At 33.2% G+C, this 70980-nt stretch overlaps 6 protein-coding genes and 1 pseudogene across 12 annotated transcripts; all 7 read right to left on the bottom strand.

Moving 5' to 3' along the window:
* Positions 1-5975, bottom strand: part of LOC120073518 — a 56425-nt pseudogene extending 50450 nt beyond the window's left edge.
* LOC120074617 (mannan endo-1,4-beta-mannosidase 7-like) lies at positions 5637-7963 on the bottom strand. The gene is made up of 5 exons (XM_039027786.1): positions 7521-7963; positions 7252-7446; positions 7005-7127; positions 6612-6814; positions 5637-6455 (listed from the first exon to the last, which is right to left on the bottom strand). Exons 1-5 carry the CDS (start codon positions 7821-7823, stop codon positions 6026-6028), a joined length of 1254 nt encoding a protein of 417 aa, XP_038883714.1. The 5' UTR covers positions 7824-7963; the 3' UTR covers positions 5637-6025.
* A 3360-nt stretch (positions 7964-11323) lies between these two features.
* LOC120073808 lies at positions 11324-16092 on the bottom strand. Of its 2 annotated transcripts, XR_005480814.1 has the most exons (5): positions 15756-16092; positions 14170-14939; positions 13295-13729; positions 11616-11924; positions 11324-11538 (listed from the first exon to the last, which is right to left on the bottom strand). XR_005480814.1 is itself a non-coding variant. In XM_039026664.1 (4 exons), the coding sequence occupies exons 2-4, from the start codon at positions 14933-14935 to the stop codon at positions 11749-11751; spliced, it is 1377 nt and encodes a 458-aa protein (XP_038882592.1). In that variant the 5' UTR covers positions 14936-14939; positions 15756-16092; the 3' UTR covers positions 11400-11748. The 2 variants fall into 2 exon arrangements, 1 of the variants encoding a protein (XP_038882592.1); XM_039026664.1 differs by having other exon boundaries at positions 11400-11924.
* Positions 16093-22168: 6076 nt separating this feature from the next.
* Positions 22169-22982, bottom strand: LOC120074173. Its single transcript, XM_039027200.1, has one exon. The coding sequence runs from the start codon at positions 22663-22665 to the stop codon at positions 22309-22311; it is 357 nt and encodes a 118-aa protein (XP_038883128.1). The 5' UTR covers positions 22666-22982; the 3' UTR covers positions 22169-22308.
* Positions 22983-23223: 241 nt separating this feature from the next.
* LOC120074172 (auxilin-like protein 1) lies at positions 23224-29516 on the bottom strand. 2 transcript variants are annotated; one of them, XM_039027198.1, is made up of 8 exons: positions 28858-29516; positions 25056-28470; positions 24887-24962; positions 24678-24760; positions 24529-24594; positions 24266-24430; positions 23794-23970; positions 23224-23459 (listed from the first exon to the last, which is right to left on the bottom strand). In XM_039027198.1, the coding sequence occupies exons 1-8, from the start codon at positions 29253-29255 to the stop codon at positions 23424-23426; spliced, it is 4416 nt and encodes a 1471-aa protein (XP_038883126.1). In that variant the 5' UTR covers positions 29256-29516; the 3' UTR covers positions 23224-23423. The 2 variants fall into 2 exon arrangements, with proteins under 2 accessions (XP_038883126.1, XP_038883127.1); XM_039027199.1 differs by having other exon boundaries at positions 23347-23459; positions 24341-24430; positions 28858-29513.
* Positions 29517-58116: 28600 nt separating this feature from the next.
* Positions 58117-61125, bottom strand: LOC120072735 (soluble inorganic pyrophosphatase). 3 transcript variants are annotated; one of them, XM_039025208.1, is made up of 9 exons: positions 60971-61125; positions 60197-60332; positions 59992-60020; positions 59680-59745; positions 59104-59211; positions 58953-59018; positions 58709-58829; positions 58505-58586; positions 58117-58425 (listed from the first exon to the last, which is right to left on the bottom strand). In XM_039025208.1, the coding sequence occupies exons 2-9, from the start codon at positions 60324-60326 to the stop codon at positions 58383-58385; spliced, it is 645 nt and encodes a 214-aa protein (XP_038881136.1). In that variant the 5' UTR covers positions 60327-60332; positions 60971-61125; the 3' UTR covers positions 58117-58382. The 3 variants fall into 3 exon arrangements, with proteins under 3 accessions (XP_038881136.1, XP_038881137.1, XP_038881135.1); XM_039025209.1 differs by having other exon boundaries at positions 60197-60344; positions 60971-61114; XM_039025207.1 differs by lacking the exon at positions 60971-61125 and adding an exon at positions 60702-60929.
* A 3251-nt stretch (positions 61126-64376) lies between these two features.
* On the bottom strand, positions 64377-68418 carry LOC120074706. Of its 3 annotated transcripts, none has more exons than XM_039027925.1 (12): positions 68068-68418; positions 66530-67808; positions 66301-66402; positions 66174-66206; positions 65890-66067; positions 65628-65809; positions 65363-65499; positions 65182-65277; positions 64976-65045; positions 64799-64873; positions 64657-64708; positions 64377-64565 (listed from the first exon to the last, which is right to left on the bottom strand). In XM_039027925.1, the coding sequence occupies exons 2-12, from the start codon at positions 67736-67738 to the stop codon at positions 64504-64506; spliced, it is 2196 nt and encodes a 731-aa protein (XP_038883853.1). In that variant the 5' UTR covers positions 67739-67808; positions 68068-68418; the 3' UTR covers positions 64377-64503. The 3 variants fall into 3 exon arrangements, with proteins under 3 accessions (XP_038883853.1, XP_038883852.1, XP_038883850.1); XM_039027924.1 differs by having other exon boundaries at positions 66301-66411; positions 66530-67861; positions 68068-68417; XM_039027922.1 differs by having other exon boundaries at positions 66301-66411; positions 68068-68417.
* Positions 68419-70980: the final 2562 nt, after the last annotated feature.

The raw sequence follows: 70980 nt of genomic DNA, 5'->3' as shown, positions 1-70980 counted from the left end.
TTTAGGGCATCAACCCCAATAATTTATTGAATAACTGGATTTTTACCATCAACCCCAATAATTTATTGAATAACTGGATTTTTACCTTTCCTCTTACTGGAATTTGGATCCCTTCTGTCCTCGGGATTTCTAACGGTAGGGTCAAGATCCCCATCTATCGTCTGCTTGCTCCGTCTACCACTTCTTCTTGGCATTCTTACCTAGTTATGAAGTACACATGTTAGGGACTCACAATAGGGACCTGTACTAATGCATGAACTCTCTTTCCTTGCCTTAAAACCTTATGCTCTGCTACCAAATTGTCACACTCCTTCCAAGATTAACCTCTTAACCTAGAAAATAATGTTACGATAGCAGTTACCAATCCTTTTGTGGCACTTACTGCCTAGCTAACCTATTTAATCTGTTTAGGAACCCTGTAATAACATAATTAACATTCAGGAGCTAACAGAACTTAAAACATACCGACAATAGGAACTTAAACCAAATGGAAGTCACTCCCAGGGTGACACGAAGCCGAGCATGAATCTCACGGTGTGAACTCTTAGGAATGTGAGAGCTAAGAACAACATATCATATATGTTTCTCACACTGAAGTGTTCTATTTGTTTTCAGTAAATATTCACTTAGGTATATTCCGGCTAATAAAACAACCTAAGTCTAGGTGATTTTCCAAGTATAATATTTATATTTGAATTTAACCTACGATATCTAAGTGATAAACCAGCTTTAAAATCTCACATCGCTCACGCATGCTCATAAAATCGATTTAACAATGCTCAAGAACCGACTAAAACCTCCAGGTAGCAGGTGTTCCATAAACCGTCAACTTAAGTATCTCTACCTTAGACAGAATTTTAGCCCGAGTGAGTTTGTAACAAAAGTTTACAAGATGACAAACTACTTTAACTATTAAAACAAGTTGTTATTTGTTAACCCTAAGTGAGCATGCATCTTATCTTTGTTATGGATTTTAAATGTCTAATCCATTTTTATAATACTTCATAAAATATAGACATGCTTTTCATCCATAAGAAACACCAAGCATTTCAACATTTAATATAACTATTTATATTAAAAGTATGAAACCCTAAATCATGCATACTATATATTATAACAAATGATAACATACTTTCAATGCATGATACATGTTTCCTATGGTGGGATTTTAAATCTACATGACATACTATATGCACATACAAGATTTATTTAACTATAACATACATTCATAATGCATAAATAATTAAATACACACTGATATGGACTAGTTTTGGTGTCCTAAGCAAGCATACAACCTAAATTATTACAATAATAAACGGAAAAAGCCTTGAACCGCCATTGGAACGCACAAGCTGACCCGAACCACCGAACCAGACCTTCAGGGCTCCAAAATGGGCTGAATGGGTCAAATTCTTGTTGAACGGGACCAAAATGAGTCAAACCGGTCCAATCGAACCGCCTAGACCGCCGGTTGGTGCGCATGCGCGTTCTGTGTAAGCTGAAACACAGCGTTGCAACGCTTCGAGGTGTTTCACCTTTTTGATGGGCTGTCTAGAGAATAGCATTGCAACGCTCCAAGGGGTAGCATTGTTGGAGCATTACAATGCTATGAGGCAGTAGCTTCAAAAACGTTTTCCTGCTGTTGAGTCTGCTTCCTTCATTCTTCAATTACAACCTAATTATAACTATTGACTCTAACAAAGTTATAGACACTTAATCACACATTAAGGCCCATAAACAAAGAGCCAATTATAATAATTAACACTGAATTGAAGAGAAATCTAATACCAAAACTGAAATTATCTATATCAGCACACATTTTCATACAACCTATGAAAATCACCCACCAAGCTAAAATTAACGCAAATTGAGTGCTTAAATCATCCTCTGATACTAATTGTTGGTGTTGACATTCAACATGCAGAAGCAATTAGGATCTTAAGCACTTTAATTCCATCAATTTTAGCAAAGAAACATGCAAGTTCAAAACATTTCAAAAAATGGGATTTCAGTATTATACCTTTGTAAAATCCTCCTTCGGCTGCAATTCCAATTGAATTCTTCACTCGAATGCTTAAGGACCACCACTTGATCTTCCCTACTATCCTTTAGAACCTTAGATTGGGTTATGGGATCCAAAATGAGTAGGAATTCAAAAGATTTTTGGAGAGAAACACTAGTTTTTTGTTCAAGTGTTGAAGAACCCTTCTTCAACTAACCATGCATCCCTCTCCCTTCAATTGAATTGAATTTGATCTTTTATCAAATTCAGCATGCCATACAATTGAACCATAGTTTGGCACCAAAACCATTTGATTTTAGTAGGAATTTGTTGTCCAAAGTGGGAAAACCCCCGCTACGAATTTAAAATCAATTTTTCATTAATTTTCAATTAAATCAAAAAATAATAATATTTAATTTAATTTTCCAAAAATCAAATTAAAACAAAGTTTACTTATATATTTGAATTTTCATAAAATTCAAATTTTAAATTTTAAATAAAATTAATTCAAACAATTAATTTTAAATAAAATTTATTTAAATAATTAATTGAACACTAATTCCTCAATTAGGAACCTTATTCATGTAATTAATATTTAAATCAAATTTAAATATTCTCCAATTCTCCAATTTTGTTTAATTCGGTAATTAAATGTGTAATTGTATTGTATATAATTACTGATTCCTTTAATTGAATTTGAACGTTTCAAATTCACTCATCATGAGGTTTATCATGGGCTCCAACAATCCAAGATTAATTGGTTAAATTCTTTAAACCAAATTAATCAACATTTGTTGACTACCAGGTCACTCTACTAAAGTCCAGTAGTTGCACTCTTCTTAAATATATTTCTGTCTACTTCTCTTCCGTGGTACCGCAGCCTCTCTCTAAGTAAAGGTCAAGTCTCTCTTTCAGCTAGAATGTAAGGAAATTGAAAGATAACCATGATTAATAAGTCGACCCTTCATAAGTTGTTTGTAATAACGGTTGGGTCAAAATCTATTTTACCCCCGAGATTACATCTGACTTCTTAAGTTCCACTGGTTCTCTAATGAACAATTGATTTATGATCCAATCACCAAATCAAATCACTCTCGAGTCAATGAGAGGGTGGGGTCCCTTGTTCAAGACTCAGAATTAGTACTTAAGGGAACAACCTCTCTACTATCCCTAAAAGTGGGTAGAAGCGAATTCTATCTTATACCCTATGTCCCCAGCTATTTGTCCCATCTTACCTCTGAAATGGGAGGCTTATTGAGCTAGCATTGTTGAGTCAACCCTCACCCATAAAAATCTAAGGATAATCCCGAATAAACATAAGTTCATAGTTAGCTCAGGATTAAGGTGGAGTTACATAGGTAATCACTTTGAAATAGTCGGTCTTAAACAATAAACAACATTATAAAGTAACCGTGACTTATTTCTTGGTCCGGTCTCATACAAACTCTCTATACATGACGCCCCCATTCGCATATTTTCACATGAACGATTCAGGATCACATCATTTGTACTGGGCCGCATCCAATAATGTCCCTAGAATAAGGTACCTAGCCTTATCTATATACTATAAACCGTTTTAGCTATCTACTCAAACTTGATCCACTCGTATGTCTCCACATAAAGTTCGAGTACTCATATAATAATCATGGATATTAGTTTATTGGATTTAGTTTTTACAAGAGCAATTTACATATTCAATAATAGTTCTATTGAATAAACCTCAATAATATCTTTATTGCAAATAGAATATGTTTAATTTTATAAACTACGAATTTTAGGACATACAACCCAATATAAACTAGCTCTAATAGCTAAATGAATATGGAGAATCCTAACTAATCCTAGCTCTTTTGTAGCAAAAGTTACGAAAAGTATTTACCTTTATTCTGGAAGCCAAATTGAGTCCAAACCGTTCTTTTCTATGGAAGAGCTTCATGTGGGGAAGAGAACTCCTAAACTTGGTCCTGAGATATCGAGTTGGGAATGGAAAATCTCTAAGAATATTCAAGGATCCTTGGATCCTCGGAAGTTCTACTTTCAAACCAATTTTTTTGAATCCAGAATTTTTCATAAGGAAACTTCATCAAGCGTTACTTGCACAGAAGTCTCTTGGAAAATTCACTGGAATCTTAATGTACCATACATGACATAATTCCAACACATAAAAATTTGTAACTCACAGCAGGAATCCACATATCATGCTTTAGTAAATTGTCAAGTCACCTATGGTCATTCTAGTGAAATGTAAGTCTCGTAACAGTGTCATAAACAGAGATAATTATTTTGTGGTCCGGTCTTACACAAACTCTTTGTATAAGATACGTCCGCTCACATGTCTCCACATGAATGATCAAGATCATATTGTTGGTAACATTTTACAACAATTATAACAATTACAAAATGGGTCGTATCTGTAGTGTCACCGGGATAAGATACTCAGCCTTATCCATCTACTACAAACTGTTCAGGTCATTACTTAAACATAATCCACTTGTATATCACTTAAGCTACATCAAATAACCTTTACTCTTAGTTTATTAATTTTGGATTAATACACTAAATGTCAAATAAAATAATACTTATTTTATTAGTGGGGTGTGCAAATATAAAGTACATAAACTAAGTATAGTACACAAAACGATAAACTAGGGCATACACAACGTAAAAAGCCTTCAATACTATAACATCTGCATACGAGTCATATTCTACCTTCGATCTCCCCATTTGAGAAAAGTAAGCAAACCCATCCTCGCTATACCCTACACGAACAAGCCCAGTTATAACTATCGTCCAAGTCATTGCGTTTCTTATTGGAAATTCATGGAACATTTTTACAAATTCTCCCAGTTTCTCCTTCAATTTTCATAAACATATCCAGAAGAACGCTACTCAAGAAATCAGAGTTGACTAGACCTATTTCGACTGAAAACTCATGCAAGTTTGTATCATAAAAATAATTCAAATCGAGCCCACAAACCTTAAGAACAAGACTAAGTAGAAAGGGATTGTTGATGGTTGAAGGTTCGGGTTTTGTAGTTAGACGATGAAGATTATCCTTCGTCTCCGTTTCGGCGGCTGCCAAAACTGTAAAATTTCTTCCGATGTATTGCCTACAGAATAAGACCATGATGTTAGAGAAGGGCCATGAAAATTATTGCACTTTTCGTTGAGCCAAGTAATTTGATGGAGTGACATTGGAAGTGGTTACTTGGAGCTTATTAGAAGAATATTAATAATAAGCCCCAAAAGATAAAACAAATTTTTAAGAAAACTCTAAAAGACTTTTTAGAAGTGAAAGGTCCTAGTTACCCTTTAAAAACAACTCAAACCAATTTCTTAAAATATCATCTCTTTTAAAATAAGTTCTTTTAAGAAAAATATACAATTTTTTTCCACATTAGTTCTTAGGAACAAGTTGCAAAAGACATTGTAATTAAAGTATAGGATAGAAAAATCGAACTTCTGAACTCAAGATTGATAGTATAAATACTATACCAATTAAGCTACACTTACATTGGCAATTAAAACATCAATTTCTCTGTTACTTTAATTATAGAATTGAGCAAAGAAAGTTTTTTTTTTCTTTTTGTTGTATTCAATTTCATAATATTTAAGCATAGTTGACACAATGTGATGCATAATTAAATATTATTTCATTAAAGCATCCATAGTCAAAACACTTTTTAGATTTCAAATAAAGTTACAATACTCAAAACACAAAATCACAAACCTGCAAACAACAATGTGTATATGAAATTTGGAGTCAAGTAGCTATTCATACCCAACTACATCAAACTTGTTTCCTTTCATTCTACTTTCAGTTTCTTTCTTTTATATAATCTATATTTATATCTGTAAGAACTTGCAAACCCCAGATGAAAAACCACATAAAAATTTCAGCTTTCCTCCTGGACGAAAGACGATTCATCTCAAAGACAGAAACCCTTTTCCCAAAATCCTCTCCATCCGCCATTAAAACACAAACCCAGGTTCTCAATTTTGCAGAGAAGTTGTTCTCTCTTCTCAATTTCCGATTCTTTTGCCCCTTGCAGCTCTTGCCCTCTTCCACCTCTCGATGTTTCTCATTCTAGCGAAAATCCTTCTGATTTGATACAGTCTGCGAGATTGTTGAGTAATCACGTTCGCCGTTGAAGGGTTTTGGCTCAGGATTATTTCGTATCCATCGCGAAAAGAATCCATTCCTTCCGTCAGTAGCTGCCAGAATAGGCCTCCGGCGGCGGCGCCTCCCCTTCTCGCCGATGAGTATATTTTGTAGTATACCGTGTTGAATAGAATGTCCCTTTCACTTGTGCTGAAACCTGGAACCTTCCATGATTTTCCAAATTCTGTGAGGAGAATTGGCTTGTGTAGAATGTACTCTGCATCTTGTATGTGTGTTGAAATCCAATTGTTTAAGAATGAAAGCTGGTATTGATCATTTGAGCTTGATAACCTGTAAATTTGAATCCAGAAAATTTTTAATTAGGGTTTGAAATACTCTTAGACTTCCATAAATTCATTTTCAAGGCTCGTAACTCTTTTGTTTTGTTTGAGATGGGTTAACCCCATGCAAGGGGGAAAGTTCATATAATATTCAAGATTCTGTTACCATTGATCAGGATAGGAATGGAGAGTTGCAAAATCAATGCCAGGGATTCTGTTGTTTGCTATGAAGTCTGTACCAATGTTGAAACCTGGGTTGAGTCTCATTCTCTGAGGTGATGAGTGTCCATAGAATCCTTCTAAACCAGCTTCCAGCAAGTGGTTTCTATCAATGGACTTCACAAAGGAAGCCATTTCCATGATCCAAGCCTATATTCAAACCAATTGTGTAAGCTTAAAGATTTCGTTAGTCGAAATATGAAAACATACAACACTTGTGCTTTTGATGGATAGGGCATTCCAGGATAATGACAGCAATTGAGCTTCAATGAACCATTTTCTGATACAATAAATTCATTAGCTACATCTCAGATCCGTGAAGGGGGAAGCTAGAACTCACCTGGATTGTCCTTCCGGATGGGTCTGATGTGCATCTGGGCTCATTCATTAGCTCCCAGGCCATTATTGTTGGATCATCCTTGTAATGGATTCTGGTGAAACTGTTGTATCTGTTAAGAACGGTCTGAAGAAACATGAAACGAGACTTAGAATCGACCGGACAGAAATTTCAGGGTTCCAGTGTCCTTTGTTTTTTTTCTTCTATGAAGACCCGAAAGAACAGGGGAAAAAATGGTAATTTAACTTACCCTAATATGATTTTTGTAGAATCCCTTCACAACTGGGTTTCTGAAGAAATCATCATCAGAATTCAGGTACTGCCCCTTACTTCTTGCCCAATTTACATACTGCTTTTTCCCTCCAAAGTTTTCATAGTTGTTAACTAAGCTCAATATCAGCTTGATTCCAAACCTTCTGGCCTCAGCTACAACAAAGTCCATCCCCTGTGAAGGAAAATTTTGAATGAAGCCAACAGAATAGATAACAGAAAATAGGTCGACTGTATCCTGAAAGATACCTGAAACATTTGTTCATTGTAATTTCCAGGAGAGTATTGAAGAGGTCTATATCCACCATCACTGAAAGCCCAAGTTCTTGCAACCGTAAGGCCGTGGCTTGAGGCTTCGCGAAACACAGCAGAGACCTTCGATCTCTGAGATGGATCAGAGGCGACATACATCAGCCAGTAGGCATTGAAGCCGTTGGCATAGTAAGGACTTCCATTCAACAGAAAACGAGTTCTTCCAGTTTTGACAAAACCATCACCTGCAACACCATGGATGAAAATGGCCAACAACAGAGCCGAAGTCCAAAGCTTCATATCTGTTCTTCCTGTTTGGTTACTTTCTGAGCATAAATGAAGGGAGAGATGTTTAAGCAGTTAGCTTTATCAGAAGATGAGTATTTGTCCTCTTATCAACCGCTAGAGAAACAATATAAAGACAACTAAAAAGCTACAGTCACTTCTCTGGTGGAGTAAAGATGGTATCATTCCTTACCCTCTCTATTTTGTTAAACTTTGTGGCAAGTTTGCTTTTTGATGAGCCCCACAAAAAGAGAAAAAGGGAAGGAAAAGAAACCAAAGATGTGAAATTGCAGGCGTTAAAACAGTAGAAGAAGCTTAGTGGAAGAAGCTTTTATTGTCTTATTTTCATAGAAATTTGACCGTCACTTTTAAATCTATGATTATGCATTAATTGCAGGAATTTAGTATGTTTGGATTTCGAAGTGTGGAAAATCTAGGCCAATTTATACCTGAATCAGATTCTAATCAAACTCCTAATTCTCCTACCGACAAAATATTTGGTAGAGAGGATAGTACAAAAATGGAAGCAAGGTTAAATCCCATTAAAGGCAGATCTTGTTTGGTGGTCACAGCATTGATGCAAACTCTTGGAGTTTTATGAAAAATGGGCTGCCCCACATTTCTCCTAGCAGTAAAACAGAGTCTTCAACAGGTGCTATGAATATTTACCATTCTCCATGAAGGTTTCTTCATCCTTGGTCATTATTTAACATTATTTGTTATTATAACTCATTATTTCAAATGGGGTTGGGAAGATTAAATTTTGATCTGAAGATTTAAATTTTGCTACTAAGGGCAGTAAGAAAGAAAGTAAAGGTGAAAAGGTGTTATGGAGGTTTGAAAGTTGAAAATGGAGAAAGATTAGTCTTAAATGGGAAAATCTTGGGCGCAATCTACGGAAGAAGACAAGTGTGATAACTTTAATTGTCTACACGGTACAGGCTCCACTCTCACTCTTCCCCACCATTCAACCATTTCCTTATCTTGTTCTTGCCTACTTTCTTCATTTGGGCTTCCTCTCTCTAACTAACCACTTTTCAATGGACTTGGGCCTAATCTATGCCTAACATCGGGATCGAGAATGATTTTGAAATGGTCAAAATCATTTTTATCCAATCTTAAATTACTTGCAAACATTTTTTCAACCTTTTAAATTCTATTATGATCTTATAAAAATTGCGTCGAAAAGAGTATGGCCAAGATAGTAAATTGAATTCGAATATTAGATAGATTGATAAAAATGGTTTAAATCATTTCAAAATCAATTCGAAATTAATTATTCTTCTTAAGTATTGTAGAAGTATTCATTTGAAACCAATTACCACCACGTCTTGAAGGTGAATCTTATTCCATGAATTGGTATAGGGAATATATGACAAAGTTGAGGGTTATGTTGTACTTATCCTCATCATGTCATCTAGGCCTAAAGCTTTACTATTCTTCTATTACATATAAAATATCCTCTCTTTTTTTTTAACTTTATGAATTATGTTGAGGATTGTTTAAGATAAGGTTCAAAATTCACATACAAATCCAAAGTCATAGGATACTAAGAGGAAGTATAGGGGAACCTGCGTTCCAAAAGGGAAAAGTCAATGTCTCAGTGTTTAAATTGACCAGTAAACTGGTAAATATATACCCATCGAAAAATAATCAAGTTGTGCTCGGTCTAACCACCTACAACCTCGAATGTCGAAAACGACCCTGACATTGTTGGCGTCACATGTAACCAAAGGCGAGTGTCAAAGAAATGGCCTATAAATAGTCTCATTCGAAGACTCTCCAATGGGAAAGAGTAAGTAATCTCCAAATGAGAACCTTATTCTTACTTCTTGCATATTAACTTAACTATACACTTCATATACTTAGGCATTAAAGTGTGGTAGTCTCAGCACCACACCAATGCAAAGATTTCTTACCCATGTTAGTTCGAGAAAGTGAGACTAGACAATGAGAAGTGAGCCACAAATGAAGCCTACGAGACACTCATGGTGACAACAAATTCACATGAGTTAGATTGGTTGTTAACCTGCAAAGTTTTTTTATTTAAAAATTAAAAGTAATATAAATGAATATCTTGAAGTCTTCCATAAAAGAGAGATTACTAAAATCTTCTACCATGAAAAGAGGGGAAATTGTGACAGTGAAAGAAAGGTTGGATAGATCGAATTCAATCATAAGCAGAACATGGCCTATTAGTTCAGCTATTTCTCCTTCCATCAAAAGAAATTAAAAGTAACTCATCTTGGTTTATAATTTAGAAAAATCTGTAGAAGTCTATAGTGTTACATATCAGTTAATTATTAAGAATAGTATATCATACAAACTCCCGTCAAGTTAACCAATTATCCTTATCTCACACAATGTCAATGCAATGTTTGAATTATTTTTAAATTAGCTTTCATTTTCATTATCATCTTTTGTTATCTAAATTCATTATTAGAAATGCACATTTACAAGTTCAATTGAACCAACCTTTTGCCGAGATAATGATAGGTGTTAAAAACCATACTTTTTATGGCCCCATTTATAACTAGTTGGACCATATGGGTAACCAATTGATTTTTTTTTTTTTTTTTTGAATTCTCACAATATCTTACTATTGTCTTGTTTGCATATTATTTTTAGTACAACAGCTAAATTCTTAACCAAATTTTAAAAGTAGGAATAAATTTTTAAAAACTACTTTTTTTAGTTTTTAATTTTTGGCTTGTAAAAAATAGTTCTAAAAGTGATGAAAGTATTTGTAGGATTAATTTTTAAAAATAAAAACAAAAAACTAAGGTTCCATTTGATAATCATTTTGTTTTTTTATTTTTAGTTTTTTAAAATTAAGGTCATTTTTTCTTATTTCTTTACCATGATTTACATGTTTCTCGAATATGAATTAAATTATTAGCCAAATTTAAAAAATAAGAACAAAATTTTTAAAAACAACTTTTTTTTAATTCTTAAAATTTGACTTAAGTAAGAAATCTAGAGATAGAGAGATGATTATAGGCTTAATTTTTAAAAGTTAAAAATCAAAACCAAATAATCACTAAACAGAATTTTGATTTTTCATCTTTTATTAAGTAAAAGAGGTGAATTTTTCACTGAATTTCTAAAAACTGCTTTTAAATCTACAAATCCTGCTTTCATCCCTAAGTTTTTAAATTGTGCTGGAAAGTGTTTCTAAAATGAAGCCAAATTTTAAAAACTTGAAAAAATAATTTTTAAGAACTTGTCTTTGCCTTGACTAAAAACTCAAAAGGAAAATGTAAATCAATGTAAGAAATTGAAACAAGATAAATTCAATTTTTGAAAAAACTAAAAACCAAAAATTCTTTAATAGATTGATGGGTCAATTCAAGAAAGATGGACCTAAAGAGACTCACTTACATGAAGCAAGTCCCCAACTTTAGGAAACATCACTGTCTTAACCTTCAATTAACCGAACACAACTCCCATTTATTGCATCATCTGCAAGCATTAAAAGCTTATTTCATTAAAAACATATGGATACATCCACACCATGCCATCCAACTCAAAGATATTATTCTCCCCCTCAGCTATAATGAAAGGATTAGAATAGGCTTTACACAGAAAAACTTCATCAAAGAGTTCCCAAGTCCTCTCTTCAAACAATTATTTGATGCTCAAAGAAATATTTCAACTACAGTTAGCGGTAAACAGACTGTATATCATTGCATGAATTGCCAAAATTTCAGGTGTTATAACCCTGTTAGATCTGAAAAAGAAGAAAAAAATCAAGCATCAACCCCTTTCACCTTTAATTATAGGGCCGACGATTTATAAGGACTATACCTTAGGCATGAGAATACTTCTGACAAAAGCAACATTTGATATCAACATTATACCACATGTATGATTGGATGTATGCCTCCTTTTATTTTTCCTTTCTATAACACGGTACATAAGCTAAGTCTTGTGTCAGCAGCTAATCTGTTACATCATCATGCTCGGCCTTCGTATTGTTGCTGGATGGCAAATCTTTTCCCGAGGGAAGATATGACCAAGCTAAGACTGCAGTGCCGAGTGTGATTGCAGTAGCAACCGAGCCCCAGATCCATCTTTGCCTTCTTTTCCTTCTCAACCTCTCGCGCCGTGCCAAATCTGACAACCAAATAAACACAGACAAGGCTTAGCCAGCAATTCGGACATTCATTCGACACATAACCAAGGAGACCAGAGAACTGAAGCCTAGAAAGGTAGATCATAGGGTCCAGGAATAATGTATGGAAAGAAGATTTCATTCCTCACCATCTGAATATTTTTTCAATACTTGACTTAACTTGTGAAAGAAAAAATGCACCAAGGCCAAATGGAGGACTGTAGTTTGTAAAGGAACCAAAGGATCTAATCGAATCCTGTTCTACATCTAGACTCGGTGAAACTCTGAGTAAAAATGAGCTAAGAGGCAACTTGCACATTTTTGCTGTTATATTCTGTTAGGAACCAAGGTAGTATAGGCTACCTTTATCCCACATCCGTTAGAATGGGATGACCAACATGGTCCTTAAGTGGTTTGGCTCTCCCTAGCTGGGTTTTGAAGTGTGGTTCACCAAGGTGCTTAAGTACCTAACATATTCCTTTGAGATCCATTATTTCAATTGAACTTGAAAGGCGATAAGAGGGAACAAACCGTGAAGCACACAGCGTCACATCACTATCAGTGGATCACTCCTCAAACTAATATGTATTCAGAATGGCCATAAGAAATTTGTCAGCAGTAGACAACAGTACTCCTTGATCTGTTCAGTGCATTTGCACTGTTTCTGAAAGTACATCAGGTCAACCACGGACTACAACTTTGATAATATAAGCTCTACTAGTCAGGGACACTGTTTGAATAGTTGCATCCAGGTAGATAAGAAAGAATTGAAATTTGAGCACGTGATCATGTCAGCAAAACAGAATCCAATGACTGGCCGAAGCCTTCATCCCTTACTTTGCATGTAAGAATAATCCTATAGAAAACCACGCCTCAAAACTAATAATCATTTCCATCATGCCATCTTACCGGAAGCCTATATTTATATGCACAAAAATTCTAATCTAGTCATTACAGGCCTTCATCCCTTACTTTCCATGTAAGAATGACCCTTTGAAAAACCACGCCTCCTAGTTAATAAATATTTCTATCATGCCCCTCTTTACTTGGAAGTCTTTAATTATATTCAAAAAAAATCTGATCTAGTCATTACAGTAATCTAACCACTCACTATTTCTTTCTATATATTATAAAAAAGTTTGATAAAAATCTGATGCAGTAGCAACTAGCAAGTGGGTAAGAAGTCCAGAAAACAAAAGAGTAAGAACGACACAGAACATACAGAAATTAAACACAATACAACGAACGCCCTCAATGCCCACCACCCTTAAGAAAAATAAAACAGAAAATGAAAGAGAAGGGGGAGGTCAAGACACCAACATTGAGTGATTGAAATTATAAAATACCAGTTAGAGGTTTACAGGGTTCTTACCTACAGCTTCTTGATTCCTCTGAGACATTTCATGATTCACTGCCTCATAGTAATGAAGCCGGTCCAGCAATCGAGCGATCTCAAAATTCTTGACTTCAAGCTGCGCCTCCATCTCAGTCTCCACCTCTGCCCTCGCTATACCCCTTCCAATAGAATCTGACACGAACCTTGCAAGATAAACTTGTTGGCACAATTCTTCAGCAGGGTCAGAATCTAACTGATTCCCTTCTGTGGCTACTGGGGGATCTGAAGGAAGGGTCAATCCTACAAGCAATAATTGTTCTCTAAGCCTCCACCACTGGCCCTGCAATTTATTCAGTGCTTCCTCAGCCTGCTTTCGTTTCTCTAGTTCCATCAATAGTGTTAGTTTCATTTCACGTAATTCAGCTTCAATATCAGAAATGGATGGTTGTGGCAAGCCCTCAGAGGAAAGCTCTGCAGAACAAAACTAGGTCATTAGTATTGAAGTTGACTTCAAGTTAGCAATCATAATTTTATGCAAGTAGTACAAAGGCAAGTCATAGATTAAAAAAAAAAAATCTACATTTCATCCCATATCCCAGCTTTCAACTAGCATGATCTCTGAATTTCATCATAGCATATCCATTAATCCAACCCAACTACAAAAGATGCATGTGCTATACAATGACTGATCCAGTTACACTAGATTCTAGAACATTAAAAAAAAATGAAAAATGAACAAATTTCTCTTGCACAACAAAAGCCCAAAACAATTTTTAAAAAGTGACAAATGAAGAATCAACTACCAAACAGTAAATTGCTAAAATGGGGCCAAGAACAATCTGTAGAATAAACTATTGCAATCAAAAAAATATACCAGAATAACTTTTCCTCATCCACAGATCCATGCTTACCTTCCCAAGCATCATAAAATTCACCCATAGGAGTACCAAACTTAGCTGAACGTTCAAAACCATTATCCTCTCCATCCGTGTTACTCGTAACACTCAAAGAATCATGTGGGTCAAAGAAATCTTCAGTATCTCCAATACTTTCTGAATTTGACACAACCACCTTCAATGAATTTTTTTCCCGAGCAACACCATTACTCACCACTATACGGCTTTCATGATTACTGTGATTGTTCACAAGTTGAACAGCTGTAGCGCCATGATCACCATCAACACTCCCATTTTGACGAACATTACTACTACTAGCACAATCTGGACCATTTCTGTCTCCATCTTTTTCTGGAATAGGCATGTCAACAGTAACAGAAGAACCCTCAGTCGATTTTACATCATTGCTATCCGAACCCTTCACACTCCCATTTCCTACATCATTATCATTCATCTTTTTTCGAGAGACATCGTCCTCAGAGAAACTCTTCAAAAGACGAGGCCCACGCCGCTTGTGATTGACAATATAAGGGGAAGGAGGAAAAGAAGATGGTGAATCCGGAAGAGGAGTTGCCTCTGGGGTGGTATATAGTGCTGGCTTTATTTGAGGCCGCTGAACTTTCCTGTCAGCCACTGATGCGCTATTTCTCCTCTCCAACTTAGTGCTTGGAGCACGGTTAAGGGTTAGAGCAGGCTTAGGTTTAGGAAGGGACTTATCGACAGATTTGGAAGTCCCAGGTTCTAACAACCTGTCCAACGCAATTGTAGTGAATGTTGGCATGATTCTGCATTCGAAGATGCAGGAAACTCAGTGAGTATACAATAATGCAAAAACCTCAATCGAATAGCACTAATTTACAAAACAATGCCACAGTAAACACATCCCATAATAGTCCCTATCAGCCAAATTTTAAAAAACAACGCATAAATCATTGCTAAAGTAATGCCAAAACCTCAATCGAATTGCACTAATTTAAAACAAAACATTACTACAGTAAACACATCCATAATAGTCCCTTTCAGCCAAATTTTAAAAAACAAAGCATAAACCATTGCTAAAATAATGACGAAACCTCAATCGAATTGCCCTAATTTAAAACCAAAAAAAAAAAAAATGCTAAAGTAAACACATCCCATAATAGTCCTATTCAGCCAAATTTAAAAAACAAAGCATAAAGCAAAACCTTGTAATAATAAAATAAAAGAATACAAATAGAAAATCATAGATAATCCGCCATAAGAACATCTTAAGAACTAGCTATTACACAGAGTAATCACACCAAAAACGAATCTACAAGGGACAAAAACCCAAACCAGATTAAATCCAAAAAAACACAAAGCTCAACCTCCAACAAAGCAAGAGAAGGTTTCAAAACAAATAAAACCCCTCAAAATAAACCGTCCAAAAAAATCAAATTAAAAGAAGAAAAAAAGAAATCCCAATAAAACCCATCAACGATTCTCAGATAGCCCGCACATCTAACCCTCAGAAACCCAAAAAGAAACAGATTCCCAAAACACGATTCTCCATACCCTTCGTTCAAACATCGAACAAAATCACTCAAAATGAAATAAAAAAAACAACCCAAAGCAGAACGTACCTGAAAACAATAAGAAGATGGCGACAAAAAAACCCTAAACGCAAGAGGCAAGAAGCGAAGCAGAGGATCGGGGAGGAGTCGGTAAGTTGATAGAAAGGACAGAAAGTCCCATTTTACAGTATCGATTCCATTTCTGTAGACTCTTCCCCGTCCTTCATAAAAAGAGGATGAAGATAAATGGGGGGTTCCAAGAGAGAGAAATTGAAATCCCTCCTCTCCAAGTTTTTTTTTTTTTNGGGTGTTAGGGTCGCAACCAACAACCGCCTCTTCCTCTTCGCCTTGTCACACACGCAGTCACCTTCTCCGCAAATATTTGAAGAAACCCTTTTTTCGTCTCTCTCTCTGTCTCTCTCTCCTTCTCATCTCTTCCTTAATATTCTTCTTTTTAAATCAAAACATCTTTTTTTCTCTCTCTTTTTTGCCCTTTTTGCTCGTGGCACTTACGCGTGTCGAAATGTCGGAATTGCCCTTCCATGCTCTTTGGAAATACCGCTCCAGTTTAGAATGTTTTGGAGTTTTCGCATTACCAGTTTTTTCCTTTTCCCCAACGTGTCGTTTATACAAGGTCTCTGGACTATATATTTTAATTTTTTTTTTTTTCACAAATATCAATTTATACTTTTAAATTTTAAATGTTCTATCAATTTAGATCACTAACTTTCATAATTATATCAAAAAATTTTATTATATTTTATTTGAATACACTTATAAATATTTATGGTTTAAATTAATATAATTATTAGTATGAATTAAAATGGATATAAATCCTAAAATTGAGATTTTAAATGGATACAAATTAGAAATTTTAAAATTTAAATTGATATTTTTTATTTTAAAATTTAAATTGATATAATCTCGAAAGTTTTGGGATATAAATTAACATGTGTTGTAACTTTTTTTAATTAGAAAAGAAGGAACATGCAATACGGTGTCTTTTAACATTTTTTTTTTTTTTTTGAAAAGTGTGCCTTGTAAAAGTGCCCTAATTTCATTACGTACGGTCACTACCATTCTGTTTGTGGATGTACATATTTCTTTCGCTTTTTTTTCCTCCCTTTAAAAAAAATATTTTTACTTTCAAATTTAAAATGATGTAACAATTTAATCTAAAATTTTAACGGTTTGGTAAGAGAAATGAAAATTGTGTTATATTTTATGTTTTTGGGTATATATTTAGTAGTAAAATTCAAAAATTAAATTCTAATTTAAATAATTACAAATTAATTATAGTTATCTATTAAATATTAATTGATAATAAACTATTATTATTTTATTTATGAAGTTAAAAAATTTGTATGATTATTATTTTATAATATTATATAATTTATAAGATAAGGTGAAATTTGTCTCTATGATTTGAAAGATTTAAAATATAGTTATTGTGGTTTATAATTATAATTTATCCTTTAGGGTTTGATAAAAATTTCATTAATAATCCCTATGGTAGGGATTATTTAAGAGAATTTAGCAGATCACATGGACTATATATGAAATTATATCAAACCATACGAACTAAATTATAAAATTTAAAACTATATGGAATAACTTTTAACTTCATCCAAACTATACGGACTAGATTTGAAGTTTAACCTAATTTATAATACATTACATAATACATATTTTAATTTTAAAAAATTTTAATTGAGTTGGTAACAAGACACTGTATTTTTATTTAATATAATTCTATATTTTAACTTTTAAAATTCAAATTCTTGATACAATGAAAATATTAAAAAAAATAATTGTTTTCAGAATTTACATTGTTTGAACTACATAATCAAAAAACAGTTTTTAAAGACACAGTTGACTGCCAGACACATTCACTGAACTAAGTGAATCTACAAACATAAAACATAATTCAGATTGTTAAGCAAATAGGCCTTAAATTCGTCCCGATATACTTTAGATAATATTGCGTTCTTAACTTTAAAATTGTGAAGGGTTGCAATTTTTATCTAAGTTTTCTTTTAAAGTTTTATTTACATTAGGGACTTAGTCCCTAAAATTTAATTGGTAACGATGTAGTCTCTTCTTTTCAATATTGTAATAGTTCAGTTATTAAACTTTAATAAGTAACAATTTAATCCATATATTTCACAATTTGTAACGATTTAGTCATTGTTATGAAATAATTTATTAAAATTTAATGAAAAATTCTTATATATGTAGATTAATAAACTAGTCTATAATCATTTTTTTCTTAAACTATAAGAATAAGTCGTTACATAATAAAGTTGACACTTAATTTTGAAGAAAATTTTCATAATATAAACTAAACGCAATCCAATTGAAGCGCGAAGGATTATCAATCTGGTTGCATTTCAAAATTACGTGAGACTCACTAGTGGATATCCTTACCCTGTTGTTACCATACAGTATGAGAATTATCAATATGTCAAATTTATGTTGTTATTGTTATAGTTACCATTTGGCCTAAACTAAAATGATAACAATAAATATGATAAATTCATAATTTTGAATAAATATGATCATAAGCAATTCAATTACATTCACATTTGTGGTATATTACAATTGATACATCAATAGAATATCATTATGATTATACCAATTTTCATTACAGATCGATAAACGTGGCCTTAATTTTAAATTTTAAATTTGATACCATCTCTGAAGTTTAGGTATAAATTGAAATTTTGTAATTAAATTCACACGCTTTTTTTTTTTCGGCTTTCACACATGTTATTAAAAAAAATCTAAAAAGGAATTTTAAAAAAAATAGAAATATGAAATTACGAAATGGGTAGGTGAGGTGAGGTCAAAGTTGGCATTTGATTTAGGGTTGAGAACATCCTTTAGAGAACAAAATTGGAGCGCCGTTAAAATTTAAAATTAAACGGCGTGACATTTTTTTTTTTTTTTTAATTTAAATTTTTGCCACCATTTTGATATTTAAAAAATTAAAAGGACAAGCTTCGGGAATTTCCACTTTGTAGGCTCTTTTTCCCCCTTTGGCTGTGATGAGGGTTTGAAATGGGAACCCAGCTCTTTTGACCGTTGAATAAGTAACCAAATTTGAATGCATTCATTATTTTTTTAAAAAAATATTAAAATATGACCAGGTTTGCTCGACGATAATTAACAATAAAAAATGTTCGATTCTTTATCTCAGAAGTTATTGTAAAAAAAAAAAAAAAAAGTTAAAATATGATTTAAATCTATATATTTTAATTGTCTAATTTTAATCTACTTATTTTCGATAAAATTCATATTCAATCATTTTCCTTTCGATAATTCTTTTGTCAGAGTTATTTTTTTTAATTGGTTCAATAATAATAATAATTTCATAACAGACAAGACGTTATGAAAATATTTTCACAATTTATTTATAGATGTACATAAAGACTATTTCTTTTTAAAAAAAAAATCAATAAAAAATTAACAGGATTGACTAGTTTTGAGAATTATTAAAGTACATATATTAAAAATAGATAATTAAAAGTACAAATATTAAAATGAAACAAAATTAAAATATAGGTACCAAAATAGTATTTTTTTTAGGAAAAAAAAAAAGAAGCAAACTACCCCATCTTTTTACTATTTGATCCAAAATTATAGATTTAGTCAATGAGTTTCTAAATTTTCTAAGATTTACAAATTTTACTAGATATAAAATTGAAAGCTTAGGATTGCATTTAAATTGTATATCTAATAAATCAAATCATTTTTCTTTTAAAGTTTCAAATTTGTCAAAGATCTACTAAACAATTCTAAAAGTGCAGTGATCATAAAACACAAACCTCATAATTCAATAATTAAACTTTAAAACTTAGAGAAATTGTTTTAAATAGAAAATTGCTGGAAATATTTACAAATATTTCAAAATGTCACCGTATCATTATTTATGAATAATAGATGATAGTATTCTATCAATGTCTATTATTAATAGACGGTGACATTTTGCTATATTTATAAATATTTTGATTAATTTTCTTATATTTGAAAACTGTCCTAAAACATAACCCTCTAATCGAATAATCTCATGAAAGAATAACAATATAAATATTAAACTGTAACAGATGAGTTTGCTAGAGAACTTAATCTCTTTAAACCATTTACCTTTTCATTTGCCTCTAAGATCAGTAGTTAATTTTTAATTCTACAATATAAATTTTATTTTTTTAATCGAAATTCACATGAAATTTCTCATTTTAGTGAGAATCAGTAGAATTCCTAATACCCATTAAATTTTGGTTGCCAGAGGTATTTGTTATTTCTCACTAACTGCAGAACATTTTCTAAGTTCTAGTTTTTTTTTTAAAGGATAAATATGATAAATAAATCTGACTTTATTTTTAGTTTTCTATATTTGAAATTGAAGCCTATTTTATATTATGATTCTCACATCTCTAGGAGAAATACTTTAATTCTTAGCTAAATATATTTTTTAAAAAATCAGAAATTACTTGTTTTTTTTTTAATTTTTAAAATTTAACTTATTTTTTAAATCATTAATGAAAAGGAATAGAAAAATAATGGATAGAAACAAGGTTTATAATCTTAATTTTCAAAAATTTAAAATAAAAAACTTAATAGATATAAAATCGTTGGTAAAAATTATGAAATTTGAAACATCAAATTGAAGTAGAGCTAAAAATATAAAGAGTTGTTTTCAAGTAAAAAAAAAAAAAATAGTTAACTTATTTATAAACATAGCAAAATGTCGTTATCTATCGTTGATAAACTGCGATCAATCGGTGATAGAAGTTTATTACTAATAGACAGTGACATTTTACTGTACTAAAAAATATCTTCAACAATTTTACTATTTAAAACAATTATCTAAATATTTAAACTAAAAAAAAAAAGAAAAAAAGACTGTGAGAATGTCCAAAGTTAAAGCTGGCTCTGTTTCAAATTGTTTCCATACCATCACTGTCTGTACTAAGAATTATGAAAAGAAAGAGGCTAATGGCTAATAACCAAATATAATTTCCAATTGATAATTTGATAGGGCACCATTCAAACTCTCTTTTCAGGTTCTTGTTTCTCCATGTTTCATGTGGTTGTCCTTTTTTAAAAAAATAATAATAATTTAACTTCTTCTTCATATTTTATTCTTTAGATCTGCGATTCCTTCTCTGGAAATGACCATGTTCCCAAACTTTGTGAGCAAATTTGCAGCCTCAAAAAGTTTGTGGTTGTTCCTACACAATTTCTTATAACAGATATATCAATTCAATTCTTCTTCCACCTTTTATTTCTTTAAAATAATTAATTTGTATTTTTTATAACATTAAAAATTACTCCTATATTTAAGTTGTCAATAGTTTAAAATTTCAATTTTTTTTTTTTAGCAATTAGCTATGCTAGCTCAAGAAAAGTGCAACATAAGTTTTTCTCTTTTACCATAAAGAATTTTTTTATTTTCAACCAACCATATATTTTCATACAAATATTTTCCATTGAATTTTCATATCATTTCACCTCAAACTTGAATTAATGTGATTTCTCTAATATTCTTCATTTCTCTCTATTCTATCTACTTGTACGGTTTTCTTTTTCTTCTTTTTTTTTTTCATTATGTTGTGTTATGTTTAATGTTATGTTTTTTATATCCCTCTTATGTTCTTATTTATGTTATATTAGTGATTTTTATTTTTGTATCTACTTCATTTTATAATAAACAATTTAAAATTATTTTATATGCAAATATTTCATGTCCTTTAATTTTGTACTTTTTTTCGAATATTTGATATTACTTTTAAGTTTTTTTTTTAATTTATGCTCACATCAGCATTTATGCAAATAATTTACAATATACATCTAAATGTTGTCTTACTTTCATAGAAATGATGATTAAAAAATGGTTAATATAGTCTAATTTAGCTACAACCAAAGTTTCATTAACTAATTATAACAATTTCTATCAATTTTCATAAAGTTTCGCAAAAATTCTATCAATATTTTGAGACTTCAATATTTCCATCATCGATATTTCAAATCTTGGTTGTCTTATTATAAGTTAGTTCAGTTATTCATTTGATGTGATAGCAACAATACAAGGAACAAGGTGAAGAATTTCAATTTTCAACTAATCCCTACCTAATTTTCCTATTAAAGATGGTGAAAGAAATTAATAATTTTCCTCAAAACATTTGTTTTAGAAGATACCAGCAGCAAGATATACGAGATTCTATCTAGATCTCAAAAAGAAAACTCCAAACCATATTTGTATTTACGGTAATTAATGATTTATTCACTTGAACAACAAAGCGATTCGTCAATAACAGTTTTTAACTGCATGTTAATACATACAAGGGTGAATTATACGCCAAAGACGAGAAGCAGTTTTTAAGTATAAGGGTAAGATCAGATGCAACTCAATTTTTAACCTCAATGCTATGTAATATATTCAAAAGAAAAAAGGGGGGAGAGGGGAAAAAAAAAAAAAGAGAAAAAAAAAAACCTCGGATAGAAGATTGCTGATAATTTAAATCTTCGTTTTACAAACTAAAACCAAATATCTTTCCCTTCAGACGGAGCAAAAGTTACATGTATATAGTGGAAGAAGAACAAACAAATATGAATTAGATCACTTGAAGTAGATTACAGGAGCATTTGCTTTCAAATCCCACAGTCCTCCTTCCTTCAAATACTCTAGATACCTTGCAAATTCAGGCCTGGCTGTTGACTTCCTCTTGCGGCGAAAATCAAAGAAACTGAAAAGAGGGTGTCCCCCTTTGTTAGCTTTCTTTGACTGCTTCTGATTCGCTTGAGCAAACTCAGGAAATATAATCTCAGATGTCGGTTTCCTCGACCCGGAACCGAGTACTCGAGTTGGCAAACTGGTTGCCCTCTTCAACCTTCCTTCCAACAAGCTAACAGTAGGATCCTCCCCAAGGCGCTCGTACCTGTGAGGACATCTCCTGGTACTCAAAGCTCTCAACATGGTTAAGAAGTAAAGTTAACAGAACAAGCAAGTTTTAGCAAGAGAAAAGGAGGGGAATGGCTCTTGCTCAATAATGCAGAAGGGAAGGTGAAGAGGATTAGTTGTGAGAGATTTGTGGAGAATAGGTTGTAGATTTATGGGTTTCGTATGGTCAAGATTGGCTTGCCAAATGCTACGCAAGCTTGAGGATACTAGTTCCAATAGATTGACTTTCTCCTGCTCTTCCCAACTACCCTCAAGAAATAAAGATTTAACCTAATTATATTAAGATTTTTGGAATCTTTCTTGTTACACACAGCAAAATATGTGCATGCTTTAGGAAGGTGAGCTCACCTACCACTTTCTTTGACTTTTTTTTTATGTTATTTTATAATCAACAAGAAACAGCCGGGGGTTTCCTCGCACGTGCTTCACTTCCACATTTTAAATGTGCTCATGAGCAAGATACTGGTCATTTTCACTTAAAAAATTAACCAATTATTGGCCTGTTTCTTTTTCTGCCTCGAAGCTTCCTTCAGTTCAACATTTTCACACATTACACAGCTAAGAAGGTTCCAATATACAAACAAGATGACTCTATATTTCATTCACTTTTAAATTGATTCACTATGATTCCATTTCGACTTTAAGAGTGGAATACAAAAACTATACATGTTTGATGAGCATGAGGTCTACACTTACCGGCACTACTAAAGTTACACGGGGTGTGGCCAAAAAGTGGTAGATTCACTAATTTCTCTTTACACTATGACCTCAGGCTACCGCTCCTCTGAGTTGAATTTGTTCCAAGCTTCCTGAGAATCATAAAGTGGCAACCCAGAAGATTAGAGGCAGTGTTTCTTTTCCGGAACAAAAAAATAATGTGTATATATACATTAGAGGCAGTTTACAACGCCACAATGCTTGTCCACAGGTGAACAATCAATAATGGAGGCTGCAACTGAAGCATGAGGTCCTTCTAGGATTTTCGGAATCAGTATGAGAAGGAAGGATAAAGGACAAAGGACAACATTACATGAAAATAATAGAAAAGCAGAGAGGTGGCAACTACCACTCAATTTGTTTCTTCCAATTTATATAAATTCAAGAACTGTAAAATCATATTGCATATACTAGTTAATAATGCACCTTTAGTAGATCGAAGACCTTCTCGCATATATACTTTTGCTGAATACTTGCACCCCGTTGTTGCAATTTGTCTGGATGAACACACAGAGTGGCTTTCCTGTAAGCTTTCTTTACAGCAGCGGCGGTTATAACTTCTGTTAAGGGAATTGGCTGCCAACCACTATCAGGTCCAAGGATCTGCAAGAAACTTATAAATTAGTCCATGCCCATTAGGAGTGCTTATGCCCAAAAGTTCCCAGATTCAAGCTCGGTTAATAGCTTCATCTTATTCATTCTAAATAAAGGATCAGTCTGAAACCTTAAAAACTATGCCAACCAAACCTAAATCCAACAAATTCTCGGCAAAATTCGGTGGAAGTGTAGTGCAGCATATGCCAAAAGCTAGAGGATGCCAAGTAAAGTTTGCAATGATTCAACAGAAAGTCGTATAAAGGAAAAGGAGAAGAGAACAGTAACAGACACTACATTACACCTTGAAAATCCACCACAAGATTAAATTGTAGCACAACAGAGTTAGTGCAGGACACCAAGTCAGACATAAACGTACATATTGCAATGTAGAAAGCAAGGCACGCAAGTTTCCTTCCTTCCCACTTGACCATCTCCTAACATCAGCATCCAATGTCTCAGCTATTCTCTGAAAATAGCATAGATTCATGATATGTCACATATTAAAGAAACAAAGAAATTGAGAACTTCCAAAAATGTAATCTTGTGTGTTGTCAAGAATATTACATTTCTCTCAGCTTGCTCTCTTTGTGCCAGAAGATCACGCATATTCTTTTCTGCCAGAGCTTTTGCCTGAAAGATACAGTAAGGTGTTAGTCATTTCATAATGTATACACAAGTCAATCATAAACCATAATGATGGATCAGAATCATACTGCACGTTCTGCTGTTCTTTGATGCCTCTCTAATCTGGCTTTACACCTTTGAGGCGATTCACCATCAACACCCTCATTCCTCTCTGCATTACGAAATTTCATGCAAAGAACAGATCACTCATGAACCAGAAAAAAGTATGATCAAATGCCAAAAGAAATGGGTAGGGGGAACAATATATATACAAATATATTGATTGCTGATCTCATACCATCATAAGCCGAGTAGTAGGCATATCTTGTAGCAGTGGCAGAGCCAAAGCTCTGAGATTGTAGGCTGGGCTGACCCTGACATCCACCATCCATCTTAAAATTCACATCATGATATGCACAAACTATCAAGTATTAAAAAATAAAAAGATACCGGCATTTTATACTTACGGACGATGAAGACTTCTGTCTCATTTCATTACTCCTGGAAGAAGCAGAGAATTTGTCAGAAACAGATCTTTCCATTCTCTCCCTCACTCCAAAGGAAGCCTTGTCAAACATGGCTTTCTCCGCAGCTCGCTCCCTGGCCTCCACAGTTGCTCTTTCTACGGCAGCACGCTCTGCCTTTACCCTTGCCTCCATAGTTGCCGCCTTCCCAGCCAATGAATTTTCTCTCGCCTCTGCACATGCCTTTTCCAATCTTTCACGTGCATCAGCCAATGCTCTTTGTCGGGCTTCAGCAGTCATCCTCTCCAAAGCAGCCCTTTCTGCCCTTTCACGAGTTTCGGCACCTACTCTATCTCGTGGCTCAAGAGAAATTCTGTCAATAGGCATTCTATCCTTTTCTCTCTCTCTTTCCCTTTCCCTCTCTTCTTCCAATTTTCGAAGAATGTCATTCTCAAATTCTGCTTCACTTCTCACTCTCTCACTCTCTTTCCCTTTAGATGAATGGCTCTGGTTTACAAAATTTTCCTTTCTTTCTGGGGCCTGACTTCCATTGACCTCACGGGAGAATTCCCCACTCTTCTGTGTCCTGTCTGAAATATTTGACCAAGTTGACTTCAATCCACTTCCTTTCTCAGCCCTTACATTGACCCCCTGAACTGACACTTTCTGTCCCTTGTCTTCAACCTTGTCAGAGGACTTCACTTTATCTTCCATACAACAGAACAAGTTACTTTCTGGATGTTCAGGATCAGAACCCATTCTCGTAACAAACTTCTTTCTTCCTACAAACTCTTCCATGCAAACATCAGCCTGGCCTGCTTTCTCGTCACTTCTATCCAGAGGAAGTGATGTCTTCATATCTTCCATCTTAACTACATTCTCTCCCACGTCCATGCTTGTTGAGTTTTCAGATGAAAGTGCAACTTCTGAATTAGTTGGTTCTGATTGTATATGTCCAAATTTGTGTTGAAAGTGTGTTTCTATCGCCGCTCTTTTAGTTAGTTCATCAAAAGAAAGTTGAATATCTGCATCTTCCATTTCAACTGGAACTTTAAGCTGTTCTACCTCTGCCTGGCACACACTCGGCCCACAAGAATTTTTGTTAAATTGAAGATTTTCAGTTCCACCACTTCCTGATGAAGTTTCATTAACTGTGAGTGTAGTCTTTCTCTCTCCACTGTCATCTACAACGGAGAATTCTCCAGACATTCCAGTTGGACATGCTAGTCCCATAGGTAAGTGGTCTTTGTTATCGTTCATTTGAAATGCAGCAGCAGATATCCCCAAATCATTCACTTCCACATGTACTTGAGATCCTATTGTTGAATTTACTTTGTGTCTGTCCTCCAATCTCTCTAATTCATCATGCTCCAAACTTGTACCCTTGAGATCTGCACTATCTTGTGAATCTTTAACCAACATTGGAGTCCCTTTACACATACCCACATCTCTTGGCATGCCTCCAATGTTCAAAGGGTGAAATGAATCATCAACTTCCTTTTCACTTACTTCTCTGTACTGAAAATCTTGTGGCCAATTGTTGTCATCTTCTCTCTCATGAGCTAATTCAGGTGTCTCACTTGCTCCAACTTCGGCAGCCTCTTTTCCCTTTTCCCCATGATCTTCCATCCCATGAACTCCTTCCAGTTGTCTTTCACGAGCCATCTGTCCCTTAAAGTTGTCATCCTCAAGAACCAAATTCAGTCTTTTCTTAGCATCTGGTTGCTTGAGAAACACCCTCATTTTTTGCTCAAATTTTTCCCTTTCGGAAGCCTCTCTGAACATCTCTCTTTTCTCATTCTCAGTGGCTTCCATTTTATTTGCATTGTTTTCTTTGCTATGAGACTCCTTGAGAATATTTCCATTTTCCTTTCTTTCAACAACCTTTTTCTTTTCTTGTTCAATATCCCTGGGTAAAACAGGTTGCTCAACTTTTAGCTCACTGTCCAGCTGTCTAAACTCAACAGGCTTTTCACGTCTCTCTGATTCATTAGCATAAAACATTTGCTTTTTTATTTCCATAAACTGTTGAGCAACTCCACATTTCCTATCATTTGATTCAAGATCACAAACACCTTGGTGAACATTTAATTTCACCTGCTCTTTTTGCCTAGTCTCGTTTCTATTTGGCTTTAGTTTTATCTTATCTTCCTCCTTTCCATGAACCATATTCTCCAAATTCTTCACCTCCTCATTCAGAACATGAGCTGTATGGAATGGTTTTGTTTTCTTATCTTGATCTTCATTGTTTTCCCATGCGTTGTTGGTCTCTACTCCCATTTGTCCAGTGACAAAGTTGGAAATCGCATCGTTGTTCACCGACTCAAATTCCTCTCCGGATGTATCTGCTCTTGCCAATTCAAAAAACTCTGTGGCATCTTTCCATTCACTACAGTAATCATAATTCTCGGATACAAGAAATCTACTCTCACTTCTAATCGGTAAGGTCTTTTCAGCAGCAGTTAAAAGTTCCTCTCCTCCATAGTGTGCTGAACAAACTTCAGTTGCCTTCACATCCTTTTGCCTCTCTTCTTTAGCAGGCAAATCCATTTCATGGCCATGAATTTCCCCAATACCCTGCACACTTCCATCGGCCAAAGTCCTAAATCGATTTGGAATCTTAGTCAATTTTTCTTCCTTTTTTCTCATATCATTTTTTGAATCCAGTCTCGTCCGTCCATGGACCCATTCCTTCTTCCTCTCCCACAAATCTTTTGCATTTTGTAACTGTGCTTGTGCTTTTTCCATTGCTTCTTTCATAGCTGCAGCCGAGGCCGCTGCAGATGAGCTAGCATCTACCTCCACATCAAATAAAGGAAGAGAATGATCATCTGAAATTATTTCAGAAGCAGCTTCCTCACAACACAAAGTCCTTTTAGAGTAGTCTCCGTTTTTGGTAGCAAACTTGGGAGGAGGTCGAGAAGGTGGTGGCACTTGAGAGGGCTCAGTTCTAAGGCTTATTTCAGATACGGTTATGAAATCCTCATGAGAACGACAAAGACCTCTACCATATCCATTTTGAGAAATAAGGTTATCCTCAAATAACGGTCCAGAGTCATTACTGTCCAGTAGGGGTGGCATAGTGTTCCTTAGATGTTTGCCCTTCACCTTTCCTGTATCAAAATCTATATTGAGATAGTTATCATCATTGGTCTGCAGTGATGGATCATCATCTGTTGCCTTTGGTGAGGGATTTGCTTCATCGACCAGATATGAGAATCCAGGAAGCATCTCCAACTGGGTTACGTGTATCTTCCCATTCGATATATTTCCATTGCTTTCTCGGTTAACCTTGTTATATGATATGCAAAACTCAGTGCTTCCTCCAAATGACTGATTAGAGTCTCCATTTGACATACAATGAGAATTTCCAGAATGATCCGAATAGTCTGACAACGATTCAGTTCCTGCTGGAGTCCTGTGAATGACAAAAGCAAGACGACCACATTCTACCATCAAGTTCTAGCATGATTAGATCAATTATCAAGATACGATACTTCTCTCTTACTACTCAGACTAGAGAACCCAGACCACAACCTATTTCCTACTTGTCACTATTAACACTATTGGCCAGGAGTCAACATACCATCACGTTCACCCTTCGACTGCCCGAATTCCGAACCAAAAAATAGGAACATTCAAAATGTTAACCATAAGTAATGCCCAAAACCAAGCTAAACAAGAAAACGCAACAAAATGCAATTAAGATACGGTCAATTTCAAGTTTCAACACATTCCACAGAAATCAACGAACAAAAGCAACAAAAGCCAACAAGTATCGAGCAGAATATACACGTAGTCGTACCAAGCTTCGTCGGAAGAGCCATCATCAACGCCTTTGGATGAGCCAACCAGTTCGTCATAAGAAATCGCAAAATCCAGACCATCGAATCCGCCAAAAACCTCCGCATAGTCAAATGCAGAGCTCCGAGCGTCGAAGAAAACCTCAGATTCATCGACAGCAGGAAGATCAAGAATCGGAATTGAGGAAGCACGAAGCGCGTGGAAACTCCCGAAAATCTCACCGTAGTCTTCAAAACGAGGAGACAAAGCAGAGACTCCAAACTTAGGAGGACCGCCATAAACGTCGTCGTAGATAGTTTGAGCTACAAAAGGACCACCGCCATTACTGCCATTACAGATTTTCTTAGAAAGCGAGGTAGAACCCCTGTTGGGGAGACGGGAATGTGAGAGATTATCCATGTAAAATGAAGATACTCTAGGTCTCAATTCTTCAGTACAAAGCGTGGTATATAGCGTTCTTCACTTTACTCTCACTCCTCGTAGCACAGAAGTTTTCTCTTTCTCTCTTCTTTTTCTCTCAGTCTGCTGAGAAAACCATAGCCACTCTGCAACGGGGTCAGATGCAAGACAAGACGAGACGACGACGAAGTGAACGGAAACGAAAAAGGCAAACCGAAATTCTTTTTCTTCTTTTGTTTTTCCACAAAGAAAATTTGTGTAGTAAAATGACGATAAAGGGCTTGTGAAACTTCGGAAACTGCAAGAATGACATCTCCAGATATTATTATATGACTGCGATGGCCGATGGAGGAGCTGGCGGAGGACTGTACTTGTAGGTGGGAACCGGAGACCGGCTGGTCCGGGAGGGAAGGAAGAGAGAGAGGAAGAATAAACCGGTAAGTGTCAAAAAGGAATCTTTTTTGTCCGAAAAATGATAAATCAAAGACAAATTAAATGAGTGAGAGTTGATTAAAATTTAAATACTTTCCTTATTTTTCTATTTTTAAAATTCCCTCGTTACATTACTCTCTAGTTTTATATATAATTTAATACTTTTCGAATTGGTTTTTAAATAATTCACAAGAGATATCAAAATGAATTTAGCGTAACGGTAAACAAATTTTTTTCTAGAGATTAAAGGTTCGATCTTTCATTTTCATAAGTATTGTATTAAAAAAAAATTCACAAGAGATTAATATTTTAAATATATTTGACTACTTGTAACCATGAAATATGGATTTATTATTTCAATGTCGACCGGGTATGTTTATACCCATCTATATTTTTTCTTTTGGAGAAATGTATTTTATTATCTACTAATTTACTAAATCAAATGAATTGTGTGAAACTTCTATTTGGTAAATTTATATGAAAAACAATATTTGAATTTTGTGACCAGTGGACTTTATTTTTAAAAACAATATTTACACATTTTTTGAGAAAATTGGAAATAAACAATAAATACAAGCTTGTTTTAAATTTTATATTGTTTATTAACTCATGAACAACTTGTGAGAATGATTGGATTACAAAAGTAGTAATAATTAAAATTAAAGATGAAAATAGCAAAATAGCAAGAGGAACATTTATTTTTTGGTGATAGATAAAGAACAAAGAAATTATTGTTTTGAAGTTTGAAAAATATGGTGTGGGATATTAAAATAAAGAAAAAGAAAACTTCTCCCCCACATGCAATTGAAAGGGACATTTGAATTACATAATTAATATGAAACCTAATTTCTCCAAAATGGATACAAATTTGAATGCCCTAAGGTTCTGATCAGATGCCCAATCATTTTCATTGATTGAAAAATGTTTTCTTTTACTCTCTTTCTATCTTTATGTGGGTGAGAGAAATGAAGTTGACCTTTCACTATCCTAACACTAAGAACAAAGATTACAACTATGTGTTTTTTCTTTTTTGAACATATTTGTTTGGTGCAACATTACAAGTTACAACTCTGGGAGAAATTTTGTCATTTTTCTAAACATTTTTTCTTAAATGCAGAGTAAAATTTTGAATCAACCATTGATGATAGGGAAATATAAATGTTTAACTACTTATATAATTTTATTTTTATTTTTAACGAAGAAAAACGTCTAAATGAGTCTAACTTAATTAGTATCAAATATGTACTATTAACCTCGAGGTTAGAAGTTTGATCCTTCTTCCCACATATTGTAACAGAAAAGACAAGAAAAACTAAGAACAGCGGCAATTAGCGATCAACAAAAAGTCTATTAGTGGAGGATTGTCCGTCCAATGTCTTCGAGCATGAAAAGCAAGCTTGTGGTCCATTAAATTATAGTGGCTTTTAACAAAGTAAAAATCCTCGTGATACCATGATGATGTAAATCATGCAGAGAATCCACAAAACTGGATCTCATTTGAATAACAAGAAGAGTGAGTACCCCATAGAATCAAAGAACCCGTCTCAGTCCTTAGAGAATGAATGTCGGCATCCAAAACATTGAAAACTGCTTCACAAAGGGCCAAAACTCCACATAAACAAGGAAAAGCTACAAATTTTCCATGGCCATAAGGTTTTAATATTGGGACCATGAACAATAGCTCTAAGACACATCTCACCGCTTCTAATAGGAGCATGAAAATTCACCTTAAAAGACCCTCGAGAGGAGGTAGTCTATAGAAAACGTCTAACCAATAGGATCTGGAGACATTCTTTCTATATTTGTTTTTGTGAACATATTACGACTTCATATAATAGTCATCCATCATTAATAATAATGTTTTGTTTTTAATTAAGAATATAAAGGAAAAACTTTTTAAACTGCCTAAGACATCAATGTTGATGCACTCCAATTTTTATTATATATCTTTTAAATATCGATGCTCAAGTATGATACATGTAATTCACTTGATTCTCATAAACCAAATGATAAACTTAAGAGATAAATATCTGCAAAACAATAAAATGCACATCACACCAACTACGATGCTTACATTAGATTAGAGATGTTTGAGAAGTGTAGTAAGCATAAGAGTTTGTGAGTAAAGTTTGTATGTTTTCTATTTATATGGGGTTTGAATAGGTCTTCTCATTACTCCCTCTTAGCATAAAAGGTCGAATGTGTCAAAACTAGTTTCTCTGGCATGTTTCCCAATGGTTAAACCACCTGGGCCTAGTTGTCCTAAGACTTGCTTCACTTGCAAGTTGGCTGTAAACCTTTTTATATATAGTTGGATGTGAGGATATTTGAAATAACTTTTTTTTTACATGAATAAGCTAAATTTTGACGACCGACATGTAAGATTTTATGCCTTTAACAATATTCTAATGACGTGTTACATAAATGTTAGACGATTAATAATACTCCACCTAATTTATAAATTTTAAAAGATTAGAAGGTCAAATTGAATATGGTCTAAAAATGTTTTGAAGTACAAAAGCAAGCATCTAGTCAAATAAAAAGCAAAAACAAACCAAAAAAACAAGATTTCAATATTCATCATCATAAGAAGAATAGAATTTGAAGAAGAATTAAAACCCAAAACTTTAGTTTAAGAAATTCATATATATATGAAGAAATAAAGTGGGAAATCTCACTTTTGATGAAAATCTAGAATGTGTCTCATTGTAAGGAGGAAAAGTTTTGTATGTATCAATAGATTTAATGTGTATGGAATCCTTAAAATCTTTCTCTTTTTTTTTTTTTTTTTTATTATTATTACTTACCAAACACACATTACATAACTGACACTATCTTCTTTTCATTACTTTTTTCATTCTCTCTCCTTTAATTCTAATTTCCCTACTAAAGTATTATTCTTCACTCTTCTATTCCTTTGTTTCATTTTTTATTATTGAAAAGAACCCCTAGAAGTTCATTAAAAAATTTAGCCAAACTCCCAATGTTTCCATCTTTTTAGGGTTGGAATTATTCTATCAATACAATGATACTATATTGAAAACAAACATATCTTTTGTTTTTTTTTTAATAATAAATCATGTATTTTATATGTATATATAATCTTCAATGATAGTTCTTAAGGTAAACAAAATAGGGAGTAAAATGAGAAAAATTCTAAAATAGTTGTAGGTATGTTGAGATGACATTTTTTTTTAATATTCTTTTCAAATTTAAGAATATTCAACTAAGTAATCGTCTTATCAAATTTAGTTTTACATTTCATGTTCCAATGTAAATATAGTTCAACAATAATTTTGATATAATCGTTCTCTTAAAAGTCGAAGTTCGAATCTTCTTCTCTCTCATTTATTGCACTAAAAACATTATTTAAATTTGTTGGTGACTTATGACATGTTTGAAAGTGATTCTAAAATGGTTAAAATCAAAATTTTCAATTTTCAAATTACTTGGAATGAAGATGCTTTTAATGATTCAAAATCAATTTTATTAATATGAAAAATACGTTTAGAAAGGATTTTAAACATGAGATAAAAATGACTTTAATGATTTCAAAATTACTCGTGAATATATTATTTAGACATTTTGGGTCCAATTGAAATATATTTTTAAAGAAACGAGGGAAAAGGAAAAAGAAACTTGCTTGAGTTTGAAGTTGTGTTGTTGTTTGGAGCTTCACCTAGAAGCACTTTCCCACCTTAAAATTGAATGAAGAATATACACCATAGTCCTTGGACAAACAAAAACAACATATACATGGCTATATGATATATTGAAAATCTTGTTAGCTTTTGTTTTATACAAGCTTCATATACCAATAAAATAAAATAAAAGAAAAACAAAAAGAAAAAGAGCTATATTTACCTACATCTACATGGGATGATGGGCCCTTGTGTTGGCCACTTTATGACTATCACATCTTACCCTAAAGCTGAATGTGTCATCATTCATTTCATAACCCCCTAAATTAAAATCAATTTGAAATCTCATACACATATATACGATTAAAATATTGATATTAGTGTTCGATATAAAAAATTAGTACACCGTTCGATAATCATTTCATTTTTTATTTTTTATTTTTGAAAATTAAACTTATTTTTTTCCATTTTTTTACAATTATTCGTATCTTTTTTAAGTATAGTGATTGAATTCTTGGCCAAATTTTAGAAAAAAAACTTTTTAATTTTTTTTTTCAAATTTTAGCTTGGTTTTTAAACAATGGGTAAAAAGTAGATAACATATAAAAAAATTGGAGGTAGAAATAATGTTTATAGGCTTAATTTAAAACCAAAAACAAAATGGTTATCAAATAGGATCTAAGTTTTTCGCATATAGTAATAAAATATGAATATTAATGGAAGAGTTTATAAATAAAAACAAAATTACCTGTTGGGAAAAACCTCTCACTCCTGTAGGAAAAACAGAAAAATAAATAAATTAAAAGAAAACAATAAAAACTGATCACATGATAATTTACGTGGGAAGCTCCCAACTCGGAGAAAAACCACGAAAAAAATTCACTGTGTGAATAATTGTTACAATCGCACAGAATATTTCTCTCTTCCAACCCCGATTACAATAGAAATCTCTCAACGCTCATACATTTTTTTCCACTCTCAAACTAGAAGAATACAAAATAAATTTCATTAGAGATAGCACACTAAGTTTAAAGTATTTCTAACTATGACGACTTGAAACTAGAGGCGTAGACTCCTTTTATAGTGGTAGGAATCCATCACTTTTTCAAATTTTCTAACATGGGATAAACTGTACTTCTAATATTTTGTCAAAAACGTAACACTGTTTAAATTTATAGTTAAGGTCCCATTTGTAACCATTAGATTTTTAGGTTTTTTTAAAACTAAATTTATAAATACCACTTTCATCTATAAATTTATAACTTCGTTATCTATATTTTTACTAATGTTTTCAAATATCAAGCTAAATTTTGAATAAAAAGAGTAATTAGTTTTTTTTTTCTCCAAATTTTGGCTAAGAATTCATCTCTTTACTTAAAAATATGAAAACCATGGTAAGAAATTGAGAGAATATAAACTTAATTTTCAAAAATCAAATAGTTACAAAATAGGACCTATCTTATTTGTTTAAAGAAACAATTAAATTATTTTTATTCCCAATTTTAGATTTTGTTGTTAGTACTTGGTTCATAATTAAATTTAAATATGTTTATGTTTCATAGGTACATATATAATATTACCTCTATGAATCAATACATTTTATCTATATCAATTATAATCATAAATTCAAATGCTCATACCAATTTAACTTATGATACCTAAAACAAAGTGAGGTGATGTGTGGGAAAAAATGGGATAGAGAGATATTTTTATTAGGATAAAATACATTTTTGTCAAGAATTTGAATTTACGTTCTATTTAAATCTCTAGCTTTTCAAAATTAAACACTTTTGATCATTAATATTTGAATTAAATTTTTACTTGTTATTTACAGTTTCAAAAGTAACTTTTTTGGTTCTCCAAAATTTGAACACCATTTTTATTTTGTTACCAAAATTCGAAATTGGTTTTTTAAACAATCTATAAATGGAGTTGAGCGTTACGTCGTAATGAAATAATGACGTAATAGTTAACATATATTGACTAAGTATCATCATTTTTCAAATAAGTTTGAATTAATTTTATTTTTAAAATTTAGAAACTAAATTGAAATTAAATTTTAATGATAAAAAAGAAAGGTACTTTACTCCTTTTAGTGTGGCCTACAAATGGAAAATTTGAACTGAAATAGATGAGTGGGAGAGCATCTGTAAATTGAAGATAGCATTTTGAAATTTGAGAGAAAATGGTCAAACTTATGTGACAGCTTTTTACTGCTCTTGTATTTACCAACAGATTTTTTTTTTTTTTTTTTTTTTTTTTTTTAAAAAGAAATCCTCTATCTATCTTAATACATCATAAATATTATCCAATAAAATAATGTCATGTAATATTTTTATTTTTAAGAGATAATTTTTTCTAATTTTATTTTTATGTGGTTAATAAGTAGGAATATAAAGGTTAAAGACCCAATCATTACTCTTACCCATATGTAAATCTTTATTTATGGCTTAATTAATTCAATTTATAGTCATTTTCAATCTTGTCAACTTCCTCAACTATGGAGTGAAATGGGATATAGTTGTTTTTTAGCTGTCTAATTATATTCTCCTAAGTATATTCATTACGATGTAACAATTTATCACCAAAAATAAAAATGAAAAGAAAAGAAAAGTTTTCCCTCTTTTGTCTAATCTATAATCACAATTAACCCGTTTTTAGACCGGACATCAAATTTATTTTATTTATTTTTATATACAGAAAGAAATATTCAAATATCTGACATTTTAGTTGAAAATTTTAAATTTAATGTTAGTTGAATTATATTTGTATTGGTTTTTTTTTTTTTTTGTCATTTCATTGACCAATTAATTACTTTTTCTAAAAACATATGACAAAATATGTATCGAAAATGGATGGTAGGATATTTAAACGAATAATTTTATATTTAAAATTGGTGTAATTATGGAATAATATATATTGGATTGGGGAAGGGTGGGTGCTTAAAGGCAAAGAGGATAAGATTATTAAGTAAAAAATATATATGGAATGATTAATTCAAATAATAGCAAGCTAAAAAGAAATAGCAGGCTATGTTGGGATTAAAGGTGAAATAATGATTAGAAGAAGCTTGAGACAGACTTGGTTGTTTGGGCCACTGGACAAAGTCTGCCACTAACGGTTATTATCCAAAATCCACTATTGGGCCGCCATCAAAGCCCACTTATCTAACACTTCAATGAGAATTTTGACTTTGAAAAAAATCGACAGCTTTCCATTTTAATTGATTTGAAATTAGTCCGGGGTTATTATGTCTTCCATAATCGTAATAATATATGGAGTCCACGTCCAAATCCATAATCAACAAAATAATTAGATTGGGAAATTGATGGTGATTAATTTGATTGTATTTGAAAATTACGTGAAACCTGCTAACTTTAGTGTTATCATTACATATATTGTTACTGTTTACGGTAAGAGAATTATGAATCTATCAAAATTATTGTTACCGTTATAAATATCGTTACCGATTGCCCCCAAATGATAATGGTAAGAAGACAATGATACCAAACAATGCAAAGTAAACAACCTCAATGGTAATTAAACTACATTTGTAAAATGCATGAGTAAACGTGTCAAAAGCAATCCAACTCATGTAATACTTTCTCATCAATATTTTGTGATTTAATATCATGTGTCTCATGTATTTGTGGTTTGAGAGTGAGGTGACAAATCATCTGATGAGTTTTGATTTGACGATCTATCATTTGATGAGTTTTGATTTGATGCTATATACACAAGTTGGTCTGTCTAACTTCATCTCATAATATTAATATTTCTCATTTCAAACTATCTCGAGAATATGCAATAAGACAGATGTGAGTTTTGATTTAACGATGTATACACAAGTTGGCCTGTCTAACTTCATCCCATAATATTGATTTTTCTCATTTTAGACTATCCCGATAATATGTAAGATATGAGAATTCAAACTTTTTTTAGGTTAGTTCAACAAAACACAAAGTGTGGAAGATTCAAATATCAACCACGTTGAACTCGGGGTATAGAATATAAATCTTAGTCAGTTGAATTATATCGTTGTTACACTACAAGAAGTATACCCTTTTGTAGCTTCCTAATGTAACATTTTTGAAAATAGGCAATAAAATATTTAACAAAAAAACACGAGCCATGAAAATTGAATAAAAAAAAAAAAAACTAAGACGCGCCCAAAAGTTTAGAATTTGGCAATGTCAACCAAAATTATTCTCGTTCAGGGGAAAAGTTCTCCTTTCACACTCTCTGTACCCCAAAACCTAAAAAATCATTGCCAAGCAAATGTTAACGGTGAATCCTTTTTTTTTTTTTTTTTTTTTTTTTTTTTTTATGTTTTGGCATTTTCTAGAACCACATCCATTCTTTATCCCAAATCGAACTAGTAAATGTTGTTTCTGGTCGTCATGTTCGCGTTCGGTGGTGAGATTTTGTTATCATAGTCCTTTAGGAACGTTGTCGGTGGGGGGTTTTGGTTAAAGATGACCCTTCCATGCATGCAAGTTCAAAAGCAAGCCCATGTGTTTGATATGAAGGAACTCTTATTCAAGAGTACCTATGAGCGGAAGCGAATCTTTCCAATTTATTGTGATAAAATTTTCACATATACATTCCATCATACTAATATGCATTCATAACACTAAATTACTGGCATGCTCAAAGGAACAATAAATAAGAGATCGAGAGATCATACCAGTTGAAGACTTATTCTTCACAGCAAATCTCGCCTTCGCTGAATCGGTAAGCTATCGTTTAGGAAATCCTAATCGTCTACCTTGAACAGTCTCCACATGAACAGAAGGAAACGGGGACGACACCACCACTCAGATCTCTTAGTATTCTCGGAGTGAGAATCCAAAGGGTGGGTTTTGTTTGAATTTGGTAGAGAGGAGGAGGAAGGGATATCGTATACAACGATCAAGCAAGTGGGAGAAAGGATCGTCTATCGTATAGACAAAATGCTTGATCGTTTAGATGAAGTATATGATTGTGTAGGAAAAGCTAAATGATTGTCTATACGATCGTTTAGTAAATATCGAGCGCTAAACGATCACTTAGGAAAAGGTAAATGATCGTTTAGTAAATAGCGCACGTGGGTGTAAGCGTTAAGCGATCGCTTAGCACTATCGTATAGGTAAGCGATCGTTCAAGCACTATCGTATAGGCACAGGTTTTACTAAGTGATGACACACTTCAACACTATGTCCGCGCATCCAGTGTTTAACAAACCGTGAGCTATTTAAGCGTCTCAAAGCGATTCTTCAACTTACTCATCCGTTATGAAAACAGAAGAGACGCCGACCTATTATCCCGTAACCGTCTAATTAATAAATAATGAATATAATCACATTATATCCATAACCTATAGATTAATATCATATATTAATCATAGTATTTTTCCTCCACTAGATATAAATCATATTTATATCCAATTTTCTCCAAATTAATATATCTCATACATAAAGTTAATTATATCATATATAATTAACTAGTTCAATTATATCATATATATTCGACCTCCCTCTTGTCAATTTGAACATTTCAAACTGACCCAAAAACTGATTCTCAACTTGTATTCAAGCTACCAAAGGGACCTTATAGACCTATGGCTCGAAGCTCAACGGTACGTGAATAATTGACTAAACTCTTTAGCCACGATATCCACCATCTGTTAACTCCCAGACATTCTACTAAAAACCGGCAATTGAACTCTTCTTACCATAGATATATTTCTATATCCATTGGATATAACCAATCATCAGTACGATGAGCCTTCATAGATACTCGTAAGTACAACTGACCAATTTACCATACAACTGACCAATTTACCGTTTTACCCCTGTAGTTACATCTTACTCCTTAAGTACCACTGATCCCTCTAATGAACAATACAACATAGTCCTACTATGTGTGAACACTTCTCGGGCCATGAGAAGGTGTATGGCGCCACATCTTCAAGCCTCAGGATCAGCCCTTAAGAGAGCAATCTATCTACTTACCCATGCTTCGGGAAATGAGTGAACTCCATCTTGTAAAGCTGAGTTCTCAGCTCCCAAATACGATGAATCCCTAAAGTGGTAGGTTTGAGTCGGTGCTCTGGCCACTCACACCCATTCAAATTAAAGGACTGCCCTCAATGGCAGGAGTTCCCAACTCACTCAGGATTGAGGTCATGTTACCTATGGTCATCCTAGTGAAGTGAAGTCTCTGTCATGAACGGAGTTATATGACGAGACATTAACACTTCAAGGTCAGGTCTTATATAAACTCTTTATGTAGGACGCCCCCGCTTGCATGTCCCCTACATGAATGATCACGATCAGACCATCTGTGACAAGTCACAATACTTGTAACTATTCCACAAAGCGGACTGCGTCCATAATGTTACCAGGATAAGGTTTCCTCCTATATCCGTATACTATAGACTATTTTGGTTGTCACTTAAGCCATGATCTACTTGTATGTTACTGCATACATGTTTAAGTTACATAAAGACAACTAGGGATATTAAGTTTATTGGTTTGTGGTAAAATAAAAATATCTAAATGTGCAAAATCAAGAAGTGAAGTAAATATCATATATATTATACATCACAAGCGTTTGTACAAAATTGTTTACAAACTACAGGACATGAGACTTTAGGGCACAAACTCCAACAATCTTCCACTTGTTCTAAAGCGAAGTGGAAAGTACACAAAAATGAACTAGGATATAAAAACCCAGTACAATAAAATCTCCCACTTGCCCTAGTCCAGCCGTAAGTGGTCCCGTAGACCCATGCTCTAAAGGTGACCCTCAAACACTATAGTCGTGAGAGCCTTCGTAAACGAATCAACAACGTTTTTCTCTGAGGTGATCTTCATGACGATCACGTCTCCTCGATGCACCATCTCGCGGATCAGATGATACTTCCGCTCTATGTGTTTGCCGTGCCTGTGACTCCTGGGCTCCTTAGAGTTCACCACAGTACCACTATTGTCACAATAGAGGGTGATATGCCTAGACATATCTGGAAAAACTTCCAGTTCTGTCAAGAACTTCCTGAGACATACGACCTCTTTAGCAGCTTCACAAACCACTACGTAATCAGCTTCCATCGTGGAGTCAGCGATGTACCCCTGCTTAGTGCTCCGCCACACTACAGCTCCTCCGTTAAGAGTAAAAACTGACTCTGAAGTGGACTTCCGAGAGTTCTTATCAGTCTGAAAGTCAGAATTCGTGTATCCAGTAAGGATCAAATCCCTAGACCCATACACAAGTATATAGTCCCTCGTTCTCCGAAGATACTTGAGGATGTTCTTAACTGCGGTCCAGTGACCCTAGCCTAGGTTAGACTGATACCTACTGACTATTCCCACAGCATATCAGATGTCTGGCTTAGTGTAGAGCATCGCATACATCAAACTGCCAATGATTGATGCATATGGGACCCGTCTCATCTTCTAAACCTCTTGAGGCGTCTTAGGACACATGTTCTTAGACAAAGTGACTCCATGCCTAAATGATAGTAGGCCCCTTTTGGAGTCTTGTATCGACTACTTGAGCAAGATTTTGTCAACATACGATGCTTAAGACAGTGCTAACACTTTGTTCTTACGATCCCGAAAGATCTGTATACCCAAAACAAATTGAGCCTCTTCCAAATCTTTCATTTAGAATTGGGTGCTAGCTAGTTCTTAACTGCAGTCAGTAGACCTACATCATTCCCAATGAGTAGTTTATCGCCTACATACAACACTAAGAAAGCTATTGAACTATTGACTATCTTCTTGTAAACACAAGGTTCATCAACGTTTTGGTCAAAGTCATACGATTTGATCGCAGCATCAAACCGAATATTCCAAGATCGAGACGCCTGTTTCAGCTTATAAATGGACCGATTCAGTTTGCAAACTTTTTGCTCTTGACCTTGGACAATTAATCCTTCGGGTTGCACCATATAAATAGTCTCCTCAAGATTGCCATTTAGAAAAGTTGTCTTGATGTCCATTTTCCAGATCTCATAATCATAATAAGTGGCAATGGATAGGAGGATGCGGATCGAATTTAACATGACAACAAGTGAGAAAGTCTCCTTATAGTCGACTCCCTCCACATGGGTATAACCCTTTGTCACAAGTTGAGCCTTAAAGGTTTGCACCTTCCCATCAACGCCCCGTTTGTACTTGTAGATCCATTTACAATCTATAGATCTTACCCCATCAAGCTGATCTACAAGATCCCATACTGAGTTGAAGTACATCGACTCCATCTCGAGATTCATGGCTTTGACCCATTCATCCCGATCAACATCCTCCATTGTCTTTTGATAAGATAACAAATCCTCAACGTTGCCATCTGCCACCATAGCTAGGATTTTTGTGAAACCCAGATAGCGATCAGGCGAGTTCGTAACCCTCCCACTGCGTTGAGGTTCCCTCAACTCTTGATGTGGATCCGACCTACCAAATGAACTATCATCAACAACTCTGGTTAATGAAGCAAGTCCTTCAACAACTCTTGTTGAAGTTTCAGTAGTTTCTTTGGAAAGCTTACGTAACACGACTTTACTACGTGAGGACTGTGCTCCCTGATATGATCCTCTTCCAGGAAAGTAGCATTTGTGAAAACAAACACCTTGGTTTCGGACGAATCATAAAAGTAACCCCCTTGTGTACCTTTGGGGTAGCCTACAAAGTGGTACAACCTTGACCGTGATTCCAACTTCTTGGGATTTGCCTCAAGCACATATGCTAGGCAACCCCATATGCAGAAGTGACGTAAACTAGCTTTACGCCCGTTCCACAACTCCAGAGGTGTTCTCGCAACACTCTTAGAAGGAACATAGTTGAGAATGTATATTGCAGTCTCCACTGTGAAACCCCAAAATGAGTCCGGTAAGGAAGCGTAACTCATCATCAAATGAACCATGTCCAATAAGATTCTATTTCTCCTCTCCGCTACACTATTCTGCTGAGGTGTACCCGACGTTGAGAGTTGGAAAACGATTCCATGTTCTAATAAATAGTCCTGGAACTCAAAATCCAAAAACTCTCCACCTCGATCTGATCGAAGCGTTTTAATTTGTCTATCTAAAGCATTCTCAACTTCGGTCTTAAATAATTTGAACTTTTCAAAAGATTTAGACTTTCGTTGCATCAGATAAACATACCCATATCTCGAGTAATCATCAGTAAAATTGATAAAGTACTCATAGCCTCTTCGAGCTCGCACATTCATAGGACTGCAAAGGTCAGAATGTACTAATTCTAGAGGCTCTTTGGCTCGATAACCTTTTCCAATAAAAGGTCTTTTATTCATCTTACCCTCAAGGCAAGATTTGCACACTGATAAAGAATTTGTAATTGTCGCCATGGTTCGTCTTCCATCTTCTTGATTTCCCTTTCCCAACAATGTCTTAGTGTTTTTTAGTTAGCTATTAATCTTCAATTCTTGTTTTTGTGTTGTTGCAGGTAAAGCATTTGAGGGAACCTAAAAATTCCTCCCATTTTAATTTTCTTTTTCTACCCTTTCTCTTATGGTTCTTGTTTGATTTCTTCAAATCTTTACATTTGATTTGTTTATCGCCTTCCAATTTGATTTTTATTTTATTTTAGTAATCCATTTACTTTGCACTCATTTTTTTTTTTCTTTTCAGCTTGCAAAACCCGTTTTTTTGGGACCCTAAAGTCTATTTTAAAGTAGGTAATTTATTCCACTTTGTTGCTCTGTAATCTTGAATGTTGCAATTTCGTTTTAGGATTCAAATTTCTCTGTGGGAGTGATGCACATGAAACACATGTTGGTGCTACTGCTATATATGCAATTTACTCAAATGGTTAGTGTTCTTTTATTGATGAAGGTAATTGAATAATGGATTTGAAGTACAATAAGCTGAAATGGAAACCCCAAGATTGTGGTGTGCTTACAAGTATGTTTATAGTGCATTTGTCAGGGGAGTTGTAATGTGTGGCTCTGTCAATATAAAGTTTTTGCTTGGACTTTATTCTAGAGCTTTCTTGTCAAGAATGATAAATGTTGGCCCAAATATTACGTATTTCCTTGTTGATTCGTTGTTTTGGCATGGCGGCACAATAGCTTGAGCTATTCAAGTGGTTGTAGGCTTGAATGGTTGGCAACGGTACCCCTATTAGTGTGTTGGAGAGTTTGGTAATTCTTACTTTGAAGAAGAGAGAGTTAAAGAACAAAACTTCTCTTGAGCTGATATTTTGGGACTTGTGGCAAACCTAATATTCTATATGGAAAGCATATTTGTATACTATTTTGAAATTTGTTTCTCTCCTGCTTCCACCTTCTCTTTGTCTCAATCTCCTTCTATCTTCCTAACATTGTAAATGAACAGATTTGTAGCATTTTTTGTTTCTCCATACATTACCCTAGGAACCAGGTGGTCTTAGCTCTTTATTTAATTTATAGTTTATTGATTTACAAGTGCAATATTACATCTCTTCTCATTGACTATTGCCAAGTAGCTAACAACCATCATTAAATTTAATTGAGGTAGGGAACAAGTACTACGAATGAAATATACAAATGAGAAAAAAAATAAGTACTACGAATGATTTACTCATCATAGTGGATTCGGTAAGTTGTCTTTGTGCACTTGTTTTTATATGCTTAAAATCTAGTATGATACTATGGAATAGTTTTCCTCTAAAATTTGATATTGGCATGTTTTAAGAATGCTCATGACTTTAGATTTTCATATGTAATTGATCGAATATATGTTTGATTCCTTATGCTATGAAAATGTGTTGAAAAGTTCACATTTTTGTTCTTTGTGGGATTTGTATTATATAATTTGCTTATACTTGTTGCTTGGAGTGATTGCTTAAACGAACTAAAGTTGAGATGATGACTTCAAGAAATAACGTAGTTGATGATGCCGTAAGTAAAGTTTTTGGCCTTGATCTTGGCCTTGAGTAAAGCTATTTATCTACATTTATTAAGGATTTTATTTATTTGCTCAATTCATTATTATTGTTGTCTGCATAATCTTATATTGATATATACTTTACCTTATCAAGGAAAAGAAAACCAACGATGGTAGCTCAATTACAAGATAATATAATATTGAACAGTTGGTGTATTTTGTATTTTGAGAGCAACTTATGTGGTTGGTAATTACATTATTCAATGAATACTAGCTATCTAACTTGTATAGTTTAGACGATAACCTTATTCTAGGAAATTATCGAATACTTTAATTTGTAATGTTACTAAATTAGTAAGGAAAGTCATTGTATTTTAATTTGCTATGAAATCTTTTATGTGTGAATTTTAACTAAAAATGAGTACTTGGAGTAAAACTTATCAAAGTATAATTAATTTAAAAATAATTGCTGAGAAAAAAAGCTATATCTTTTATAGTCAAGAGTAAAAGCTACATAAAAATTTATTTAGCAAAAAAGAAATGCTATCAAAAGATTATTGTAATAATTAGAAAAGATTAAATAACATTGTTATAACATATGATTATAGCTACAAATACTATATTATAGCGTTGAAAAAAAGGCTATTATTTATTATAGATAATACATTATTTTGGCTATATAATTATATTATAGTTTTAATGAAAAACGCCATCAAATGTTTTTATAACAATATATATGAGCTATATCTTCATCCTATATTATAGCATCCATTATAGCTAAAAAAAAATCCTATAAAAAGTCTCAGATTTTTATTAATATGGGTTGTTTCAATATCAAAGGTTTATTATAGTTCTTTTTGCTAGCTATCGTATTCGTTGTTTCTTGTAGGGTTAGTTTATATTTATATTTAATCAATTTAACTGTTTAAGTTAATCAAAATAATAACGAGGAATTTTCATAGATAGAAAAATGTCAAACTATTTATAGAAATAGAAAAAAAAAAAAACATGGGAATCTTTAAAATTTTTATAAAATACCCAAAGTACCTCTATTTCTCACGTTTTTATCAACGATATCTTCATCCTTGCGCACAACTTATTCTTCTTCTTTGTCAATCGTCTCTTTCTTCTTCTTCCTTTTCAATCGACTGCTTCTTTTTTCTTCATCAATTGAATTGAGGTTGATCGTCGGTGGAGCAGTTCTTCTTCTTTTTCGTACATCGACATATTCTTCTTCTTCTTCAACTATTTTCTTTTTCATCATCATCTTCTTCAATAGTTGGGTTTTTGTCTTTGAGTCTGAATTTCTAATTGGTTTATTGATTGGGAATGTTGATAAACCAGACCCAAAAGGAGAACTTCAAGTCGAAAAAATTATCTACTGAGTTGATAAAAAAAGGCCTAAAGAGAATAGTTACCGTGTGTGGTTTTCTTTTAGTCACGTTGCTCAAAAGGAAAAGCCAAATGGTAAAACTCCTCTTTTCTTTTTTCATTCCATTTTTATTTCGACGAAAGATTGCTAAAAAATTAGGGCTAAGTTTACTTTCGACTCCTCTTTCTCAGTTATTCCTTTTGCAGGTACACTAATGAAGATCTTGAACTTGAAGCCAAGAGTTTCAAGCATGCATGGCTAGAAGAGAAAGAAGAAGAGAAGAAGACACAAGGAAATATAGTGGTTCGTTGCTTTAGCCCCACCTACATCCACTTTTGAAGAGATCTTCAGGTTTTTATTCAAAAGACTTCAAGACTTACAAACACACTCAGATGAGTTCTCTCTCTTTCTCCTGCTCCCTCTCGAAAGCTACTTACCTTCTATTTTTTAGAAGAAAAAACAAGCCTTTTTATACTTAGTCTTTACACTATGATTTTTAATAAAGATGGATGAAAAACAAAGGACGGTATAACAACTTGTTAACTTCTTTCTGTTTTATTGTTTGAACATGAGTTGAAAGCATAAGAAGCTGAAAAATTTCTCATGGAGCTGAAGTTTTGGTTCACCTTCAACAAATTTCCCTCTTGAAGCAAAATTTCCTTGAAGATCTAAAGCATTTGGTAACTATTTTCTTCCATTTAAATATACTATTCTAAATAGATTTAAACAGCGATCAAATTTAGGTCTCGATAGGGCTTTGGTTAAGAAGTCAGTTGTATTGTCTTCTATTTTAACTTTTTGAATGTTGATACATCAATATGTTTTGTTCTGTAATGGTATTGCTAATTTTTAGTCAAGTGAATTGCACTCTGGTTATCACATAATAACTCTACTGATTCTTATATGTAGCCTAATTAGTAATTAAATCTTGTATCCAAATTTCTTTTTTAACTGCCTCTGCTATAAATTCGGCTTCAGTAGTTGATAGAACAACTATTAATTGTAGGGTAGACTTCCAGCTTATGAGGTTTCCTCTTAACATAAAGGAGTATTTGATAGGGACAACCTCTTATCACTGTCCCCTGCAAAATCTGCATCAACATACCCCTTTAAGAGTAATTTAGGTTCATTAGGAGTTGTAAATAATAGACCTGAAGGAATTCTTATTAAAGAGTACCTATGAGCGAAAGCAAGATCGTTCCAAATTCATTGTGACAGAAATACCGTATTCACAAACATACAACAAGTTATGCATTTACAAACAAATTACGACATGCTTTTAACAATTAAATAAAAAAGGACAAGAGACTTACCTTTAAAGAACTTTTCTTCCCTTGATCTCTCGCTCTTGTCAATATCAGCAACTCTCGTTGTCGCTGTGCATGCCAAGCCTATCGTCCTCTGAATCTCGCTGTCATTCACCATTTAATGATCTTCTACACGAACACACAACAAGCAAGACACCGTCACCCAGTAATCTTGGTATTCTCAGAGTGAGAATCCAGGAGGTGTGGGATCTATTAAATTTGGTAGAGGAGAGGAGGAAACTACGATCGCTTACAACAACCAAGCAAGTGGGAGAGATTTGGGGTCAATCGTATAGACGGGTGCTTGATCTTTTAGAAATAGGTGCATGATTGTTTAGTAAATTGGGGCTGATTGTTTAGATGATCGTTTAGGAATACTCACTCTCGCGCGCGATTGTTTAGAAAATGCTATACGATCATTTAGGTCGACTGCACGTGTACACGATCATTTAGGACAACTTGAGTTATCGTGTATGCTCTCGTTAGCTAGAGGAGGGGCAGTGTACAATTCATGAAGCGATTGTCCGATTTTTTCGCAAAATGAAAACTATTTTTATTTTATCCTTTAGTTACGAAAACTGAATGCAGCCTCCCACTATCACATACAGTTATGGAGGAAAACCACCAACAATTATCTCATAATTATTTAATTAAAAATAAATATAATCATATTATATTTATAACCTATGGTTTTAATATCACATCATATGTAACATCCATAGTCATTTTTCTCCTCCACTAGATATAAATCATATTTATATCCTTTTCCTCCAATTAATATATCTCATACATCATGTCAATTATATCATATATAATTTACCAGTTTAATCATATCATATATAATCAAACCCCCTATTGTCAATTTGTGTCTATTGCACTCTTCGAACCACAGATATATTTTTGCACTCTTTGAACCATAGATATATTTTTGTGTCTATCGGATATAACCAATCAAGAGTACGATAACCCTTTACAGATGCTCGTAAGTACACATGGGCCAATTTACCGTTTTGCCCCTATAGTTACATCTAACTTTGCAAGTACCACTGATCCCTCTAATGAACGATACAACATAGTCCTTCTATGTGTGGACACCTCTCGGGCCATGAGAAGGTTCGTGGTGCCACATCGTTCAAGCCTCGGAATCAACCTTTAAGGGAGCAATTTATCTACTTACCCCTACTTCGGGGAAGGAGTAAATTCCATCTTGTGTAGCTGAGTTCTCAGCTCCCAAATCAGACAAATCCTCAAAGTGGTAGGTTTGAGTTGGAAATTTGGCCACTCACACCCATGCAAATCAAATGACCGCCCTCAAAGGCAAGAGTTTCCAACTCACTCAGGATTGAGGTAATGTTACCTATGGTCATCCTAGTGAAGTGAAGTCTCTGTCATGAACGACGTTATATAACGAGACTATAACACTTTGTGGTCTAGTCTTATACAAACTCCTTTGTATAGGACACCTCCGCTCACATGTCTCCACATAAATGATCAGGATCAGATCATTTGTAACAAGTCACAACACTTGTAACTCTTCTACAAAGCGAGTCACATCCGTAGTGTCACCAGGATAAGGTTTCCCTCCTATATCCATATACTACAGACCATTTTGGTTATCACTTAAGGCATGCTCCACCTGTATGTCTCCACATACATGCTTAAGTTACAATGACAACTAGGGATCTTAGTTTATTGGTTTGTGGTAAAGAAAATAAAACATCCCATGTTTCATAGACAACAGTGAAGAAAAAATCATATATTATTTCATCACAAGCGTTTGTTCAATACAATGTTTACAAACTACAAGACCCAATGAGAGTTTAGGGCATCATCCCCAATAAGACCTCTATTCATTAACCTCACTAGATATCGAAAAAACCACTTAGTAGCTTCCAAATGATTTTTGCTAGGGTTACCCATGTACCTACTAATCATACTTGAACTATAGGCTAGGTCAGGTCAACTGCTAACTTCCGACACATATTGTCTACTCGTCGAGAGATCGAACATATCTTTCGACGACTTATATATGGCGTCAAAAGTTATTGCTAACTCCCGACACTACTCTTACGTAGTCAGGTGAGACCCTCTCTCCTGATGATGGATCTCCCTATGGTTGTTTTAAGCATTAGGAGAGCCTCTTTTTCTTGTAATGTTCAACGTTGTTAGGTTCTTCATTGTCATCATAAATAGAATGATTAGAAATGCAATCAACCCTTGCAAATCTAGAAGGAGGTCTGGTGGTCATTCTTTCTCTGTCTCTTGAAAGAAGATAGTCTTCTAGATTCTCAGTTTGCCTTTCAATTATGTTTTCAAAAGTGTTTGGAACATCTGAAGGTTGTATTATTGGGGTTGATGCCCTAAATCTCGTAGGGTCTTGTAGTTTGTAATTGTATTGTACAAACATTTCATTTATTAATAAAATTTCAAATATTTTATTTGACATTTAGTTGCATTAAACCCACAAATCAATAAACTAACATCCAAGGTTAGCATCTGTAGCTTAAACATGTATGTAGAGACATATAGGTGGATCATGTTTAAGTGATAATCTAAATGGGTTGTGGTAGATAGATAAGGCTACATACCTTATCCTAGTAACACTACGAATACGACCTACTTTGTAGATGTTACAATTATTGTAAAGTGCTACAAATGATCTAATCCTGATCATTCATGTGGAGACGTGTGAGCGGGGTATTCTATACAAAGAAGTTTGTATAAGACCATACCACAAAATGACTCATCTCATTATACAACATTGTTCATAATAGAGACTTACATTTCACTAGGATGACCATAAGTGATATGACCTGAATCTTGAGTGAGTTGTAAACTTCTTCCTATAAAGACGGTCATTTGATTTGTATGGGTGAGAGTGGCTAGATCCCCGACTTAATAAGCCTACCATTTTGGGTATTCATCTGATTGGGGAACTGGGAACACAGTTACACAAGATGGAATTCACTCTTTTCTCAATGTCGAGGTAAGTAGATAAATTGTTCCCTTAAGACCTAATTTCGGGACTTGAACAATGTGACGCCACACCCTCCCTTGGCCCAATAGAAGTTCGGTCATAGTTGGACTATGATTTATTGTCATTAGAAGGATTAGTGATACTTAAAAAGTTAGTTTAACTATAGGGGCAAAACATTAATTTTGGCCTAGTTGTATTTACGAGCAATTTGTGAAGGGTTATCGCATTGTTGACTAATTACATCCAATGGACATAGAAATATATATGTAGTGCGAAAAGTGCAGCTATTGGTCTTTAATGGATTGCCCGACAGTTCATGGATGTTGAATAATTTTATTAAAGGAGTTTAATTAATTATTCAAGTATCATTGGAGCTTCAATCTATAAGTCCATAAGGTTCCCTCTGTAGTTCAATAGGGATTTTTTAGAATCAATTTTAGGTTAATTTGAATTGTTCAAATTAATTATATGTGATATACTTAATTTAATTTAATTATATATGATATAATTAGTATAATGTATTTGATACATTCTGATATAAAGTTTATTTGAGAGGAAATAAATATTTGAAATGTGATCCAAATATTAATTATATGAATTGGATTTATATAATTAATTTTAATATAAATGAGATTTATATTAAATACCATGCATTAATGAGAGAATGGAAACTATAGGTTATATTGTATTTGATATAATACTAAACTATAAGTTATATGTTATTTTTTATATAACATATAGTTTAGTATATGCTAAGATAATTATTGTGTATATATATGTGAGTGTGTGTATATAATATATTAATTTATTAAAATAATTAGTTGAATTATTTTATTAAATTAATTTATGGGAGAGAATTGTAACTCCCTCCTTTTTTTTCTCTGATAGAAGATCGTGAAGAGTTAGATTTTTTCACGTATTCATCTTCTTCACAGAAGATTGAACCTAGAGAACTCTCTGTAATTTTCTCCCAAACTTTCTCTCCTCTCAAAAAAGAAAAAAAAAAACTCCCTCTCTCCCAAAATTCCAAGAGTCCACAACTCCTTGGATTCTCATCCCAAAGAATATAGAAGGCTCTAATTGGTCGTGGCCATCTTGGATCGAGGGTTTCGAGTTTTAGGCAGTATGTGACCAGTTTTGGGGAAAAGGAAATACGTGAAGAAATTTTTTTCTTCAAAGGTGAGGGTTTCCTGAAACCTTTTTCTCTTTCTTGTTCTTTGGCATGCTGCAATTTACCCTTTTAAATACATAATTTTTCCTGTAAAATTTGTGAAAAATTCCTGTAAAAAAAAAAAAAAAAAAAAAAAAAAAAAAATTGGACGATCCACGTTTTCGCTCAGGGCCTTCACAGGTTCTTTCATGTACTTGTTCACCTGTTGTTCCTGGAGTTTCAAATCTAGGATGAACTTCAACATGTGAGTTGGAGAAGGGTTCAAACTGATCTTCCTTAACTGATCAGACTTCTATCAGAGCTAAAGTCCCAAAATTTGAAGTCTTTTACTCCTTTAGGATACCCTATGAACATACATTTCATGGGTGTTTATTATGGACATAGGCAGTGCATCCAAAAGGCTTTAGGATTGACAAATCAGAAGGTGTTCCTCTTTATTTTTCTTCAGGGGTTTGCATATCAATAGAAACATCAGGGCTTCTATTAGTTGTAAAGGTTGTTGTAGCTAGGGCTTCTACCAAAAAGTCCTCTATAATTCCTGCTTCAGACAACATGCACCTAACCCTTTCCATCAGTATTCTATTCATTCTCTCTACAACTCCATTTTGTTGAGGGGTATAGGCTACTGTCCTGTGTCTAGTTATTCCACACTCAACACAAAGAGAGTTAAAATTATTCCCTGGAAACTCTAAGCTATTATCAGTTCTGAAGAATTTAATTTTTCTCTCAGTTTGAGTTTCTACCTTAGTCTTCCAGTTTTTAAAATATTCAAAGGTCCGATCTTTAGATTTAAGAGAGTAGGTCCACACCTTTTTAGTGAAATCATCTATAAGAGATAGAAAATACTTGGAACCTCCCCAAGAAGAAGTTGTTGCAAGGCCCATAAATCTCCATAGATATAGTCAAGAATGGCCTTAGTAGAATGAACTTCTTTTGTGAACTTTATTCTCGTGGACTTCCCAAGCACACAATGTTCATAAAGACAGAGTCTTTCAATGTCTCTAGGCTGAATCAAACCTTGTTTCAAGAATTTATTCAAACCTCATTCACTAATATTTAAAGTCTTTGATGCCACAACCCAAATTCACTATCATTCTCAGTTTTTGACAATAAAACATACTTAGGTTGATTAATCTTCTTCATAACATATAATCCATCAATTTTCTTTTCAACAAGGATTGTCCTCCCCTGTTTTTCTATCTTCAAAGCATTTCTTTCTCCAATTACAACCTCGTGTTGGGTTTTATGTCCTAAAACTCGCAGTTTGTAAAATGATAAACATTTTCTATAATCAATATACTTATTATTGATTTCATAACTTATATGAAAGTCTAAACCCAATAAACTAAGACCCATGACTATTGCATGAGTACTTGAACTTTATGTGGAGACATAAGAATGGATCAAGTTCGAGTAAATAGTCAAAATGATTTATGGTACATGAATAAGATTGGGTACCTTATTCTGGTAACACCATTGGATGCGGCCTACTCTGTAGTTGTTACAAAGAGTTGTAAAGTGCTACATACGAAGTGATCCTAATTCGTACATGTTATGACATGAGGAGTGTGGGCGTCCTATGCAATGAGTTTGCATAAGATCAGACCAAGAAATAAGTCATTCTTACTTTATAACGTTGTATACTGTATAAGACTGACTATTCACCTAGATGACCTAGGTAACTCGATCTTAATCCTGAGTTAACTATGAACTCCTGTTTATTCGAGATTACCCTTAGATTTGTATAGGTGAGGGTTGGCTCAACAGCGTCGACTCAATAAGACTCATATTTCAAGGGTAAGGCATAATAGATAGCTGGAGACATAGGGTACAAGACGAAGTTCACGCCTGCCCGATTTAGGGATATGAGAAAGATTATTCTCTCAAGAACTGAATCCAGGTCTTGAACAAGGGGCCCCACCCTCTTATGGGCTGAGAGAGTTTAGTTTAGTGATTGGATCACAAACCAGTTGTTCATTAGAGGATCAGTAGGAACTTGAGGAATAAGACGTAATCTTGGGGGTAAAACAAATATTTGACCCAACCATTATTACGAACAACCTGTGAAGGGTCGACTTGTTGATTATGGTTGGACATAATATATGTGCAGTGAGGGAAGTGCAACTATGGGCTTTAGTGGAATGACCCATTAGTTAACGAATGAGAATTAATCTGGTCTAATAAGTTTAGCTAATTAATCTCAAATCATTGGAGCCCATGATCTGTAGGTCCGCGGGGTCCCCCTACTCGCTCGTAATGGACTAGCTCTAGAATAGCGTTATAAGTTAATTTGAAACGTTCAAAAATTAGAATTAAGGGAATTAGTAATTATATGAGATATAATTGCGTGTTTAATTTGAGAATTAAATGGAATAGGAGAATTTATATTTAAATATGATTTAAATATATAAAGATGGATATGTGTAAAAATTAATTTAATATTTAATATTAAATTAATTAAGTTTTTTTCGAAAATTAATTTATGAAATTAATTAAAATTTTCAGTTTTAAAATCAAAATAGATTTTAAATATCAAATTTTGATTTTGTGATAAAATTGGAAAATTAAAAATGCAAAACACAAAATGGAAAAACCATGTTTTCCATTATCCATCTTCTATTTGCTCACAGAAAAGCCATCAATATTGCGTTGTGTTACTCCAAGCATGAGCTGCAACTCATGCAACTCTCTTCCTTGCATGTTGATATGCAATATATTGAAGAGTTTGGAGTAATTTTTGGACATGCAATCAAGAGAGAATTTTAAAGAAAATTCGTGCTGAAGAAAGGGTTCTTCAACCAGATTGTTGCTGTGAACTATTCTCCTTCATCCCTTGATTCAAGCTTGTTTTGAGTCCCAAAACTCAATCTAGAGCACTAAGAGAAAGTAGGGAAGATCTTGAAGTGGTCTGCAACAAGATTTTGAGAAGATTGCAGCTGAAGATTGAGCTTTGAAGAGGTTCTACAAAGGTATATCATGAAACTCACTTGTTTTCTGCAAGAGCATGCTTTATATTTTGCCAAAATTAATGAATTAGAGTGTTTAAATGATCTTTGTTGCTTCCGCTCTTGCTGATACATTTATGCAACTTGGTCATCAAGCATGCCCAAAGAAATGAGATTTCTCTTGAGCTTTGGAACATGCCCAACATCTCTTAAAAGTACTTCCCTACTGTCTGAGAGTTTTAGTAACACTAATCCTCTTCCAATAATCTCACATTCATTGTTATCCCCCATGTAAACTGAGTCTGTTTCCTCTTATTTGTAATCAACAAACCAACTCCTTTTGGAAGTTATTTGATAGGTACATTCTGAGTCTAAGACACAGTCTCCCTCCTCAGTTTCAAAGTCCATGACCTTCTTGTTGTTTCCTCACCGACAGCCTTTGATGTCTCCCATGCTCCCTTGTTCTCCTTTGATCATCACTTTTGAAGTTTCTATTTCTTTGAATTGTCTTTGCCATATGGCTTATATCTTCTATTATCATCCTTCCTATGATGTTTTCCTCTTTCAAGACAATTTTTTCTTGAAATGCCCTTCCTTATGGCAGATAAAGCATTTCAAGGTCGATCTCTCTCTAAGCATTTTTTTTTATTCTTGTTGAAAGAGCTCTTCTTAAACTGATTCTTGCCTTTGGAAAACAAAGACTCTGCACCACCAACACTCTTACCTTCTACTTGTAACCTAGTTCTCTACTCCCTAGGGTTGTAATAGTAGTGTCTGCTATCACAGTTTCTCTTCCATACTTCCGGGTTGTTTTTACCTCCTTATAGGTGTCATGATGTGAGTTAATCAATAAGGCCACTCCATTTTCTACTCTTAGTTTCTCCCCAAATTGATTAAACTCATTTGTAAGTCTTTTGAATTCATCTAGATTTTCATTTAAGGACTTAGAGTGATTCATTTTGAAGGAGAAGATCCTTTCTCGAATGTACGGTTTGTTAGGAAGGTCCTTTTTGTGGTAGAGAGCCTTTAATTTCTCCCAGACTTCATGTGCAGTATTTTTTATTTATGACTTGCCTGAGAACACTGTAAAAAATGTTGAGTATTAGCGTTCCATATGCAATTTCTTCCATGTTTTGTTTATCTTCAACACTTAAGGAGGTAGATAGTGAATTTGGCTCATCCAAAGCTTTCAGAACCTTTTGTGAGATCAAAAGTCCTTGAGCCTTTTTGTCCAAAGCGCAAAATCTCCAACTCTATTAAACTTTTCAATTTTGAGTTTAACAAGAACTTCAAGAATCTGACTTGTGCTCTCTAAAAATTTCAAAAAACCGATCTATGGTTTCTCAAGAACTTTGAGAAGCTGATTTGAGGTTTCTCAAGAACTCCAAGAAGTTGATCTGTGCTCTGATACCAGTTGATAAACCAAGCCTAAAAGGAGAACTTTAAGCTCAAAGACTTATCTATTGAGCTGATAAAAAAAAAAAGGACCAAAGAGAATAGCTATCGTGTGTGGTTTTCTTTTAGCCATGTTTCTCAAAAGAAAAAGACAAATGGTCAAATCTCTCTTCTTTTCTCATTCAATTTTCATTCCTGAGTTTTAGGCATGCATGGCTAGAAGAGAAAGAATAAGAGAAGACACAAGGATACATAGTGGTTCGATGATTTAGCTCCACTTACATCCACTTTTGAAGAGATCTTCAAGTTGTAATGCCCCACCTCCTTGCCTTGAATGCTTTAGAAGTGAAAGTTGTCCCGCATGCTTTGTCCTCACTCACATGCATCTTAGGAAAATTCCCAGGAGGTCACCCAACATAGGATTGCTCAAAGTTAAGTAACTTTGGAGTTCTTATGATTGAGTCAACGAAAATAAAGGTGTACCTTGTTAGTATAGGTAGTAACTTTCAATTATTTTAAGCCTTTCTTAACCATACTTTCATGTCCTCAGGATCCCTCTCGTTCAGATGTGATACCGGTTCATTCATGTACCCCTCATGAACTCGGGTCGTTACATTTTTATTCAAAAGACTTCAAAACTTACACACACTCTCAAATGAGTTCTCTCTCTTTCTTTTGCTCCCTCTCGAAAGCTACTTACCTTCTATTTTGTGAGAAGAAATTTTTTATACTTATTCTTTACATTGTAATTGTTAATACAGATGGATGAAAAGAAAAAGACAGTTATAACAACTTGTTAACTTTTTTCTGTTTTGTTGTTTAAACAAGAACTGGAAGCACAAGAAGCTAAAAAATTTCTCATGGAGCTAAAGTTTTGGTTCACCTTCATTAGACGTGAAATGTGAAATGTGAATAAAGAGGAAAGAATGAAAGTGAAGTGGGTAAAGTCAATTGAGGAGTTGTGTGTCAAAGTGTTGATATGATTTTGACACGTCTACAACAGTTGGCAACATTGTATTTTACAAATAATAATAAATTAGTCATACAAATTCCATCCCATTTTATTTGCTTCCCTTACACATGATTTTAGATATAGGAAACAACCCATTTTATAATTTTCATCTAACCGTTTCTCAACGTTCTCTTATTATCTTTAAACTTACCATATAATTTGTTTTAGTTTTCATCCACTTACATCCCTTGCAATAAATATTCAATCCATATATCATCATGAACAAATTTTGTCTTATGCAATTGAAAAAATTGCATTGTCATTGTGATTGGTAGTAGTGGATATTGTAGTAAGATTTTTAAATCTATCGGTTGGAACGGAAATCATTGGCAGATCACTCTGATTTAAAGTCTTCGAAAACTTTGACAATCTTTCGTGTACTATATATATATATATATAAACACTGATAGACACTAATTGACATATTATCACTAATAGACATCAATAGACTTTTATCGGTCTCTATCAAAGACAGATTTGTATCGGTTTTTATCACTGATAAACACTGATAGACTTCTATCAGCCTCTATTAATGATAGACTTCTATAACTTTTTGGAACAGTTGCAAATGTAGACATTAGACTCAAAGTATTAGCAGGTATAATATAATATAAAAACAATTGCAAATATGACCAAATTTAAATAGTCTATCAGTGATAGACCATATTATTGGTAGGAATCTATCAGTGATAGACCATATCACTGGTAAGAGTCTATCAATGATAGACTTCTGTCGCTGATAGACTCGTCTATATTTGTATTTTTTTTAAATGATGTTATACACTTGGTTATTATTCCTAAAAATACTATCAATTGTAATTACCCTAACTTTTTATTACTTTGATAGATTTCTATCGGCCTCTATCACTAATAGAATTCTATCAGTTTCTATCATCGATAGACTTCTATCATTGTCTATCACTGATAAACTTTGTATCTATTTCTATCATTGGTAGATACTAATAGACTTCTATCTAAATTAAAATCTAATTATGAAGGAACATCTCAAATAATTCCCTTTTTTAAAGCACTTGGTAGTATATTTTAATATAATTTTTTAACAATGATTTTTTTTTTTAAAATTTTACATTCAATAATCGTCGAAGATTCTGGATACTTTATCCGGTAATAGAATGTATTTTGAATTAAATTGAAAATCGATAATAATGAAAATAAACATATTGTAAAAGTTAAAACTAAAAGAAAAGAGATTTAGGATGAACTTGTAATACATTTTCGAGTGTTTAATTTTAAAAAAAAAAAAAAAAAAAAAAAAAAAAAAAAAAAATCTTAAAAGAAATTAAAGTATTTAGCAACCACTCAACTTTTCAAGTGTTATTTTAATAATTTTTTTATAAAAAATGTTTAAATAAAAATGAGTTTTTTGAAAAATATTTTTTAGGCTTTAAATAGCTAACCTTTGTACTTTAAGAGATTCCTTAGATGAATGATATTAGTATTCTATTCAATATCAAGTTTGACATTTGGTCGTCAGTCATTACACAACAGGACCCTATTCTTTTCAAAGCTGATCAAGAGACGATGACCCTTCAATCAAACTTCAACTTCAATACAATCCCCCAACTTTGTTTTTGTTTTTCCTTTCATTTTCAAAACTTGTATTTGTTAAATAATATTTTCCTTTCTTTGCAATATACTTATAAAAAATGTGTTTAGAAAATTATGAGTGAGCATAATTTTTAGAAATAGAAACAAAATCAAAATTGTTGCTGAAAACAGTCTAGACAAGTCCTCAAAAGACAATATTATGATACAACTCATCAAATAGAACAGGTTATTCCAATTTGAATAAAATGCATTGCATGTGGAAAGGCAGCATACATAAGTCTTCCACTTATACATTATTCAGAATGAAAAAATTGAGCTGTTACAGTTGAAGGGTTAAAAGTTGAGGCAGCAATTATATAAGTAGCCAGCAGCCTCACTAAATATGCTGCTAATTGTTTCTTTAACAGCCAGTCTCTTATTGCCTTGAAAAAGAAAAAACTTACTGCCTTAAGCTTTCAACTATGTAGGCAGCATACAAGTCCCTACAAATGGAAATCATGAGTGAGTTAAATCCTAAAACTCTGAACAAGGGCCAATCGGAAAAGAAACATGGGAGCTTACATGGAGTATTTGATGGCATCAATGGCAGCCTCCGCTGGCAAGAAGTCTTCCACATCGACTTTCTTGTTTTCGTTCTTCTTATCTTTTTAGTTCAAGAGATGTCAAGTGAAAAACAGAACGTGTGGTGTAAGCATGAAGAAAAACAAACGAAATGTTTTCATAAACCATATATGGATTCTAATGTAAATGCATTTAGGCGGATACAGTCCTCAAAGAATCGGCGAATCTCGGCCAGTCGATGTGGGGGAATCTCCTTGATGTCCGTATAATGGCGGAATTCCGGGTCATCAGCACAGACTGCTATGATTTTGTCATCCCTTTCTCCCTGCAGCATAAATGCAATGGTTAGCATCTCTTTTCAAGACTAAATCATACGTAGGGTAAAAGTATTTGTTTTATTGAACTGGATAATTATAAACAGATTAAAGGGAAAAAAAAGGTCGTTTACTTGATCAATCATAGGCATTAATCCAATAGCACGAGCTCGAAGGAAAGATCCAGGTAGCACAGGCTCCTGTGCCACAGAAACAGCAGAACAGTAGTCAACGATGATATTAAATTTTACAGAGAGACAATTCATTTTTTCATTGGATTTTTACCTGCATCAGTACCAAAACATCCATAGGATCACTATCTTCACAAATTGTACGTGGGATGAAGCCATAATTGTGTGGGTAAACGACTGATGAGTAAAGTACGCGATCAACCTATTTCCACAAATTTATACGCCAGTCATCTTTTATGTTAAATTATATGATACCTATTTCTACATATAAGATACATAACATGACTACAGTAAAAATTGAGTTAAATTATATGCAAGAATGTCGATATATTCCATTATGCATAATTGTGACAAAAAATCACAAGACTGAACAAATAAATATGTTTGATATTTATTATACAAGTACACAGCCTCGAGTGTGTGATCTATGTGTTTTGAACCGGAGAATCGTTGTATGCACGAGATCATGAGATATCGAAAAGTTGTAGAGATTCAAACATTCAAACAGAAGACATCTATCCTTCCCCCAGACTTTCTAAATGAGAGGTCATCAAACTCAGGAACTTGAGACAATGTGACAAAGCAAGTTTTGTTGTAATACTTCTCAGAAAGTAGTCATTACTGTATGGATTACTATAAAAACAAACAGTAAGAGAGTTGGCGAACACACTTTTATAAGGCCACTGGCCTTGTCAAGCTCATATTTAACCTTGCTGCCTTTGCTAATTTCAACAACCTGCCACATACATGGTAATACTCAGTTTGAAGTTTGGTAGAAAGTAACAGAACATTTCATATAATTGGCAACTCATTTTAATAAATCTCGAGTCAATTGCTAATTTCCCATCTAGTTGGTCACTCCCTTAATGATTCTCTGGAGAACTAGCTCAACGAACCAATCTCCTTGACACCTTCCAACAACTTTTTTCAAATATAATCAACAATTAACGTTGTAATCCTTAAGTACAACCAAAAGCCTTACACAATTGAAAACCGACGGTGCACCGGGCCCTGAAATTAAAAAAAAAAAAAAACTGAGCATTAGTACTCCAGATGCAATGCAGATATACACAATACAGAAAAACCTCACAAACAAATTAATCATGAGCATGTAGGATATAAAGCTAAAGTTCATATACATTCAGTAGAAGAAGAATCTCATAAAAAAGAACAAAAAGTACACATACCGATCTCCAAATCGTGCCAAGGGTGAGCGGCGACAGATCTTCGAGACATGGAAGAAAGAATTCTTTCATTGAGCGTAATCCTAGGGAATCCCATATTTGCAGAACTTCCTCCTTCAGCACTGTTTTCCATATTCACCTAGTACAATAGCTTTATATATGTGAACACGGTTTTCATTTATTATTAGGCATTAAACGTTTAAGCCAAAAGAGGAACAAAGCAAGATTATCTGATGCACATAAAAGGGGGGGGGGAAGGAAACGATAGGAACCCTACGATCTAAGATTATGAAATTATTCTCAACTAATAGAACACTAACAAATTACGATGAAATTTAATCCAACGGAAACACACCAGTATCATAAACACACACAGAGATGTGGAGTTGTGTACAGAAAAAGAAAAGGGCAGACAAATCTGAAAGAAATGGGAATTACAAGAAGAACTCAAGAACTTTCTTTGGGAATAGTTATTCAGTATAAGAAGGATAAAAATACAGAAAACTACCCTTGTTCTCCGTCCTGCACCTTCCCGAGAGGCACGAACTCTGTTTTTCTTCCCCATGGGATCAATCATTTAAACTCAAAACCCAACATACAGCAGTAAATCACAAAGCATCGAAGCACAGTAATGAAATCAAATCAAATCAGAGAGAATGAATATCAGTTCCAGTTTGAACCAAAGATCGTTCACTGAATCGCTACAGCTTAAAGAACAACCACAAATAGCTACGGAACAATTAAAAGAACCAAAGCGAAGGGAAAAACATCAAAAACCTTGAACGACTGATCGCTCTATGAGTAGCTGCGTCGAAATTAAGCTTGAATTCGGACACACACAACAGCGATTCGAGCAAATTTATGACAATATATTCTATTCCTAGCAGAGCGGGGGAGAAAAGACGAAGACGAGAGAATTTTGGGAAGGTGAAGACGCCGAGTCAATCTCGGTCGTTGGATTTGACTGGAGTCAATCCTACGGTTGAGGAAGGAGACTCGTGTCAGAAATCTGTTTTCATTTTCGAATTTGGAATTTTTTGGAACAACCGCGAGGAAAGCGAAGGCCCAGTAGGATAATGCCACGTATAGGAAGTAAGTTGTGTTATATTTTTCAGCCAATGAGATATTGCCACGTAAGAAGAGCTCATGTTACATCAACGTACTTGATTCTGTTTTGATGCTGATGCGTTTGGTGGGATAGTGGTATATCCACTGGTGTGGTATATGAAGCACTTTTGCCTTTAGGCTTTTATTTATTAAAAATAAATTCGCATCCAAATCTTTTTAAATTAAGATTAATATTTTTTTTAATAATTAATAAAAACAATCTTACACTTCTAAAATTGTGTGTCTTACTGTTACACATGCAAATATTTTAAAATTAGGACAAACTACTTTTTTACTCTCCGAGACTCCGAGTTCTAAATATTAGAATTTCGTTTCTGAATTTTTAAAACATATCTCTTCAATCTTTGATTTGTTAGAATATGTCTATTTAGTTTTTAAATTTTCAAAATATATCATTTTTAGTCTCAATTTTTTTTAAGAATATGTTCAAAAGGTCTTTGAACTATTTTTTATTTTCAATTTATATAATTATATGAAAATTTGATTTACAAAAATATGTTTAAAACATAATTTTAGAAAGAAGAGGTAATTTAAAAATATATATATATTTTTAATTTAATATAATAATAAAAATTGATGTAGGAACATTTTAAATCTATTTTTTAAAAACTAGAAGGGTATACTTTGATAACTTAGAGATCAAATGAATCTATCCTAAAAAATTTGGGGACCAAAGTATGTTTTGAAAACTCAAAAACTAAATACGTATATTCTCAAAACTCGAGGACTAAAAAAGTAATTTTTACTTAAAATTAAAATTAGAAATTCTTTTGGAAAAATTAATTTTTTAGTCTCCAAGTTTTGAAGAATATGTGCATTTGGTTCTTGAGTTTTAAAATATATCTTTTTACTTCTCAAGTTTATAAAAATAGGTGTATATGGTCCTTGAGTTTTCAAAATGTACTCTTTTTTTTAATCCCAAAATTCACAAAAATATGTTTAAAATGTTCTGGAAGTATTTTTTTTAAAATAATTATATGTATCTAAATTTAGAAAAATAGTTTTAGAGAGGATGTGATTTTTTAAAAATTTTATTCTAATTTAAGATGTAATATAATTATTCAAAATAATAGTATACAGTACTTGAGGGTCATTTTAAGCCTATTTTTATAAACTTGAGGACTAAAAAGAGAACGAAACACATATATTCTTCAAATTTTGGGGACCGAAAAGGTAAATTTTTTTTGATGATGAAGATTTCTTAAACTTTTAAAAATCTTATGCTTTTAATTGTCCAAAAAAAAAATCTTTCGCTTTTAAAATTGTGTTAATTAGTTTCTAATTTCCTTTCTAAATTATTTTTCAATTTTGTGTTTTCGGTTCTTTTCCCAACCAAAAAAAAAAATCTGTTTTCTATTTAAAATGCCAAGTTGATGGAAGTGTCGAAAATTTTAATGGTATGAAAATATGGATGGAAATATTGATAAAATACCAATGACAATGGATAGTTTTCAACAAAAAAATCTTAAATAATAGTGAAATTAAGAAAAATTATTTTAAATGATAAAATTGCTGAAAATATTTAAAAATAATAGCAATATATCACAACTTATCTGATATAGATAGATAGTGGAATTTGATTATATTTGTAAATATTTTGATTCATTTTCCTATATTTGAAAACATTCATTAAATTAATAAATAAATATTTTTCATTTTTAAACCAGTTAAATATTTTTATTATTTATGTTAAATTCTATTAGTGAAATTTTGTTTCGTAATTATTTATGTTTCTTGGATTTTTCTATAACATAATAACAAGGATAATTCACCAATAATGTCGACGTCGCCCAAAAAAAATGTAAGTATCTATAGAAATATTGACATGTTAACAAAAAAAAAAAATCTAATACTATATTTTCATAGGTTTTGAATATTTAATAGTATTTAAACTTTCAATTTAATATTAAAAAATAATAGCAATATATCACAATCTATCTAAGATAGACCACGATAGGGTGTATGACAATGAAATGTTGCCACATTTGTAAATATTTTTGTTCATTTTCCTATATTTGAAAACAAACCTTAAATTAATACATAAATATTTTATCATTTTAAAACAAGCTAATATCTTTATTATTTATGTTATATTTATATTAGTGAAATTCTTTTTCCGTAATTATGCACGTTTCTTGGATTTTTCTATAACATAATAACAATGGCAATTCACCCCTAATGTCGATGTCGGACCCAAAAAAAATGTAAATATCGATAGAAATATTAACATGTCAATGAAAATTTTAATATTACATTTTTATAGATTTTGAATTTTTTAATAGTTTTTAAACTTTCAATTTAATATCTAATAAGTCAGTGAAATTTCAAATTTGAGATGTCTTATGAGACAAATTATATAACTCTTAAAATTTACCTTTCAGTAATTAAAGAAAAAGAGAACTTGAGTTTTTTTTTTTTTTTAATTATTATTTTTATTTATTGTAAGATAGAGATTTAAACCTCTACCATTTTCATTTAGAATATAATGTCTTCATTTTTTTTCATTAACTAATCGAGTAACATACAAAGTTGACAAAAAAAAAAAAAACTTAAATTGCGTTAAAGTTTGACAATAAGTCAATCTTAATATCTCAAAATTTTAATGTACTCCCTAGATTTTTTTTTTTGACGAAAATAAACAAGAAATAACAATAACCAAAAAAAAAAAAAAAAAAAAACTATCAACTGGTTAGGAAACCTCTTAAATCTTAAAACGTCTTTAAATTGACATAAATAGTTTAGAAACAAACATATCCACAATTTAAATATATCATTCAACTCAAGTGAGAGTATTGAGTGAAAATAGTTGACGTTTACTAATATATTTCTCTCTTACATCTAAAAGCACTTGTTCTTATTCGCGTAGGTCCCTCTTTTTCATGTAGAACAGAATTGACAAGTCCAGCAAGACGAGCCAGAATACATCAATATCCTAATGTTTTTATTTTGTTCTATTTATTTTAGGTTTTTCAAAAGGAAATTATTACAATGAGCAATAATTAATTATTATAAAGTGATTAGAGGAAAATTATTAAAAGCGATCACCACATAATGATTATTCCCTCTGAACTTTGGATGCATAGTCAAACTATGATTTTGTATATCCAACCGTATAAAATGGATACTAGCAAGTCTTCTATTATCAAAAACAAATAAACTTTTCACCATTATCAACATTTCTATCAATCATATACGAAGTTGGTGGAGCTCTTCCTGTACATGCTCATGAACTTTGCCACAAATTCTGCAAGAAGAAATTCATCAAAACTTGAATGGTTTTAGCTACAGATGATTTTTGAATCTAAGTAGTAAGTTGGGCAACATTTGTAATTTACCTTCTAATTTGGGTAACGCACTTGTTCCAGTTTCAATTGGGAGTCTCTTGTTCTGCAAATGACACATGCTCCTAATTATCAAACTTGCCGAGCTAACAATGCCTGAATAGGAAAAGAAAAAAAAGGGAAAAAGAGAACTAACATAATAAGCATGCCAATAATAAAGTTCCCTCCTTGATCTCAGCTCAATTCTTTTCAGAAATTGTTCCACAAGCTTCTGCACGTTGAGGACACAGCTTTTATAAGTCTTTGTCACAAGTTAGGTAGTTTGGATGTTATACAAAAGAAAACCCAACAATGGATGTTCTAAATGCAGTACCTGGAGAATTAGTTTAGGATGAACCGAATCAACTAGAAGCTTCTGAATTTTTTCTTTTACTTGGTGTAATCTGATAGGAACACAAGCGAATTGTTAATACTCTAATTAGAAGTTTGATCGAGAAGAATGTCGAAGTTTCACTCGAACTTGTTCTCTCAGTATTCGGTGTTCGTTTTATCCATATATTATAAGAGAAATGGAGTTACCTTGGATTTGAGGGGTCTTCGAGGATATGGGCTGCGAGTTCTACCACGGCCTCTTCCCATCCAATGGGGATTGGCTGGTCATCAGAAAATGGATAACTGCAAAAGGGAAAAGTTTTTAGCTCTCAAGGATTATGTAAAAGTATTTTCGAGTTTTTAAATGCTATTGTGTTGAACTCTTAACTTGTGTGCCTTGCATGCTTCAAGCGCCATGATTGCTTTTCTCAGGTTTTGCTTTGCTTTAGTAGCAATCTTAGAAGCGAAGTTCATGGGTAAGTCAAATTCCTCTTTCTCTGCTATTTTGATAAGTACATCCATGATCTGGAAAGTCGGAGATTAGCCCAAAACGGAAAAAGTTTAAAATGACAATATTCAAACAGCAATTTCAGATTCTCTCATCTTGAAAAATAATGAGAATTAATGAAAATTAGATGCAAGATAGGGCTTACTTCATGAGTTACAGGAGGGTTAATTTTAATAACTTTGCAGCGGCGTATCACTGATTCAAGGATGCCTGTGTCATCTTCACAACAAAGTACAACTTTACAAGCATCCTTATAGCCATCCATAATCCACCTAAGCAAGTGTTGAATATCCTCTGCAGCTTTGTCTACATCTAAAAGGACTACCACTGGAATTAAGAACATCAAGTCAGATTAACGTTGGGTTTATGAGTTTGTAACGTTTTAACATAATCATTGGAAGTCGGACCTTTGAAATTTGCCTTGGGATTAACATTTCTTGCTTCCACATTAATAGAATATTCACTGCCTATTTCTTTAGCCAATCCCAGTAAAGCATACTTAGCATTTGATTCGGAGCTTAAATTTAGTTCCACATGGTGAGCACTTGATGTCAATGGAACGAAGACTTGCGTCAGTTTTCTTTCCTGTCACCATATCATAATGAGCTTCAAGATTTGCTTTATATTTAAAGTTCATGGCCATTATAACCAGAAAGAAGGTATCTATATTTTACCATATATGTTTAGATACCTGAATCTGGAAACGTCGCAAATCATGAGAAACCTGAAAAGATACACAAGGCAACGGATTCAAGTAATATTCGTGTCAAAGAAAGAATTGTTTTTTATGTCATTACATCGGCTGCTCAAAGACATACATTCCAACATGAATCACCATATATCTCACGCAGAAGAGCCATCATCAGCACTCTTTTGCCAGATCCACGTGGACCTTTGAAGAGAATGTGGGGAAAACTGTCCTGTGAAACCTAAACAATTAAATGAAATGGATGTGAAAAAGTCTATGCAATAAACTGCACAAGTATGGAATCTGGTTGCAGTCTGCAGGAGTAATTTAAAGAATCAACCCTGCCTGAAAACACTTACTAATTGTTTGAGAAGTTGGGCCTCATGCTTATGGAAAGTGAAACCATTTAAGGAAACCGGTCTATGCTGATCTGCCCAGAAGGGTTTCAAGTATTCAACAACATTTGCCTTTTCAATATATGTAGCTTCATCAAATGGTCGCTTTTCAGGCGATTTTGTTGTCCTGCAAGTCCCATTCCTCATACAAGAAAACCATATATCATTCTTCTTCTTTCGTCTATTGGCTATAAACCTTTTAGTACTCTCACTTGTTCTTCCACTCACATCACTGATCTTACTATTTTCAATGCTAATTCTACTACTATTTTCTCTACTTACAGCGGCACTACTGGTTGTGGTCGATGACAAACCTGCTCCAGCAGAAGAAACTCCTCTACCATTAGCATTTACTGCCACTTGATTATAAGTATCATCATTCTTTTTAGCCACAAATGCAGGCTTTGGACTTATATAGTTTTTGAACGCATTTCTCTTTGAGGTGACATTGTTATTCATCCCAATAGGCAAGCCATCACGCGAAAAGAATATATCCCCCGGTGAGATCGACCCCATGCTTTCAGCCACAGGGTCATTAAAAGCCAAACCTCTATTAATCCTTCCATCTGCGATCAGTTCATTCATTTCACCAATAGATAGAGAATTCACCTGGGAAACCTCCTTTGGCTGTTGTAGGATGGAGCTGACCTGCAAGGTTGGAGCTACTCTCTCTCTCCTCTGAGATAAATCATTTACAGCAATCATATGTTCATCTCTCATCCTCAACCTTGGAGCAGTCACTGATCTCCTACTGTAGCCTGGTTTTTGACTTATTCTGCTACTCCCATGAGAAGAAGTCAAATTCTCCTCTTTTCTTGACCTCATGCTAGAGCTTCCAATTTCCTCCCCCGCAGCTTTAAAAGGAGACTCATGTCTTCTTCTTTCTGCTCTTGACAAGGGGCTGATGTTTCTCTGAAGCATAACAAGAACACTATCGTCTTTGGCTGGCCTGCGAGGTGTTTTGCCACCGTTTCTTCTCAAACCAGGAGGAGAAACATTCGCCGCAGCAGTGAACTTCTTGGATACTGCCGAATCAGTTCTTCGATTATTGTAATCCAGTACAAGTTTCTTCTCCTTAGGATCATTCCAAGGGCTTTCTTGCCATTCTGTCTCAGTATCAGATGGTTCATAACCATCCTTCCTCTGCTTCATTAAGTTCAAAGCTGGACACATTTGGCTCTTTCGAGTTGCGATGACCAATCACGGAGCCCTAATTCAGAGCGACGGTCTTCATCGCAACAACCTATTGAAGGGAAGGACTTCAGAACTATTGGGAAATATAAGAAACCTGTGCCGCTGAATGATCAATGCAATAAACAAAAAAAAAATATATAAAAAGAAAGATGAAAGGAACAAATACAAATACTGCAAAAAAAAAAATTGTCTGGATGCTCAATTCCAAGAAATCGATGAGCACGAGGATGATTCATCGACGACGACGATGCAAATAATTCTTGGAATCGAATAAAACAAAATAGGGAAACTGGTGAACGATCACATACAGATACCGAATCTGGTGTTGTTTTCCTGAAATTTCTAAGCTGGTTTTTGAGAAAGGTAGCAAGTAGGCTTCGTCTTTGCCGATCTCTCCAGATATTGTCTTTATCCTCCTTGGCCATGGTGGCTGCAGCTGCAGAATGTGAAATATGGCAAAGAGTCGGAGCTCGATCAAAGCATTGTGCACAGAAATAATGGCGACCATTGCTGATGAACGGAGGATAGTTCTAAGACCTTCTTCTACCTCAGGCTCACTGGATGTTCTTTGCTCACTGCTACTGCTCACTGGATGTTCTTTGATTTACGCTATCAAAATCAGTTGTTTTTGTTTCAAAATAATTATTGTATACTTCTCTGTTTATGTGATCAAAACTAAGCACATACGTGTAAAAATAATAATAATAATAATAAAGACACATGACACATAAGTGAATCATTCGGGTTGGTGTCTCATTCCTTTAAACTCCATGTCCCATACTTTCTATTCTTTTGTTTTTACTTTTTTTACGCAAAGTTTTAACCCATAAGTAGGCATCATCTTTAAGTAACACATAAGCAGGCATGATTTTTTTGTCTATAAATTTTACGACAAAAGTATTTAAGATTGGATTTGAGAGAAACAAGAGTTCAAACATCAATGGTAAAATAAAACTTTTCGAGATGTAGGGGTATAATTGAAACTAATCTTATAATCGGTTGATAATTTAACCAAAAGTGATTTTAAGTCTTTGATTTTAGGATGTATTTTGTAATGCATTTTCAAGTGTTTTATTTGAAAAATAAGTCATTTTGGAAGAAATTGAAATATTTGACAACCACTCAAAATAGTTTTTTAAGTGTATTTTAATCAACTTTTATCCGAAGTGTTTAAATAAAAATAAATTTTTTTAAAACTATTATTTTTCTCAAGTGAATTTAGACATCCTTAAAATTCAAAAAAATGATTACAACAAACGAGGTAGATAGTTAGGGAGAGTATAATAAAATTTTGGTTAAATAGCGAGTGTAGTATACAATTTTTAAAGATGTGTATTTAGTTATTGAATTGTTTAAGCTTAAGAAATCATACAAAAATTGATTGTTTCGAATATTCTTCATGTGATGACAAACAACTAAATGCAATAGAAATCTAATAAGATTTAAAATAACTAAAGTTTATGAAATATATAGATTAAATGTCAATAAACATAACTCGATTAGTTAAGATATATACTTTCGAGCAAGATATTAAAAGTTTGAATTCTACAACTTTATCGTGATGTTGAACTCAAACAACAATAATAAAAAAAACCCAATAAAACATAAATAGCTTGTTATTAACATTTAGCAAAATTATACATAATTGCTAAAATGAGTATAACTCAATTGGCATAGTACTTGTACTATCAACCTCGAGATTAGAAGTTTGATTCTCCCATCCCACACATTCTCTCTCGAAAAGGAAAATAATATATATTAAAGTACTCCGCTTTTTTTTTAAACAAATTGCAAAAACCATCTTTGAAGTATAATGTTCATTGCAATTACACCATCAAATTTTTAATTATAAAAATTAGTCGGTTAACTTCAATAAATGTAGAAAATTTCACAACTTTATAAGTTTGAAAACTCAATTTTAACACTTGTATAAGATTGAGGGTTCAATTTGTACCGTCGAAAGATTAAGGATATAATTACAATTACAACCATATTTTTATGGGACGGTTTTTGCAATTTACCTTTATTATTATTATTATCTTATCATAAAGGCCATAAGCCCACAAAAAGCTCAGCCTCAGAAACCAAATTAGATGCACTTGCAATGGACGGATCCAAATCATAGAAAGAAATGTAGTGTAAAATTTAAATTTTATTCAAAATAAACAAACTTATGAAAAACAATATTAATTATAACATTTAAATCGGGTGATAAAATTGTAAATCTGAATATAATTTAATTGATTTAAGAATGTACTATTGATTAAGAGGTCACTTGCTTAAATTTTCACCTACACGTTGAACTATAAGAAAGATTAAAGATGTGTTTGAAATATATTTTCAAGTGTTTAATTTAAAAAAATAAGTTATTTTAGAAAAAAAATTGAGTGTTTAACAACTATTCAATAACTTTTCAAATATATTTTAATTAATTTTATCAAAAGTGTTTAAATAAACTTGAGTTTTTTTTAAAATATTTTTTAGATCAGTCTAAACAGACCCTAAATTACATTATAAAAGTACTTCATCTTTATTTCTTCCACATAATCATATGAAGAAAAGAAAAAAGGTTCAAACCATTAACAACCTCTTAAGTCAAGGTTTTTTTTTTTTTTTTACCGAATTCATTTTCAACAAATTGAAATATATGTATTTAAAATATACACACACATGCACCAACATATTAAGATGAATCTAACATAGAATAGAATACACAGAAGTCAAGCATGATATTGTAACAAGATAACTGATAAACCAAGTAACTTAATATCAAATAATAAGAGCATGTATAGAAAGACACAGTAGAACTTAACTTAACTGATAGACTCCCTCTTTGGAAACTTACCCAAAGTCTACCATTCCATTTTAACTTAGGTTCTCCCTAAGTTTGAGCTATTCTCAGTTCCACATGCAAATTTCTCTCAAGCTTTAAATGTGATCCTCTTAGTACAACATCAACTACTCATCTCGAGTTATCACTTACTCCCTAAGTGATTTTCTATATTCATAAACATCAAGCCTAGTTTAAATAACTACTGGTAGCAACATCCCAACATCGAGGTACACAAAGTTCACAAACAATGCATAAGGATTTGGGTTTAGAAAATTCTTAAGAACCCTAAATACATATTCGACATTTTTAAAAGGGCTAACCTTAAAAATAAACAAGATCCACAATTTATGTCTCAATCTTGAGAAGGTCTTCAAGAAAAGAAAATATT

This window comes from Benincasa hispida, chromosome 3, assembly GCF_009727055.1.
Source record: "Benincasa hispida cultivar B227 chromosome 3, ASM972705v1, whole genome shotgun sequence".
In the NCBI taxonomy this organism is placed as follows: domain Eukaryota; kingdom Viridiplantae; phylum Streptophyta; class Magnoliopsida; order Cucurbitales; family Cucurbitaceae; genus Benincasa; species Benincasa hispida.
Note: the sequence above shows the minus strand (reverse complement) of the source record. Positions and strands in the feature narration are given on the sequence as shown.

Excerpts from the sequence above, each read along its gene's own strand:
- LOC120074617 (XM_039027786.1), bottom strand. The coding sequence starts at position 7,823 with ATGAAGCTTTGGACTTCGGCTCTGTTGTTGGCCATTTTCATCCATGGT. Across the intron at positions 7,447-7,520 it reads ACAATGAACAAATGTTTCAG|GGGATGGACTTTGTTGTAGC; the intron begins GTATCTTTCAGG and ends TTTCCTTCACAG. Across the intron at positions 6,456-6,611 it reads CATTCCTATCCTGATCAATG|GTTATCAAGCTCAAATGATC; the intron begins GTAACAGAATCT and ends TCAAATTTACAG.
- LOC120073808 (XM_039026664.1), bottom strand. The coding sequence starts at position 14,935 with ATGCCAACATTCACTACAATTGCGTTGGACAGGTTGTTAGAACCTGGG. Across the intron at positions 13,730-14,169 it reads ATTTTATGATGCTTGGGAAG|AGCTTTCCTCTGAGGGCTTG; the intron begins GTAAGCATGGAT and ends TTTGTTCTGCAG. Across the intron at positions 11,925-13,294 it reads GAGGAATCAAGAAGCTGTAG|ATTTGGCACGGCGCGAGAGG; the intron begins GTAAGAACCCTG and ends TTTGGTTGTCAG.
- LOC120074173 (XM_039027200.1), bottom strand. The coding sequence starts at position 22,665 with ATGTTGAGAGCTTTGAGTACCAGGAGATGTCCTCACAGGTACGAGCGC.
- LOC120074172 (XM_039027198.1), bottom strand. The coding sequence starts at position 29,255 with ATGGATAATCTCTCACATTCCCGTCTCCCCAACAGGGGTTCTACCTCG. Across the intron at positions 24,963-25,055 it reads GACAGAAGTCTTCATCGTCC|GGTCAGCCCAGCCTACAATC; the intron begins GTAAGTATAAAA and ends GGTGGATGTCAG. Across the intron at positions 24,595-24,677 it reads AAAGAACAGCAGAACGTGCA|GCAAAAGCTCTGGCAGAAAA; the intron begins GTATGATTCTGA and ends TGTATCTTTCAG.
- LOC120072735 (XM_039025207.1), bottom strand. The coding sequence starts at position 60,770 with ATGATTGATCCCATGGGGAAGAAAAACAGAGTTCGTGCCTCTCGGGAA. Across the intron at positions 59,746-59,991 it reads CACCGTCGGTTTTCAATTGT|GTTGTTGAAATTAGCAAAGG; the intron begins GTAAGGCTTTTG and ends TGTATGTGGCAG. Across the intron at positions 59,019-59,103 it reads ATGTTTTGGTACTGATGCAG|GAGCCTGTGCTACCTGGATC; the intron begins GTAAAAATCCAA and ends TCTGTGGCACAG.
- LOC120074706 (XM_039027924.1), bottom strand. The coding sequence starts at position 67,738 with ATGTGTCCAGCTTTGAACTTAATGAAGCAGAGGAAGGATGGTTATGAA. Across the intron at positions 66,207-66,300 it reads ATGGTGATTCATGTTGGAAT|GTTTCTCATGATTTGCGACG; the intron begins GTATGTCTTTGA and ends GTATCTTTTCAG. Across the intron at positions 65,046-65,181 it reads GAAGACCCCTCAAATCCAAG|ATTACACCAAGTAAAAGAAA; the intron begins GTAACTCCATTT and ends TGTTCCTATCAG.